The sequence below is a fragment of the Meles meles genome, chromosome 2 (assembly GCF_922984935.1).
Source record: "Meles meles chromosome 2, mMelMel3.1 paternal haplotype, whole genome shotgun sequence".
In the NCBI taxonomy this organism is placed as follows: Eukaryota; Metazoa; Chordata; class Mammalia; order Carnivora; family Mustelidae; genus Meles; species Meles meles.
In genome coordinates this window covers 62,692,638-62,764,726 of record NC_060067.1, presented here as the reverse complement: position 1 = coordinate 62,764,726, position 72,089 = coordinate 62,692,638, and positions in this window count along the sequence as shown.

The window sequence follows — 72,089 nt, the reverse complement described above, 5'->3', positions numbered from 1 at the left end:
AGGGAGAATAAGAAGAATAAACAAAGAGTGGTCCTACTTTTCTCCACCTCTTTCCTCATGTTTGTGGGTCCTGTGGTCACACACTTGAGTTGGGATCCTATCTCTGCCTCCTACTAGCTGTGTGACCTTGGGATGTGTTAATCTCTCTGTTTTAGTTTTCTTGCTGAGAAATGGGTAACACTGTACCTTCCACACTGAGTTTTGTTGGTTAAGTGAAGCAATAGGTGTGCTGAGCTTTGTCTCTACCCTGTTTATAGTAGGCGTTCCAGTTATTTGACATGGCCTGGTGGTTTTCTTCAAACTTCCTGAGATCCTGGGAGCTAGACTGAACTTGATGGAATCATGGTAGGTGGGTGATGTGGGTTTCCTTGGCACTCATTTCTTTGCTCGGTTCAGAACTCTCTTCTATGAGAGGGAGACCACCAGCCACCACATGAGTCAGTGAGAGAAAATGCAACCAGGCGGTTTCGGGCTCGGGCTTTGACAGGCATGCCAATACCACTTTAATGGACAAGAGGAAGATGGTACTGCATTGTCCACCAGGCCCATTTGTGCCTTTAATTCTTGGGCAGGTTGCTTTCCCTCCTAATCCCTGCCACATACTTGGTCTCCTATGGAAGTTCAGACCTGTGGGACTCTGCTCTACTCATCTCTTGACTGGGAAGGGCTCCTAGGAGCGAGGATATTGACCTCACTTCCCTCTTAATAATAATTTATTCCCTCACCAGATACTTACCAAGCATCCTGGATAGTTGCACTTCTAGGAACTGCTGATGCAGTGATACACAAATCAGTCCTAACCATATAGAGCTAATAGTCTAGTGAGCTGGGCAGACAAACCATAGACAAAGACACATCAGAAGAGACTACACTCAGTTCTTCTCTGGTCTGATGTTTTCTTCTCAATCTGGCAGAAATTAACTGATTGGGGCATGAGTCTATTTTGCAGTCAAGAGCCAGTGAGCAGAAGGAAGGGGCACGAGGGTGGCACCTGTCCAAGTTGGGCTGTGAGGTTTTATTATTTTAGTTTAGTTTAGTTATTTTACTCTTGTTGGGGGTATAAAGATTTAGAGCTTCATTTCTTATGAAGACTCTTCCTGAGTGTTCTGAAAAGCTGGAGGTAGGATTTCTGGGGCAGGAGTGACAATGTTGGAGGCAGCAGGGACAGTTTCTTCTACTTCTTTGTGGACATACATGTGGAAATCCATACATGAGTTTAATTTCCAACCTTCCCCCAAATTAAATGAGCTATCTAATCTCTTTAAAAAATCTCTTCTCTGTGTAAATATCGAGAGGCATCTTCCATGGCTTGCAACCATGGTCCCTAATTGAGGAACAAACTCCACGTTAAATTTGTTCCAGTGCATTCAACTGCAATAAATTCTCCCAGACAGATTTCTTCTCATCACGGTAACGATAAGGAAACAGAGACTGAAAAGCACGGCGACACACAGCTGGACAAAGTCAGAATACAAATGCAAATCTACGTGGCTCTGAATATATGCTTTCAAATATGCCATCTCGGATGCACATCTTCTGTCTAATTCGGGACCTATTGTGAATGCAGAACAAAAAGGCTGAAAAGGGAAAATAAAAAAATGGATGTCTAGCTCTGGGAGAATGGGATACAGAGAAAATGTGAGAAACTTATAATTGATGGAAGACAGCATGAGTTTACATGTGAAGGGCACCCACAGCTGGGTCTCAGGTTGGCTCCAGACATGTAGAAGGCAATGGTCAAATCACACCTGCCCTCCCACCTCCTTTCTTTGGCAGGATGTGCCTTTTTGTTCATATCTGTGTCAATCCAAGCTAACACAGGAGTGCCAAACTTATTCTCATTAATTTTAATTTTGTAACATTTTTCTTCATCCTGTGTGAAGTTTCTCTTCGAAAGTTATAATCTGTTCAGCTTGGGTACATTCACACTGATTATTTAACCTTGGCTAATTTTTTGAATACTTCCCTCTGCAGTTCTCCCGCCAGCTCCCCCACCACACTCTGCAATAGCACAGGCTTTCAAGAGGAGTAATCAAGATTCCTTGTGACATCTCTTTTCATTGGTTCCACATCCCTCATTATTTTATCCCTTGTGTTTCCTTCAGTAGGTGGGAGCAGAGGATTTAAATTGAACATCAGCAATGAAGAAAGGCTTAAATTCAGACCGGGAACAAATGTGTGTGTGTGTGCCTGAGTATGCCATAATCCTTGAGAACAATAGAAAGTATCCTGGATTTAAAAAAAAAAAATGTATGAACTGTGATCAAGAAGGGAAAAAAAAAAGATACTGGACTTAGTTGGAAATCTCAGTTATTTTAACTTCAATCCTTTTTAACCTTGAGAAAGTCATTAGGCTCTCTGAAACATTCCCTATTTTTTTTTCAAATAGGTAATCTCATGATCTACAAAAAAGGGATAATCTATAATTTTATAGTTATTATGAGGATTGAAGAAGTGCAGGCAAATCAACCAAAACTATATGGTGTATTTGGGAGAACTAGACTTTAGATCCAGGTATTTCCAGCATCAAAACCATGTTTATTCCACAAAAAGGCAGCCAGGAAGATTATTAGAAAGTAGAGGGCATCAAGGTTAAGGTGGTCAATAGGTCTTAAGCAGGGCACATGGACAGAAGTGAGGACAGAAATGCCAAAGGGTGATGTACAGAGTTCTAAGGTACTATGAACACGGAAACTGAGAGAGCCAGGAAAAGCCAGTGTCAGGCCTAGACTCATCATGCTCTCTACTTCCCAGTCCTCAGTAATAGATATGTACAACGGACTGAGCCAAATGTATTCTGTTTTTGGTTAGGATGTTCATCTATCATCCATCTGTCCACACACCCACCTGTCCATCCACCCACCTCTGCATCCAATGTATATTGAGCTCTTTCTATTTTTTTTTTAAGATTTCTTTATTTGAGAGAGAGAGAAGTGGGGAGAGGCAGAGGAAGAGGGACAGAGAGTCTTAAGCAGACTGTGTGCTGAATGTGAATCCCATCATGGGGCTGAATCCTACAACCCTGAGATCATGACCTGAGTCCAAACCAAGAGTTGCATGCTCAACTGAATGTGCCCTCCAGGCACCCCGTATTGTCTTTTTAAATGACAGGTACTGTGCTAAATGTTAAGATGCAATTCTGAGAAGACTCAGTTCTTATCTTCTTGGAGTTTATAATCTAGTGGGGTCTCAAGAACCACTAATATAACATATGAACTAATATGTAACATGAACTAATATAATAGTTCATAAATATATAAATATGAATTGTGATGCATGCCATGAAATAAAGGTACTCGTGCCAGTAATAAATGGTAAACTGGGGTCTGTCTAGTCTTCCCCAAGGAAGTAATGTTTGACTTGAATGGGATGGGCATAGCCTGGGAGAAGGAGATATGGGAGAAGGAAATATGAGGGCCATTTCTAATGCGGGGTATTGCATGGAAAGGGCCTAACCCTAGTCATTCGTCATTCAGTCCCTTAATTGCACCACATTCCCTCTGTGTGGCTGTCACAGCAGAGTGGTAGGAAACCAGGTAGGCAGGTGGGCAGGGCCAGACCACACAGGCCACGAGTCAGTTTTCCTTTATCTTAAAAACGTGGGGAAGCCTGGGAAATATTTGTATTTGAAAGTATTGGGGGGATTTGAATTTTGAAACCAATACCCAGACTTAAATGACACTAGTTGGGAGAGTCATGGGGTGCCAGCAGCTGAGCCATGATACGGGCACTGCCATTGCGTCCATGGTCACATGGATGACCATGTGACCACTCAGATGACTCCTTGGGACTGGATTCCAAGACCCTCAGGAGCAATCAGCCTCAACAATAGGAAGTACTGTGGGTGGATGGTGGGGAAGGAGAGGAGACAGACTCTAATCAAGCAGCAACCATGTTAAATGCATTACAGACTGTTGGTTACCTAGGGATTCCATAAGGATGTTCCACAAACTGGGTGACTTTTAAGAACAGAGTCTTATTCCTACATTGTTCTGGAGGCTAGAAGTCTAGATCAAGGAGTCCGTAGGGCCATGTTCTCTCTGAAACTTCTAGGGAAGAATCTGTTGCCTACATTTCTCTTAGCTTCTGTGTTGCCAGGAATCCTTGGTGTCCCTTGGCTCATAGATACATTCCTCCAGTTGCTGCCTCTCTCTTCACATGACTTTCTGCCTGTGTCTCTGTCTTTCTATGGCCATCTTCTTATAAGGACATCAGTCATACTGGATTAGGTTGCATCCTAATGACCTCATCTTACTTTGATTACATCTGAAAGATCCTACTTCCAAATAAGGTCACACAAAGGTACTGGGGATGAGGACTTCACCATATCTTTTGGGGGACATGATTCAACCTGCATGTGGACATTATTGTCCCCATGACAATATGCACATGACAAACACCTCCTCTCTGCTGGTGACTTCCCTTCCTCATCTCTGGTGATTGCGACTACACATTGAGTGCCGCTATGTACCCGGGTGCTCATGCTTTACAAACAATGCACCCAACAATCCTCTGGGAGGTGGTGGTGTTCCCATCCTCATGTTGCAGATGGGGTCATGGAAATTTGGGGAGGGTAAGTGAGTCCCTGATTCTGTATGACTGGGTAGTCATAGGTTGACATTTATGCTTATACTTTGTTCTCTTTTGTTTTACTCCAAACTCCTGGATGTTTCATTTTTACCTCTGTGTCCTGGGGAGGTGAACTCTTCCCTTAGGTTCCCTGTACACTCAGGTCATGTCCTACAAAGACAAATCTCAGGGCAATTCCTATTGCATCCAGAGGGATCTCCGATGGGGGTCACCAGAAGAACAGGGCAGTAATCTGGGATTTCTCCTCTGACATTTTCATTAGGATCCTTCATAATTAGCTTTTGAGTTATACTGTTCTCTGCCATAGTCTAATTGTTAAAAATTATATAATCAAAATCTCCATTAAAATAAGTGTGCATCATTATTGGTGTAATTAGGTTTAAATGACAGCCTTGTAGGAAAGTTGGGGTAGCTAGTCTCCTCTCTCTCTTTCTCCTTTTTCCTTTTTCACTTCTCTTTTGTCTCCTTTCCTTTCTCTCTCTTTCATTCCCTCTATCTCCTATATATGTGAAGGGTGTGTGTGTGTGTGTGTGTGTAATATTAACAGAAATTTTTAAAAAAGGCATGTAATCAGGTTTCAGGTTTCTGAAAGTTTGTGTTATACCAGTTGCTTTTAGGAAAGATATACATTAGTACCTGGAAAGTGGGGGGCATTGGCTTTAGGCCATTTAGGTTTACAGAACATTCTCATAGAAATACTCTACTTTTGGATACTCGGGGAAACCTGTGCTTTTATCTTTTGAGTCTTATCCATGAAAAGAAGTGTATTTCAGTAGAGGAAGTCTACTCCCTCCTATTTGGAATCAGATACCATAGCTTGAACCCTGATTCAGGTATTTCTTAGTGGTCTGAGTTTATATTTCTCTTTCTGTCTGGCTCTCAATTTCCTTCACTTATTGAAGTTTTTGCAAACACTTACTGAGCACCTTCTTATGTGTTGAGTGCTCTTTTGGGTACTGAGGATAGAACAGTAGACAGAAATGTTACTGGTCTCAAGGAGCTTACATTCAAATTTTGGTGTTTTGTGTATTTTCTGCAATGTCTGAGAAATCTTTTCACTTAGGTTTACTTGATGTATTAAGTCCAAATCCATTGTTACCACATACAGATGAATCTCCAGTGTAACTGGTAGCTAAGTTCTCTCTGCAAAACCCCTGTAAATTCAGTCCCCATTGGCCCTTTCCATTTGACTGTTCCCCAAAGCACATAAAACCCAATATTCATAATCCAGGCCTACCAGTGATTTTTCCCCCTGGGGTTGCTTAACCATTCAGCCTAACAAATGTGGAGTAATACATACAAAAGCACTGAGAACAATACTGGATACTGTTTTGTTCTGCCTGTGTTTGACCATCAGTGGACATTCAAAACATATATGTTAAGTGAATGATAGAATGAATTAATAAGAAGCATACAGTCTAGAGGGCAGGTGCATACAGGAAAAATATTCTATAGTTTTTCCAGAAGACGGGAAGTCACCTAATTCAGCCTAGTAAATAAAATCTCAAATCCTAAAATGGAAGTTTGAACAAAGTGCTGTGGGAAGGCCTTGCCACAAGCCCTGCCAAGTCAGGAAATTCTTTCCCGAGGAGGTAACATGGTCCTAGGGTCTTCCAGGAATAGTAGAGGTTGTTCACATGGAGAAAAGTTATAGGAAAAAAGACAAAATGATAAAGAAGAGCTATGACTGATTTATTGAATGATCTGAATTTGCTAGAGTGTAACCTAAAACACTTAAAAACATATTTGCCTTCTCTGACACCAAACCCATTCTGTCATTTTTCCTTTTCCAAAAAAGAAGTGATTCTTGGAAAGAGCTTTTTGATCAATTTCACGTATGCATCAGTCAGCAATTCCCATGATAATGCTTTGTAACAAACAATTCCAAACCCAGTGGCTTACAACAGTGAGCCATTACTCTAACTTGCCCTGCCTGCAGGGCTACTGTGGTTCAGTTCATCTACACAGGCTTGGCTGGACAGTTCTCTGACTATGGGTCAGCTGGGTTTGATGGTGGGCTTTAGATATTTTCTACCTGTTGTGAAACCAGCCATGAGAAAGGGGGAATGCAGCCTCTTCCACTCACCTTGCTTATTTTGGTAGTCCTTAGAGTTGCTCACAGGCAATCTCATCCTCTTCCCTGCTCAAGAACAGGTAAGATCACACATGGACATCTATGTAAAGGAAGAAGGCCCTTGCTGCCTTCTTGGGGAAGTCCTGTTCCCACTGTGACTTTCTTTCCTTGGTCTGTATATGGAACAGCTCTAGCCAGCATTTCCCCAATGGGCAAGTATCTAACACCATCCCTATGCCCTTTACTCTTTAAGGCACAATTCGATTTATCAGAAAGCTCTCTCTCTGCACTCTGTGGAGGCCCCACAGAAGGACTGGAACTCAGGGCTCCCCCACACACCTGTTCTTGCCTCCACCAAGAGAGAAGAAAAAATGCCTTTACACATCCTAGATTGACAACTTTCTTGGAAAAAAAAAATCTCCACTCCATTTATTGAATCCATCTTTGAGCTTCTCTGGTAGAGTTAGGTTGGTGATAAGTTTTGGGCTAAGGCCCAAGGACTGTTCTGTCTAGCCCTTAGCAAGTCTGGCAAAAATGGAATTAGCTCTCCTCTATAGAACATATGGGCAATTAACCTCTATTGTCCCAGATTTAAAATCTCCATAGAGTTTCAGAGACAAACAAATATATGAAGTTGCCACCTGCAGAGGTTTAAGATATTGCCACATATCCCAGGAGAAGTGAAAATTCAGTGTGACCAGAGGCAATGTTTTTCAGCTAGAAAGAGAAAAGGCATGAGGATGGGCAGTCGGTCTGGGCCAGGTGATAAAAGACTGCACGGTCATGTTTTCCATGATGACCAGTGTTGTGCCTTCTATTCTGTCTTGTTCTGAACTTATGAGGGTACTTAGTTCAACTCAGACTCTACCCCTATTTTAGTAGACTGACTAGTGTCCCCCCAGAATCCATGTCTGCACAGAACCTCAGGATGAAAATTTATTTGGAAATAAGGCTTACTCAAATATAATTAAATTAAGATGAGGACACACTAGATCATGGTGGGTCCTGAATTCAGTGACTGGTACCCTTATAATAGTAGAGCACTGTGTGAAGAAGGAGGCAGGGGCCAAATGGAGGAGTGCCCAGTATGAAGATGGTCAGAACCCAGCAGAAGCTGGAGGGGGCACAGAGGATCCTCTATTCAAGTCTTCAGAGTGACCACAGCCCTCCGGACTCCTTGATTTGTTCTTCTGGCCTCCAGAGCCATGAGAGAATGGATTTCTGTTGTTTTAAGCCCCTGCCCATGACAATTTGTTACAGGAAACTGCTACACAATCATCATATTATTTCTGTATCCACTTTGCATTTTCCCCTCCAACTGGATAACACGTTTCCCAGATGGCAGGAGTCTGGCTCTATTTCTCTTTGTATTTCCCCCAACATAGTGCTTGACATGGAGACATTTATGATATATTTGTTGCAATAAAAGCATTGATACATGGTTGATAATTAGCTTTAATTTGAAATCACTTCACAACAAATTGGAAATTTATAATAAACACAGAAGAAGTGTGAATGGAGGAAGTGAATAATGATACGCTATTTACCTCCCACTATTGTTCCTGCCTTGCAATAGATCCCTTCTGCCATTAAGTTCAAATTCTAGCTCAATTATTTGGGTCAATTCATATTCTTTAGAAACAGTTGGCATCTTTAGTCAACCCATTTAAGTTTCCTCTGAAGGAGTGAACTGATTTAAAAAAACAGTGAAATAAAAACAATTGGAAACTGCAAGTAAACAGGAAATTATTAAAAATAACTTGGGTAATGGATTTAGGAGAGCGTAATTTTATTTTAATTTACTTGAAGAGTGTTAATTGTTCAATTATCAGAACACACAAAAGGAAAGATAATGTGGATCTTCAATAACAAACATTGTATGTAGTATTTTTCTGTGAATTTCTCTGGGGAGGGTGCTATGACTAACACTCTTATTTTATTGCATTTTTTTTTTTTACCTTGACCATTTGTTTAAAAATATCTCTGTTACCTAAGTGGAAAGATGTTTTTTGAGATAAAAGAGCACATAATAAAAAGGGAAACATTCTTATCATATAAAATAGTATTAATTTAAAATTGAAGGGAGGGAATTATCAAAGCAATTAGAATGTGAGGATGAAAAAAAAGATGGGGTGCCTGGGTGACCTAGTGGCTTAACTATCTGACTCCAACTCAGATCATGATCTCAGGTCCTGGGATCCAGCCCTGTGTCTTGTTACCTACTCACTGGGGAGTCGACTTCTCTCTCTCTCCCTCTGCCCCGTACCTGCTCTTTTTCTTGAATAAATAAATAAATAAAACCTTCAAGAAAAAGAAATTAGATATATACATTTCACCCAGTATGTATACTGTGGGAATTATATACATATAAAAACAGTTGAAATGGAGGGAAAGATTTCCAAGGTGTCAGAGATATTAAGATCTTAAGTTAAATGCTTTGCATAGAAAGTTTGAATCACAATTCTGAAACATCACAAACTCCATGTTGGTGGGCTCAGAGTAATGAGGGCAGACTGAATATTAAAATAGAAAAGTAATGTATGGACAGTATTTCCTTGTTCCTATCCTAATAAGTCATTCCCAGATGGCAAGCTACACCCCAGAGACTGGAGTCTTCAAGTTGTTTTAATTTTTTTCATCTTACTTCCTGCTGATCGATATTGCTACCAAAAGCTGCTTTCTGCAATGAACACAATTTAGCTAATGAGGAAGTAGGCAGCACTTCTGTTTGAATTATGGATCGTGTGCTGAGAAATAGGCTTCTCCATATGTCACTTTCATCTGAGAGAGCAAAAGGAAGATTCATATTATTATTTTATTTTAACACGAATGGCTTAAGTAGCTGGCTTTCTAGATTTGAGGGCTCTTCGTCTGGGTGGGTAAATATTCTCTTTAAGTAGACACTTTCTGCCAAAAAATGTGACCGGCCAGTGGTAGTTGAGAAATGAGTGTCCTGGTCCAGTGTCTTTCCTTATTTTCTTAGGTGATCTTGGGCCAGGTATTTTAGAGATGACAAAGATTATTCTTTGACCAAACAAACCCCATCCAGGATCCTCTGAGCTCTCTACTTGACTAGACTTCAACACTGGCCCATAAACTTGTACAAACATCAACAGTTTCTAACAGCTCAAGGCCACATTCTAGGATGAATGTGGTCCCCTTTAAAACAACTGCCCAAGAAAACTCAAAGATGTCAAAAGAATTTACTATTTGTTCACCCAACTCTTAAAGACAAGGTCCCTGTCTCTTGGCTTCTGTTGGAGGGTACGAGCAATCCCAGGTGGGTGTCACATTGACCAAGCCCCCTCCCACTTTCTGTAATTATTCACTTCCCTGACTCTACTAAGCCCCTGTTCCCTCCCTATTCCCCCAGATCCCCATTAAAATTCTCAGTCATCTCTGTATAAATGCAAGCTAGGTTTAGGCTACACCGGATTCTTTTCCCTATTACAATTATATATTACTGATTAAAATCTGTTCTTGTCACTTTATTGTCCAGCTTTGTTTATCTTTGACAGAGGCCACAATATTTCTGTAACTCAGAAGGTTGATAATGATCAAAGTTCCCATCCTCTTTGGTAGTTTCTTTTCTCCTTCCTTTCTTCCTTTTTCTTGCTCTCTCCCTCTCTTTCTGTTCTTGTTCTTCTTTTTCACCTTTTTTAGATAGAGAAAAAGAGAGAGAGCAGGGAGGGGCTGAAGGGTAGGAGCCCTGTGCTAAACCCAATGTGGGGTTTGATCCCAGAATACTGAAATCATGATCTGAGCTGAAAACAAGAGTCAGATGGTCAACCAACTGAGCTGCCCAGTTTCCCCAATGCTGGTATTTTCTGATTCAATATATGAGTGTCCAGGGTTCTCTGGGGAAAATGATGGTCATCAGCTCTGAATGGAATTTGGCACTTCTCATCTGTTCCCTGAAGCTTCCCCTACTCCCTTAGCACAGAGAGTTTGCCTTTGTGAACTTTATTTCTCCAAATGAGCAAAACCCCGACTTTGTCCTCTGCCATCATCACTGCCTCAGTTTCTCCAAGGTCTTAGAATGCAGGAAACAGACCAGCTGGGAGAGTCAGAGTTAGTATTAAACACCAGCTTTATTGATGACTTCTGCTTGGAAGTCAGGTGAAATAAAGAGGTCCTCCTACAGTTCAGAAGGAACAAGAGCATCCATGGAGTCTCATATTTCATTGGTGGCACAGGAAGCTGCAGTACTGTCCCTTGCATAGCTCACATCTCCTCGAACCGTATCAGTCTGGACATTTTTAAAAAACCCAAACCCGTTTAATTGGACCACCTTCTCCATTGGTGAGGTTGTGGGAAACAAGCATTCTCATATATTGTTGGCATAGGAACAACACCCGTGGAGGAGGAATTCATAATAGTGCTGATAAGTGTGGGCATACATACTCTTTGCCCTGAAATTCACAGGTCTTGGGTAAACAACACAAGATCAACTGGCAAATAAATCTAAAAGAAGTGTGCAGGACAGCAAAACTTGAAGGGACTGCACTGGGAGAGCAGTCACCGCCCTGTGAGGTAATTGCCACAGATCTGCAAAGCGGTCAGACTACAGTTACATAATCAGGGCTGGAAGAATCACGGGGAAATTGGCTGACTGACTTGAAGTCATGAATGGACAAGTGTAGCTCTCACCCCCTAGAATGGGTGTTTGGTTCCTGTCTCCAAGTAAGCTACCACAACCTGCTGAACAGATATCCCGGAGACAGACGGTGAACACCATTGCATCTGAGCTATGCTAAGGTGATGAGGGCTTGGTTTGTCCCACTAACGTCCTTTTTCTAGCTTTCTGCTCAGAAAAAAAAGAGGGTCTGATGGCACCATGGGGAAACTGTTGCGGGAGTGTGGATGGCAAAGTATATCTGCATGGTGCAAATCTGACTGGCTTCCTCTGTTTTTCTACTTCTCTGTAGGCAAGAGACCCCTGACTTTCATGTCCACTTTCTAATTAATAGCCTGTTACTTCCTTCAGCTGTTCATTATCATTTTGTTGGGCATCAGTTGTGCTTAGCAATGCCCATCCCTTATGGACTGAATTGTGTCCCTTCTTCTCCCCCAAATTACATGTTGTAGCCTTGACTCCCAATATGACTATATTAAGAGGTAGAGCCTTAGGGCCTTTTAAGGCTGAGAGTTGGAGGCTGTCTTCTTGTTGCCTTCCTATAGTGGGCAGCAAACCCTTTACTGCCGGGGTCACAGTATGTCACAGGTTTCACACCATCATATGGACCACAACAAAAACCTACAGCAAATGTTATTTTTGATTATAGAATGTTTAAAATCATTTTCTTTGAGATGGAGAGAAAGAAATGCAGGATCTTCTTCTTAGCTCTTCTCTCTGGCATGGTAACAACGTTATCTGCTGGAGTATTATGGCAAGAAAAAAGAAAGAAAAGAAAGGACTGTAAAAGGAGAAACAAAACCGTCATTATTTACAGATAATTTCCCTGTGTATATAATATTGTGGCAAGTTGTATGTTCCAACATGGCCCCACCAATTCTATTTCATAGGAAGCTGTTTAGAGTGTGATTGGCACTCCTCCCAGAGAGAGGCAGCATCTGTGCTCCTTCTCCTTGAATCTGGGAGGAGATTTGTGATGCCCAGACCAATAGAATCCAGTGGAATGCTGTGGCTTGCTCTCTTTCAGGACCCTTGCATTTGGAACACAGCCACCATGTTGGGAGGAAGCCCAGGACACCTGGAGAGGCCACATGGGTATGTCAGCTGACAGTTTCAACTAAGATCTGAGTTAATAGTCAGAAATTACTGGATAATGAACAAGACTACAGATGATTCTAAGGCCCCAGTTGTCCAGCCAAGGACATTAGAGAGCAGAGCATCCATCACCACTGTACCCTATCTGAATTCCTGACCTACAGAAAGCATGAGCAATAATAAATGATTATTATTGCTTTAAGCCACTAGATTTTGGGATAATTTATTACACACCAGTAGATTACTATAAATATTTAGAAAAACTATAGATATATATTAGTCTACATACTAAGAGCAAATAAAAGTCAAGTTTTAAAGTTTACAATAGCATAAAAATTTAATTACCTAAGAATAAACATAACAAAATCATCCAAGTCCTTCAAAGAGATAATCAGAGATATGTGTCATGCTCATAGATTCACAGGGTCAATATTGTATAGATATCAGCGCTTCAAAATGGCTTTACTACACATGTCAACCAAAATCACAATTTTTTGTAATGTGATGAACTGATTTTGAATTATATGGGAATTGCAAAGGCTTAGAATAGTGGCAGGTCTCCAGAAAGAGAGCAAGGTGAGTACTTTGTCAGATTATAAAGCTAATGGATTTATGAAACTGGATTAAACAGAACACAGTGGAAAGCCTAGATGCTAAACCCATGTAGATACAGAAGCTTTAAATATGGCAGACATGGTAATGCAGACCTGAGGTAAATGGGTGGGTTTTTCACTGAATGTCCTAGGGACAACTTGTTTATCATATTAAACAAAAACTGAAATTCAGTCTCCATATACAGAGACCAGGTAGAGATGGATTAAGGCTTATGTGTAAAAAAGTAAAAATTAAAAGATGTTAAAGACAAGATAAAAATTTCCGGATAAATTTCAAGTAGGAAAGATTTTTATTTATTGTTTTTGGCTTTCTTTTAAAACTCCTCAAAAAGAAGCCCAGCCTTGACTATGATTGGTCAATAAATTTTAGACTTTCTGTTTCTCATAAGAATCTTTACAGGTTATAGAAGAAATGCTATGAGACTTTGAATTGCTTCAAAATAACCGTGTGGGGTGGGAGGATTAGGAAGTGGGTCTATTTGGCTCATGTGTCTGTGAGCTGGTGATTGCTGTAGCTGAATAATGTTTACAATAGTAAAACCTGGAAACAACTCAAATGCCAGTAAATAGTGGAGTAGACAAAAAAAAAAATGGCACATACAGAGTTTATCTTTGTGTATGGTGTAACAGAATGGTTGAGTTTCATTCTTCTATACATAGCTCTCCAATTTCCCCAGCACCATTTATTGAAGAGACTGTCTTTTTTCCACTGTATATTTTTTCCTGCTTTGTGGAAGATTATTTGACCATAAAGTTGAGGGTCCATATCTGGGCTCTCTACTCTATTCCACTGGTCTATGTGTCCATTTTTGTGTGGGTACCATGCTGTCTTGGTGATCACAGTTTTGTAGTAAAGCTTAAAATCAGGCAACGTGATCCCCCCCAGTTTTGTTTTTCTTTTTCAACATTTCCTTGGCAATTCAGGGTCTCTTCTGATTCCATACAAATTTTAGGATTGTTTGCTCCAGCTCTTTGAAAAATGCCAATGGAATTTTGATCGGAATGGCATTGAAAATATAGATTGCTCTAGGCAGTATATACATTTTAACAATATTTATTCTTCCAATCCATGAGCATGGAATGGTCTTACATCTTCTTGTATCTTCTTCAATTTATTTCATGAGTGTTCTGTAGTTCCTTGAGTACAGATCCTTTACCTCTTTGGTTAGGTTTATTCCAAGGTATCTTATGGTTCTTGGTGCTATAGTAAATGGAATTGATTCTCTAATTTCCCTTTCTGTATTTTCATCCTAGCTAATCCTATCTATTCATACTAGCTATGTTCATATTAGCTAGCATCTTTTTGAGAATCTTAGCATCCATATTTATCAGGGATGTTGGTCTGAAATTCTCCTTTTTGGTGGGATCTTTGCGTGGCTTGGGGATCAGGGTAATGCTGGCCTGGAGCACTGGGTGTTGTGCAGAAACAATGAATACTGTTACGATGAAAAAATAAATAAATAAATGAAAAAAATATACAAAAAAAAGAGTCTAGAAGTTTCCCTTCTGCTTCTATTTTTTGAAACAGTTTCAGGAGAATAGGTATTATTTCTTCTTTGAATGTTTGTTAGAATTCCCCAGGGAATCTGTCAGGTCCTGGGCTCCTGTTTTTTGGGAGGTTTTTGATCACTGCTTCAATCTCATTACTAGATATTGGTCTATTCAGGTTGTCTATTTCTTCCTGATTCAGTTTTGGAAGTTTATAGGTTTCCAGGAAATGCATCTATTTCATCTAGTTTGCTTAACTTATTGGCATATAACTGTTGATAATAATTTCTGGTGATTGTTTCTATTTCCTTGGTGTTAGTCATGATCTCTCCCTTTCCATTCATAATTTTATTAATTTGGGTCCTTTCTCTTTTCTTTTGGATTTGTTTGGGCAATGGTTCATCAATCTTATTGATTCTTTCAAAAAAAAACAGCTTCTAGCTTTGTTAATGTGTTGTACTGTATCTCTAGTTTCTATCTCATTGATCTCTGCTCTAATTTTAACCTCAATGTGAGGTAGGAATCCATCAAAATTTTAGAGGAGAACTTGGGCAGTAAGCTCTTTGACATCAGCCACAGCAACTTCTTTCAAGACATGTCTTCGAAGGCAAAGGTAACAAAAGCAAAAATGAATTTTTGGGACTTCATCAAGATCAAAAGCATCTGCATAGCAAAGGAAATAGTCAACAAAACAAGGAGGCAACCCACAGATGGGAGAAGATATTTGTAAATGACAGACAAAGGGCTGATATCAAATATCTATAGAACTCCTCAAGCTCAACACACATAAAACAGTTAATCACATCAAAAAATGGGCAGAAGACATGAACAGACACTTCTCCAATGAAGACATACAAATGGCTATCAGACACATGAAAGAATGTTCATCATCACTAGCCATCAGGAAGATTCAAATCAAAAGAACATTAAGATACCACCTTACACCAGTTAGAATGGCCAAAATTAATAAGACGGTAAACAACGTGTGTTGGAGAGGATGTGGAGAAAGGGGAACCCTCTTGCACTGTTGGTGGGAATGCAAGTTGGTGCAGTCACTTTGGAAAACAGTGGGGAGATTCCTTAAGAAATTAAAAATAGAGCTTCCCTATGACCCTGCAATTGCACTATTGGCTATTTACCCCAAAGATACAGATGTAGTGAAAAGAAGGGCCATCTGTACCCCAATGTTTATAGCAGCAATGGCCACAGTCACCAAACTGTGGAAAAATGCCCTTCAATGGACGAACGGATAAAGAAGATATGGTCCATATGTACTATGGCATATTATGCCTCCATCAGAAAGGATGAATACCCGATTTTTGTATCAACATGGATGGGACTGGAAGAGGTTATGCTGAGTGAAATAAGTCAAGCAGAGAGAATCAATTATCATATGGTTTCACTTATTTGTGCAGTATAAAGAATAACACGGAAGACGTGGGGAGATGGAGAGAAGTGAGTTGGGGGAAATTGGAGGATGAGATGAACCATGAGAGACTGTGGACTCTGAGAAACAAACGGAGGGTTTTGGAGGGGTGGAGGGTAGGGTGTTGGGTGGTGGTGGGTATTAAGGAGGGCACATATTGCATGGAGCTCTGGGTTTGGTGCATAAACAATGAATTCTAACACAGAAAAGAAATAAGAAAAATTTTAAAATGGTGCATTCACACGATGTGACTGTATGGCAGTGAAAATGAGCTATAGTTACATGCTTCGAAATGGGTGGTTCTCATCTGGAGAAGAAGAATCAAGCCCAGATAATCTGTTTGGTATAATAGAAACAGGCAAAACTAGATATCATTTGTTGAGGGGTCCGCACATGAGTGGGAAAATGTCAGAGAGAATGATTATTACCACATTTTGTGTAGTGATTATCTCAAGGGAGAAGGCAGAGGGGATCAGGCATAGTGAATTCTAAATAACTTAAAAATTCTACTTCTTACTCTGGATGCTTGTTACCTATTTGTTTCATTTTAAAATTTTATACTATATATATTACTTTTCTGCATGTAAGGTGTAACTAACCATAGGAACAAAAAATACACAGTTGTATGATGACTCTTAAGACAATTGATGTGCTTGGTAATTTATATGTAGTATTTCTCATTCAAATTAATGAATTAGCTGTCTTTTTAAAATTTGTTTTAGTTTTTTTTTAATTAAAAATTTTTTCCCCAGTGTTCCAAGATTCATTGTTTATGTACCCTGCCCAGTGCTCCATGCAATATATGCCCTCCTTAATATCCACCACCAGGGTCACCCATCTCACCCCCCTCGGCTCCAAAATCCTCAGTTTGTTTCTCAGAGCCCACAGTCTCTTATGGTTTGCCCAATTTTCCCCAACTCACTTCTCCTCCCCTTCTCCCATTCTCCCAATGTCCTCCATACTATTCCTTATGCTCCACAAGTAAGTAAAACCATATGATAATTGCCTCTCTCTGTTGACTTATTTCACTCAGCATAATCTCCTCCAGTCCCATCCATGTTGATACAAAAGTTGGGTATTCATCCTTTCTGATGCCTCAGTAATATTCCACTGTGTATATGGACCATATCTTCTTTATCCATTCATCTATTGAAGGACATCATGGCTATCTTTATTTGGAATTGCTTTAAAAATAAAGTATCACAACTGTTGTTGTCTGATTCATTTGTTAGCCTGCATGTTTCATTAACTGCTCACGTTGTGTGAGACATGTTACTGAGTGTTAGGGACACGAAGATAAACAAGACTAAGGCCTTGCTCCCCAGGAACTTGCATTTCAGTATATACATGTGTTTACTGTGGGTGAAAGGGGGAGAGTTGAACATCTTAGAGCCTAGATCATGGGTTCTTAGACTCAAACATGCATCAGAATCCCATGGAGATTTGGCAAAACACAGAGTTTTGGGTCCCACTCCCAGAGTTTTTGATTCAGCTGATCAGCGTCAAGGCATGAGAATCTGCATTTCTAACTATTCTCAGGGGAATATACATTGAGAATCACTGATATATAGTATTTTTATGACTTCCTTAATTTTAATGACTTTCCTTGGATAGTTTTTCCTATGCTTACAAACTTAAACAAAGAAACAAAGAACCTGCTCACATATAAAGTTTAAAATATAGCATTCTTTAATTCTTCAGATTTTTTTTCCTTTTCGTCATGCTTTCTTGAAAAAATTAAAGCTATAGGGACATGAAATGGTAAAGGTAATGTATCCATGTCTAAACTGGGCATTAGAAAAGGGGAAGATGCTAATAAATAAAATATTTTAAAAAAGGGGGTGCCTGGGTGGCTCTGTCAGTTAAGCATCTGCCTTTGGCTCAGGCCATAATCCCAGGGTCCTGGGATCCAGGGAGTCCCGCATTAGGTTCCCTGCTCAGTGGGAAGGCTGCTTCTCTCTCTACCTCTGCCCCTTCCCCCTGATCATGGTCTCTCTCTCTCTCTCTCTCAAAAATAAGCAAATAGCATATTGCATGGAGCACTAGTTATGGTGCACAAACAATGAATTCTGGAACACTGGAAAGAAATAAAAAAAATAAAAATTAAACAAACAAAAAGATCAGTAAAAAACAAACAAACAAAAAAAAATCTTTTTAAAAAATGGAGGGGGAAGATGCTTTAGTAGTTGTTCAATGGGACAGGATATTTGGAGCCAAAGCTCTCCATCAGATGAAGAGAGACCACACCCTCAGAGAGCTACATGGCATTACATGCCCAGTGTGTGCTGGTGGGTTCTAGGGCTCAAGATAAGAAACTCAGAGTTAAGGATTCCCCTCCTCGGAGACTGTGATTGTTAAACATTTTAATAATTAAACATTAAAGAGCAAGTCCAGCATAAAGTACTCAAAGAATTATCTGATTATTTTCTTTTTGTTTTTCTCAAATGATTGTGGCTTATTTGTCTCCCAAATACAAGGTCCAGAGGCAGCCAGTCAAGGCTGGGAGGATGTTGGATGATGCCTTCAAGGGTACAGTATCCTTTATTCTTGTGTTGTCATCCTCACCTTGTCTTCTCAGAGTCTTTGGATGGCTGCTGCCCCTCTGGATATCACACTGGTATTCCAGGAAGCAAGAAGGAAACAGGACAGTGCATGAAAGGTTGCAGCAGGTAAGTTTGCCTTTCTGTCAGGCAAGTGAAGTCTTGCCTGGAATTTGCAACCATAATTTTTCTGCTTGAATTTCATTGGCTGGAATCATGCTACCGACCACCTCAGGTTGGAAAGGGGATAGGGAGATAATAGAATGAGAACTTGGGTTGGTCAGCTACAGTGTTTGCCACACCCAGAAAGGACCATCTTAATTTTAGTCTTCCAAGATGTCAGCATGTGAGTTTTCTGGAATATCTCCCACTTACCTTAGTGGAAGATATCTCTCAATAGAGTTTGATCTGGCACCGTGCATATCCCCTAGCAGGGCAGGAAAACTACCACCTTTCTTGCAGACCCATTCCTTCCTAATTTTATCATCTGGTGATTAATGGTGCTTTCTTTTTTTTTTTTTTTAAACTTTTTAAATTTTTATTTATTTGACAGAAGGAGATCACAAGTAGGCAGAGAAGCAGGCAGAGAGAGAGGAGGAAGCAGGCTCCCTGCTGAGCAGAGAGCCTGATGCGGGGCTAGATCCCAGGACCCTGAGATCATGACCTGAGCTGAAGGCAGAGGCTTTAACCCACTGAGCCACCCAGGCGCCCCAACGGTGCTTTCTTTAAAGCCAGACTTTGTGGGCTCGATTCCCAGCTCCTCCTCCTTTTTAGCCATGTTGACTTGGGGTGAGTTACCTGCTTCCAGCATTTAAATTTCTTTGTCAGTAAAAAAAAAAAAAAAAAAGAAAAAAAGAAAAAAAAAAAGATTGAAAGTGGATCTCACCTTATTAGAGTGTTGGGAGAATTCAATGAGCTAATTCGTGTCACATAGAACAGTGCCCAGCCCATAGCAAGCTCTCAGTAAGTGTTGGCAATTATTCTTCAAAGTTTAGAAATTTGCATGGTGTCCACTGCTATCACCAGGCTTGATTGAAATTACTTTCACTTGCTTGGGACTAACTCATTGCTTCTTGTTTTCCTCTTCCCTTTGAGATTCTTGCTTCTGAAACCCCAGGGTTGCACTGAGTTTGAGCTTCTTAAATGACAGGGTTGCTCTTCTCTCTTAAGCAGGCATTCCTAATCTTGACAGTGAGTTTGTTGTCGTGACTCTTCTGTATTTTCTCTCAGGCCTGTGAGATATGGTTCCTGAGAAAGGTGGGGGCCACACACCGCTTGCAACTTCCTCAGCTGGAGCTCCTGGATATGTTTGCAGCTCTCATTCCCAGGGGCCTCAAGAGCTCGAGGATCTCTGCCCCATGCTGCTCAGGAAACAGCCTTTCCCTAAACAGTCTTTCCCTGGCTTCTAAATGTTTCCTGCTTAATACAGCTTTTCTATTTTCTCACTTTCCCTCTTTAGGTCTGATGTTCCTTCAGGAGAACTCACCTGGGGTTCCTAATCTTTCATTGTACTTCAGTAGGTCGGCTTCCTTTCCTAGTGCTGTTTGTTGGATCCTCCTTCCTCTTCTTTTCCTACTGCTCTCTGGCCCAGATACTTATTTCACTAGTATTCTCCTCCAGATAATCCCTAATCTAGCAGTTCCCATAGTGAGAGAGATGAGCTCAATGAGTGTAGGGCCTGCTAAAAGCAAACTTCTAGAGTCAGGTGATCCACTATGGCTAGTATTCAACATTGAGTCCAATATCTAACCCAGACCTTGTCTTGTTCTGCTATTTTTCCTGACAGCTCGCCCTCTAAAATATCTCAGTTCTGCTGTACCCACCTACACATCCCTAATTCTGTAAATCAGTCATATTTCCTCTGGTACAAAGAATACCTTTATGTTTATTCCAGTAACTATGGCCTCAAAACATATGCAGTGATTCCTAATCACGGTAGAAAGAATTCACCCTGTCTTGTACTGTTCTTCACTATTAGATGATGCTAGTATATGAAATATAAACCCCTTCCCTCCAGCAAACATCCATCCCCCAGGTTTTTGAGGTAAATTACTTGAAAGAAAGTCACCATCTTTCTCTGAGGTAAACACAAGACCATTCTTAGAGTTAATGATAATGCAATCTCTCATATTAAAATGTCATTATAACAATTTGAGGAAATGTTTGGTTAGTTGCCAGCAATCCTACATAATAGAAAATCTAACCTATAAATTTATATAAAAGCAAAATGTTCCTGGTATGTTCAAGTCTCTTGTTATAAATCATGGAGGACAGTTCAGTGCAATTTTATTCAATGTAGCACTGATCTGTCATATTAAAATATTTGGGGGGCAGCAAACTTATGCATCAGCATCTTTTTTCATTTTTCAAGAAAGAAATAATTTCGTTTACAAGATAAAAGATAGATACAAGCATTGATGTCAGTGAATTCATGACAATTCTCCTTCATCATATTTACTGCTTTTTTTAATATTTATTTATTTTAGAGAGAGACAGAGAGACAGAGGGAGAGTGAGAAGGGAGAGGGCAGAGGGACAGAATCTCAAGGAGACTCCTCAATGAACACAGAGCCTGATGGGACAGAATCTCAAGGAGACTCCTCAATGAACACAGAGCCTGATGTGGGGCTCAATTTCACAACCGTGAGATCATGACTCAAGCTGAAATCAGAAGTTGGATGCTTCACCGCTGAGTCACCCAGGAACTCCATCATCATATTTACTGCTTGAAACAATCTTAAAACCCAGTGAAGAGGACATATGTTGCAAAAGCTTTGTTTTCTATTTTTAAGTAAAGATGGTTATATAGGAAAAAAGGAGATGATGTGGTTAAAGATGAAAAAATACTAAAATCAATTTAAATAACATATGACATACCCCAAGCATATTATGAAAATTTCAAAGTACACACCCAGTCTAGTGGTAGGATAGACCATTTAGCTTCCATTGCTCACAGAATTTTCTATACATCTTCCATTGCCCATGGAAGATAGCCCACTCAAGGTCAAGCACCAGGAAGAATTTACCTTTGTATTTCCAAGAGTAAACCTATATTGACATTTCTCAAGTACTCAGTGTTTTTTTTTTGTTGTTGTTGTCTTTGTTTGTTTTTTAAGATTTATTTGAGAGAGTGAGTGCACAGGGAGGAGGGGCGGAGGAAAGGGGAGAGAGAGAATCTCAAGTATCCTCTCTACTGAGTGTGGATCCTGAGGCAGGGCTGTATCTCAGGACCTGAGATCAAGACTGTGAGATCATGACCTATGCCAAAACCAAGAGTCAGATGCTTAACCAACTGTGCCACCCAGGTACCCCTAGGACTCAAAGTTTCTTAAAACAGCCTAAATTGATGAGAATATGGGGTTAAATTCTTTGAAATTCAGCAGCCCCTTTAAAGAAAAAACCCCAATGTTAACCTTGTTAGTCTAGAGAGGGGATAGGGAGGAGAAAAAATGTAAACTATTAATTCACTGCAAAATTAAAAAGAATATGAATGCATATTATCACTGTCTAAGCTCATCAATGCTTAATTTATATAAAAGAAATACATAATTCATGACTCAACTTTATATAAATGTAAAATATTATTTCTGATTGAGGAAATAAAACACATTTCTTCATTACATACCTTAGTCTTATGAAATGTAACACAAAAGCTTCTGAATATACTTTGTTTTCACAAATTGCTTCACATAGTTTTTAGTAGTTATTCCTTTGAAATACTTAGTGGCAAATACAATGTGATTTAATACATTCTGAGATTTATCTTTTTTTTTCTCTCCAAACAGAAAGAGAGAAGATAATCACTTGTTTGAAATACTTAGAATAATAGCTTCACCCATTTATTTATTCAACACATATTGACCAGGTGTCACAACAGATCAAAATCCTTGAGTTTATCATCCAGTGTGGATTGGATATTGTCCAGTGTGGGTGGCTACCCTCCCCAACTAAGTAAATGTGTAGTCAGTCTATTAAAAAGCAGTAAGTAAGCATAAAAAGTAAATCGGAGGATGAAGATGATGAGTACTGACTATTGGTAATGAAAGGGTTTGAAATTTTAAATAGGAGGAAAGACTTCTCTGAGAAGGTGACATTTGAGCCAACACTCAACAGTGAGAGAGGGAGACATGGAAACCATGGAAAGAAAATAATGGAAAGTCATGAAAAGGAAAGAATCCTTTCAGGGTGACTACAGTGGAAAGTGACTTACCAAAAATTACATGTACAATTTATGCTTGTGACAGTTACCCTAGGAGTACAACCTGCAGATATAGCTCTGACAATAAGGGGCTGTAGGACCATCTCAAGCTTTGTAGAGTTCTCTCTAGAGTTCTTTCGTTATCTGCAAAATAATATGGTTGAACCTCATTGGTTCTCAGTCAATGACACTTTCGCTCTCGCTGGGGGCATGTGGAGATGTCAGAGCCTGTTGCTGGCTGGCACAATGATAGGGGGATACATCCGACAGCAAGTGGGTGAGTTCTGGGGAAAGTGAAGTCCAGCATAGAGACTTGTCTTGCTGAATATACAAAAGGAGCCTCTGTTGAGAACCCTGGGCTCAGTGATGAGGAAGCTCCTATCTGGACATCTCCGACTATATGTTCGTGAACAACACTTACCCGCTGCCATTCCCAATGGGGCAAACCTCCATTAGAGTAACATATGGGTCTCTCTCCCTCCCTCTGTCTCTCTTTTATTTTGTTATTCTGTTTGGTACATGCATGGTTTTACCTCTTTCTGTCTTCTTACCCTGTGTGTTATTTTCCATGACTGTGTAACAAGTTATCCCAGACTCAGTGGCCAAAAATAATACCTGCTGACTCACTCACAGTTGTGTACCTCAGAAGTATGGATCTGCATTGCTGGTCTCAGCTCTGGGTGTCCCAAAACTGAAGTCAAGGTGCTGACCAGGCTGAAGACTTGTCTGCAGGCTCCGGGAAAACAGCTATTTCTAAGCTCATCATTTTGCTGCCGTTGTTGGCAGAATTTAGTGTCTCCTGGTTGTGGGACTGAGGTGTTCCCTCCCTTTACTGGCTGTAATGAGTCTTAACAGGGTTTGTGGCATTCCTTGCCACAGGCTCCCCTCTACCTTCAAGCCAGCAGTGGCATAGTGAATCCTTGACTTCTCTGTCTCTGACCTCTAGACTACTTTTCAAGGGCTCATGAGATTAGTAAAGGACCATCTGGATAATCGTCCTATCATAACATTATCAACTGGCTCTGGATCTGAGTAATAATTGCAAAATTCCTTATAGCAACAGCAGTGTGGTTGTACATTCTGTTAGTATTGCTTGAAAAACTGGAGGAAGCAATGTATATATTCCCCAAGGGCCATAAATTTGGGGGATTATTTTAGAATCCTACATGTGTCTGAAGCAAATTTGCTGTCCCATACATTCTCTGCTTCTCTATACAGTAAGTTTTATAGGGATAGGCCACTTTTTAGGGGTCCTGCTTTTTTCAAGCCCTTCCTGTAACTGAGAAACTGAGTATATTTCTGGGGTGGAGTATATGTTCAAATAGAATTTCTGAATTAGGGTAGCCTTCCCTGCTTAGTATCTCAACCGTAGGACCCAGGAATGTCATGCAGGTGTAAAGCAGAAAGCTTGCTGATTTTGAGCTGTCTACAATCAAGACAATGGGAGAAGGGAGAAGCAAAGTTACACATCTTGCTCTGTTCCATTTTTGAAAGTTCCCAATGATATCATTCTCTTGTACTGTAGGAATAAATGATTGAGAGGCAGAGAGTGGTGTGTTGTGCTACTGGGGCTTTCCCCACATGAAAGAAAAGATAATCATAAGTAGGGGAGGGTATTTTCCCACCAGAAGCATATGAGAGCATTCATTTTTCCACAAGTTTGCAAGCAGTGGACATGATTCTGGGATTTACTTTCCTAGTGTGTGAACTGAAAAGTTATGTATATATTATAATGTATCTTATTATATAAGGTATTTTTACATATAATTATATAACTTGCTATATAATTTACAGTATACATATGTTTATTATATATTTTTAAATTTTATTACTTGTATTATTACTGCTATTATTTATATCTTTATTATTTTTATTTGCATATTGTTGCAATGTATAATATATATTATTGTGGGGTAATTTTTGACATTTTTTTCTTTTGTATGAATTGATCATTTATATCCTTTGCCCATGTTTCTTTAGGGTTTTTGTAACTTTTTAATTTTTTTAAAATTATTTTTATTTTTATTTTTTAATTTGTTTATTTACAGCATAACAGTGTTCATTGTTTTGGCATCACACCCAGTGCTCCATGCAGTACGTGCCCTCCCTATTACCCATCACCTGGTTCCTCAACCTCCCACCCCCCCCAAACCCCCCGCCCCTTCAAAACCCTCTGGTTGTTTTTCAGAGTCCATAGGCTCTCATGGTTCATCTCCCCTTCCAGTTTCCCTCAACTCCCTCTCCTCTCCATCTCCCCATCTCCACCATGTTCTTTGTTATGCTCCACAAATAAGTGAGACCATATGATACTTGACTCTCTCTGCTTGACTTAATTCACTCAGCATAATTTCTTCCAGTCCCGTCCATGTTGCTACAAAAGTTGGGTATTCATCCTTTCTGATGGAGGCATAATACTCCATTGTGTATATGGACCACATCTTCCTTATCCATTCATACATCAAAGGGCATCTTGGTTCTTTCCACAGTTTGGCGACCGTAGCCATTGCTGCAATAAACATTGGGGTACAGATGGCCCTTCTTTTCACTACATCTGTATCTTTGGGGTAAATACCCAGCAGTGCAATTGCAGGGTCATAGGGAAGCTCTATTCTTAATTTCTTCAGGAATCTCCACACTGTTCTCCAAAGTGGCTGCACTAACTTGCATTCCCACCAACAGTGTAAGAGGGTTCCCCTTTCTCCACATCCTCTCCAACACACGTTGTTTCCTGTCTTGCTAATTTTGGCCATTCTAACTGGTGTCAGGTGGTATCTCAATGTAGTTTTAATTTGAATCTCCCTGATGGCTAGTGATGATGAACATTTTTTCATGTGTCTGATAGCCATTTGTATGTCTTCATTGGAGAAGTGTCTGTTCATATCTTCTGCCCATTTTTTGATATGATTATCTGTTTTGTGTGTGTTGAGTTTGAGAAGTTACTTATAGATCCTGGATATCAACCTTTTGTCTGTACTGTCATTTGCAAATATCTTCTCCCATTCCGTGGGTTGCCTTTTTGTTTTGTTGACTGTTTCCTTTGCTGTGCAGAAGATTTTGATCTTGATGAAGTCCCAAAAGTTCATTTTTGCTTTTGTTTCCTTGGCCTTTGGAGACATATCTTGAAAGAAGTTTCTGTGGCTGATATCGAAGAGGTTACTGCCTATGTTCTCCTCTAGGATTCTGATAGATTCCTGTCTCATGTTGAGGTCCTTTATACATTTCGAGTTTATCTTTGTGTACGGTGTAAGAGAATGGTCGAGTTTCATTCTTCTACATATCGCTGTCCAGTTTTCCCAGCACCATTTATTGAAGAGACTGTCTTTTTTCCATTGAATATTTTTTCCTGTTTTGTCAAAGATTATTTCACCATAGAATTGAGGGTCCATATCTGGGCTCTCCACTCTGTTCCACTGGTCTATGTGTCTGTTTTTATGCCAGTACCATGCTGTCTTGGTGATCACAGCTTTGTAGTAAAGCTTGAAATTGGGTAACGTGATGCCGCCAGTTTTGTTTTTGTTTTTCAACATTTCCTTAGCAATTCGGGGTCTCTTCTGATTCCATACAAATTTTAGGATTATTTGCTCCAGCTCTTTGAAAAATACTGGTGGAATTTTGATCGGAATGGCATTAAAAGTATAGATTGCTCTAGGCAGTATAGACATTTTAACAATGTTTATTCTTCCAATCCAAGAGCATGGAACAGTCTTCCATCTTTTTGTGTCTTCTTCAATTTCTTTCATGAGTGTTCTATAGTTTCTTGAGTACAGGTCCTTTACCTCTTTGGTTAGGTTTATTCCCAGGTATCTTATGGTTCTTTTTTATTTTTATGATTTCTTTATGTAGTATGTAAACTAATACTTTGCTTATTATTTCAGTTGAAAACATTTTCTCCCAGTTAAGGGTTTGATTCTCACTTTTAAATCATACCTAAGTTTTGACATTTACATCTAAAATTGTCAGAATTTCCATGCATAACTTTTGAATTTTGTATTTTAATGATGAAGGCCTTTCTTATTCCAAGATTAGAAGGGCCTTCTTTTATTTTTGATACATTTTTAATAGTGCTTTTGTGCTTAGGTTCTTACTTCATCAATAATTTTTTTTCATTATATGGTAGAAACAACTTCATTAACTTTATTTCCTAAATATTTATGTAATCTACACAAAACCATTTATTAACTATTTCACAATTTCCTCCACAGACTTGAACAATCTTTTTCAAAATTTAAATTCAAATAGCCAACATAGAGTACATCATTAGTCTCCGATGTAGTGTTCAACAATTTATCATTTGCATGTAACACCTAGTGCTCGTCACATCATGTGCCCTCCTAAATGCTCATCACCCAGCTATCCTATCCCCCCATCCCCCTCCCCTCCAGCAACCCTCACTTTTTTCCCCATAATTGTTTCTTCTCTGAACAGACAATCTTTATTATGTGATAAACTCTGGAATTTGTTAGGGGAGGTCACTGAGAAGACATGCCAGCCAGCTGACCCTTGTGCTAGACCCAGTCATCATAGGCTCCTTACTCTCTCCTTTGTTTTGAGATCAGATTCTGTTACCTGTTCTAATAGCCATTTTCAAGACTGCAGCCTTGAGAGAGCAATGTGGTATTGAGACCATCTGGGTGGTATTCATGAGAGAATTCAGAGACTGAGTAAGCCTGATGATTCACAGACCTGTCCCCCTGGGGCAAATAATACATTTTATGTTAATAATAAAAAAAAAGTAACCTTGAAAAAAAAGATTCTGGCCAGAGGTGGGGAAGGGGGGTGTGGACATCCACTCATCTTGTAGCTGCTCAAGACAAGCCTCGTAGATAAGTTCTCTTGCCTATTAAGCCTGCCACCTACCAACCTGGAGTGGCCTGTCTCTCTCTTCTATCCCTCTCTGCCCTCTGCAGTGTGGACTGATTTCACCCAGAGAACTCCAGAGATTACAAACCAACAACTCCCTATTCTGCTCCATTGCTCTTTTTGCCAAAACTTGAACTAGTAACTCATTAACTTTTAATTAATTAATTAATTAGTAACACATTGTTAGGGCAATGCAGCCCATCCACTTTGATTTTTTTCTTTTGGTCATAGTATTGTCTTTGATGCTGGTTTAGATTTTTGGTGGGCAATCCTAAAGTCTGCATTTGTCTGCTTATTTCTTAGCAGTGTCATTTAACATATTTTATGTACTCCCTATATTCCCTATACATGAAAATTAATTCTATGGGCTCACCAGGCTCACATTCAAAGTTTTTGGCAAGTCCATGGCAGACTTCATACTGTGTCACCCCCAGGAGGTACACAGTACCTTGTTGTCTCATTATACTTGATGCAAAAATTGGTCAATGTGTCCAGGTACAATAGCTCAATCTCACCATTATAATGTTTTCATAGTAATTAAGGGGAAGCTTTCACTAATTGTGTATTAATGGTCATTGCTGGAGCCAGTTATTTCAGTTGGGTTGTAAGGAGGGATTTTCTGATGCGTGATTTCTTCTATATTTATTAGCTAGAATTCTTCAGTAAATAAGAAAATTTTCCATATCAATAAGGCTATTTGGCTTCTGTGACATATAACCTATACAGGAAATGCAAGATTGATGCATAATTCATTTGCTTTAATTAGCTTCATCAGGGAAAGAAGTTGGTGGTCCAATTGTCCAGCTACATCCAATGGTGTCTATTAAGGTCTTCTTGCTATCTATCTCTCCCTCTGTCTCTGCCTCTTTCCCTGCCACATATCCTCTCCCTCTTCCCCTCCCCTCTCTTTCGTCAAAATTTCATCAATTTCTAAATATGAAATAGGTTTCAATCAACTGCATTGGTTATTCTTTTTGACATTCACATCATCCTATCTGTGGCCAGTAGCAGCCCATTCATGCCTGCTCCAGCACCTTTAGACAAGATCTGAATGATTGTCTTGAATGGTTCTCTTGCCTCCTGACAGAGGAGAGTATCAGTGTTGCTTTCTTGCCTCAGACATGGGCAGATAGCTTTTAACGTTTTTAGACCCTCTCTCATTTTTTAAAACTATTATCATTAAAAAAATAAATCTTTCTTAAATAATCAAAATAATTATAATTTTTATATTATATATAATCATATGCTAATTAAAATTATAACATATAATATATATATTATATATATAATTATATGCATAATTAAAATGCACCCACTTATATGAATTTTGACAAGTGTATTTATCCATGAAATGACACCACAATCTAGTTATAAAATATTTCATTTTCTAAAATCTTTAAAATTTTATTTATTTGTTTATTTATTCTTAAAGATTTTATTTATTCATTTGACAGAGAGAGACACAGCAAGAGAGGGAACACAAGCAGGAGGAGTGGGAGAGGGAGAAGCAGGTTTCCTGCTGAATAGGGTGGGATGTGGAGCTTGATCCCAGGATCCTGGGATCATGACCTGAGCTGAAGGTAGATGCTTAATGACGGAGCCACCCAGGCAGCCCATTTCTTTTTCTATTTCTCTTCCTTCCTTCCTTCCTTTCTTTCTTTCTTTTTATGATTTTATTTATTCATTTGAGAGAGGGAGAGCTGGAGCTGGGTTGGGGCAGGGGCAGAGGGAGAAGCAGACCAGTGCAGGGCTGCACTGCACTGCAGTGGATCCAGGACCCCAAGATCATGACCTGAGCCAAAGGCAGATGCTTAACTGACTAGCCACCCAGGTGCCCCTAGATATAAAAACATTTCTATCACATGAAATAATCTTGCCTCTTTCCAGTAGTAACAGTGGCTCATTCTTCTCATTGCACTGATATGCTGGAAGCTGTTCATCCATTTGTTTGTTCATGGACATTTGGGTTGTTTCCAGTTTTGGGTTAGAATAAATGAAGGTGTCATGAGTATTCAAAATCATTATTTTGTGTAGACAAATATTTCTGGTTTTAAGGTAAATACCAGGGGGTAGATTTGCTGAACTATGTGGAAAGTATAGGCTTAACTTGATGAGAACTTGCGAAGCTATTTTCCAAAGTAGTCATACCAATTAACCTTTCCACCCTGTGATATATGAGCATCTGGATTGCTCTACATTCTCGACAGTCTTTGTTTTAATTACACTCCTCCTCTAACTAGTGGTTTTGAGCACATTATTATGTGCTTATTGGCTATTTGTATATTTTCTTTTGTGGAGTGCTTGTTCAAGTCTTTTTGCTCATATTTTAAACTTCAGATTGTCTTTTTATTGAACTGTATTCATTTTTTGTATATTTTAGATACCAGTCTGTTGTCAGATATATGTATTGCGATATCTTCCCTCTCTCTGGGACCTTCTCTGAATTTTCTTAAAGTGCTCCTTTGATTAAGAGAGTTTTTAATTTTTGATTTGGTTAATTCATTTTTATGTGTCCTGTCTATGAAAAATCTGTCTACTCCAAGGTTGCAAAGATGTTCTGTATTTTTGAAGGAATTTTTAAAATTCTAATTGTAGCCTATTATCCATCATAAGTTCATTTTTGCACATAATATAACATAGAGGTCTTGATTAATGCTTTTCCATAAAAAAGTAATTTCCTATTGCTGATACAACAAAGAACCGCATAGTGGCTTCAAATAGCACAATTTTTTTTGTCTTCGAAATCTAGAGGGAAGAGGTCAGAAATGGCTTTATTGGGCTAGAATCAAGGTGACTTCAGAGATGCTGTCCTTCTAAAGGCTCTAGAAAATCATTTGTTTATTTGCTTTTGGAGACTTTAGAGGCTGTCAGAATTCCTTGGCTTGTAGCCTCACCCCGCTCCAACCTCTGCTTCCATGGTCATGTCTCTTTCTCTGACTCTGAGCCCCCGCTTTCCTCTTGCAAGCGCACCTGGATTATATGTGGACCACCTGGATAATTCAGGACAATCATTTCATCTCAAGATCCTTAATCTAATCATGTCTGTAAGTTCCTGTTTACCATGTAAAGCAAAAATATAACCAGGTTCTGGGGATTATGATCTGGACATCCTTGATGGGGGAAAGCATTGTTCTGTGATCTGGATGAAATGTGAAATGAACTCTTGCAAACGACTTATGAGAAGGTGAAGCTGAATGTCATGGTCCCCACTTCACTGATCTGCAGGTATCAGAAGTTTGCAGGTGCAGGAAATGAAGGGTCCAATGGCTTCTGTGGATTAACACCTTTAGTTCTAACCAGCAGGAACCCTTTTCATTTTATAGATGGAAAGGTTTCCCATAAGCTTATTTAAGAAAGGCAAACCTGAGTGTGTCATTTGTTGTGAATGCTCTCTCACTCTTTCTCATGTACTGTGACTTTTCGATTACTTTTCTTGTTCTTTCTTGTTCCTGTTCTTTCTTTTCTTGTTCTTTCTATTATTTTTCTTGTTCTTAAATAATTTTGATTTAACGACAAAGAACTCCAGAACTCCTTTTTGGAGCAGGTAAAGCATCCTCATTATACATCTGCCACAGTAGCCAATGGATAGTTGGAGAAATGAAGCTTTAGTTTCTGGGCTAAGCACACACACAAAAAAAGGAACTTAAAGTAATAATGAATATTCTGTTGCTTAGTCCTTTTAGGATGTAACATGAACATCCATGCAGTGTACAGAATCCATTTGTATTTTTTGCTTAAGTGATATCTTATTAAAAATGATTTGACATGGGGGTGCCTGGGTGGCTCAAGCCTCTGCCTTTGGCTCAGGTCATGATCTCAGGGTCCTAGGATTGAGCTCCGCATCAGGCTATCTGTTCAGCAGGGAGTCTGCTTCCCCCCCGCCCCCTGCTTGCTTCTCTGCTGACTTGTGATCTCTGTCTGTCAAATAAATAAAGTCTTTAAAAAATGATTTGACATGAAGTCATGAAACAATATGAGATTCTCATAATAAAAGCAGAATATTCTGTAGGCTAATTTGGCCCAAAACACATAAGCTCCCCAAAGAATTCTGGTGTTAAAATATTTGAGGGAAACATATATTAAATTAATAGATGACATTGCCAGTATCCCAATATTATTTTTCCTGTCTGGTTATTAAAATAAAATACACATTCAAATATTTATCTTCTAAATGGTATAAAATGTGAAAATTATTTTCTTAGTCTAATATAAAACTAGTTGTCATGTGAATATTTTTCTAGATGGTTTTTCTGTAGTAGCTCTATCATGTGACTTTATCCTCCCAAGGTATGCTATTTTGGTCTGCAGTGTTGAAAAGCTGAGTCATAAACTCCATGTTTGTTCCAGCCCTGGGAGGGGAAGGGAGAAGATGAAAGACATCCATGTCTGTCTCTGGGGACTGGACTTAAAGCCTGCACCTGTCACTTCAGAAAAAATGGTTAACATTTTTTCACATGTCCCAAGCAACCTGGCAGGGAAGTTGTGAGAGGGTCTCTAGCTGTACACCCATGAACACAGCTCAACCCTAGGGGGTGCTACTGTTTAAAAGACAGGGGACAGGAGGGAAAAACCATAACTACAGTGCTGTAGGCTTTATTCTAGAGACGAGGCAAAGTATTTTATTTAGAGAGAGAGGTATAAATGTAAATAGTAGCACATATATTTAAACAAAATGTTCATTGATTTCCTGCGTTTCTTTTTTTCTTCCTTTTCTTATTTTTTCTTTAAGGATTGTATTTATTTACTTATTTATTTGAGAAAGAGAGAGAGATCATGGGAGCTGGGGAAGAAGCAGTGAGAGAGGGACAAGCAGACTCCCCACTGAGTGAGGAGCCTGAAGTGGGGCTGGATGCCATGAACCTGAGATCATGACCTGAACTAAAACCAAGAGTCACCTGCTTAACCAACTGAGATGCCCCTCTTCCTTTCTTATTAACCATCATTCTGGATATTATTCTAGATATGGGGGCAAGAATGATGGGTAACATAAGAGACAAACAAAACAAAACAAAACAAAAAAACAAACAGTAACAAAAACCCTGCCCTCATGCAGAGAACCACCCAGGTATCAAAGTGGTTCTGTGTCAGTGTTGTCTTATCTACAAGTGACATTCTTGACTATATTAAGATCCCCTGGAGGGATTTTAAAAATCAAAATGCCCAGGGTGTACTCAAGTGAATCTCATGAGACTCTAGGAGTGAGACCTAGGCTCCAGAATATTTGACCACTTCCCAGATGTGGCCATACACGTAAGCCAAACTGAGGGACACTGACATGCTTGTCTCCCTGCACCATTGCTGACTCTTGTCACTTCACAGTGAAGCTAGATGGCTAAAGACTGGCCCTCCACATAATACCACTCAGCTGAAATTCTTCAATCATTTTCTCTTGTTCTTTAAAAAAACAAAACCAAAAACCAAAAAACGCATCAAAATTCTTAAAATGGCAATAGATTTGGTCTTTGCTATCATTTCCAGCCTTACTATAGATAGTTGTCCTCTTCAGCTCTTTGGTTCTGTCCCATCATTTCCTCCTTCATGCTCATATCAGGTTTTTTGCCATCAGTTCTATTTCGCCACCTGCCTACTTCCACCTAGGGAAATCCTACTCTCTTGTAGGGTCTTGCATGAAATGTCACTTTCTCAAGAAGTCTTTTCTTATGGCCTACCCAGACTGGATCATTTCCCCTATAACTATGTCTCCCAGAACCCTTCACTTTCTTTTCACAATACTATGACAGTTTTAATTAGACATTTAGCTGGGTAATTAATTACTTTATACCTGCCCTGTTAATGGACTAAATACACTCTATGAAGACAGCTACCACTGCGTGTCACTCATTATTAAACATCAAATACTTAGAAAGATTACTTGCTTAGTAAGCATTAATTTTGTCTCTTGAATGAAAAGGCTGATTTTAGAAGGCATGTAGGGTGTTTAATGGATCAAGGAACTATTTGGAGAATATCACAGTTGAGAGAGGCAAGCCTGGGTGACTCAATGAATGATCATGACATTAACAGAAATTGGAATGTCTGGGAAAATAATCATTGTTTAACCAACTTGTGCAATGGTTACTTCACTGGAAAGTCAGGTGTTGAATTCTAACTTCATTCAAAACAAGTCTGTAAGACAGAGAATAAGAGATAAACAAAAGCAGTAATTGGAACTTCAAGACAAATGTGGGATTCTAATGGAAGATACTATTGGTTTCAGCATTTCCTGGTGCTTGGGAATGACACAGAGCACCAAGGGAAGTATTAGAAGAGCTGACCCTCTTGTTCTTCTTTTAGCAGACACCTTGCACCACCGAGCTTATCTTACCAGACTGATGCAGGGCATCTGTTATGTAGCCTCAGAGGAGCATGGATGGAGACTCTCCACCCCCACTCCCATCTTTGGTGTCACAAGTACTAACTTGATGTTCCCCCACTCTCCAGGCAGAAGCCAAGAGGCTAAATAGGGGCACTGATATTCATCCCATGCTTTCTTCCTGCCTTTCCCTTTTTGTCCTTACATGAATTACCTATGGCTCCCCTAATAAAAGTCCAACAGTCCTTGCATAAATTTCCTAGGGCTCCTAAAAAAAAAAATACCACAAACTGGATTGCTTCAAACAACATAAATTCATTGTCTCATAGTTCTGGAGGCCAAAAGTCCAAGAGCAGCAGGGCAATGCTCCTCTAGAAACCTGTAGGGGAAAATCCTTCCCTGCCTTTTCTAGCTTCTGGTGTTGGTTGGCAATCCTTGGTGTTCCTTGGCTTGTAGAGACATTACTCCAATCTTTGCTTCTATTGTCACATGGTGCTCTTCCTGTGTTTGTGTTTTCATATGGTCATCTTCTTATAATGACCCCAGTCATGCTGACATAGGCCCACCCAAATGACCTCATATTTAACTTGATCCAATCTGCAGAGACGATTTCAAAATAAGGCCATGTTTGCACACCAGTACTGGAGGTGAGGGCTTCAGAATAACTTTTTAGGGGACAAAATTCAACCATTAACAGAATTCACATCATATCCTTTTACCTTTTTCACAGTGCAGGTGAACATTTATAAATGAAGAGACAATGAGTCTTTTATAAATGAGTTTTCATAGGCCAAAGGAAGAGAAGTAAAGATTTGGTAAACTTGCTTTCAAGACCAGAGCCTGGGTTGGAAGACTCTGGTCTTAGTGCCCAATCCTATTTTTACATATTAAAAGCCATATACATCCTGCTCCTTCTCTTTGTTTTCAGTCTGAGAAAATTTTCATTTTCACCTCTAAGCAAATGCAAGCTAGCAAGAACAAAGTTCATGTACAAAGAAGGGCAAAAGAATAAACATCCCATAAATAATGTAAAGGTTAATATCTAGATAAACATCATCATTTCTGAATAATCTTAGCTCTGTACTCCCCAGACTTGGTTCAGTCTTCAAGTAATTCAGTGTTAGTTTGGGATTTGTGTGCTTCTATGAATCACAGCCTCATTTAATACAGCTGTTTTTGGGACCTGGCTACTTAGTTGTTTTCATCTAGAAGTTAGACCGGTTGTTGCTGCAGGGATAAATTTACCAGAGTCTGCCGACCTGAGATGGTCTGTCCTCATCCCTCAAGGTCCTTTGTTTTTGCCTGGGATCTTCACTGCTGTGTCCCTGTAGATGGCTCTCTCCTTAGAGGCCACGTCCTTATAGCAGCAAGGCATCTGCTCCTTTTGCGAAGACAAAGAAAGCATCTCACCAGCTGCTCACATTGTGTTGACCCAATCACTAATTGAATGGTTAGAATATTTCACTTTTAAGTTGGCTCTGGTCATCTTGGTAGAAGTAGTCACAGTTCAGAGGGCAGAGGCCCAATGAGAATAAAGAGATGTGGGAAAAGGAACTGAATATCAGACAGCCATTGACCAGAGAGGAATTAAGCATTTTTAATTTTAGTGAATTTGGTGGACTTTGAATAGCATTTGCAAACAACATAGGTTATGGAAAATAATTGTTCAGTCATGTACTTCGTTTTTGAAGCAGAAACTCTCACAAGGAAAACAGCTCCCATATGTTCTCACTTTCAGAATTGTGGAATAATTAGTGCACTTTAACGAGTCAGTAGATCTGTCTTCCGTGTGAGCATCATCTGGTGCCCACGGTAAATTGAGAGCTTTCAAGTATCTTTGGCAAGGCCTGACACAAGATTGGAGTTCAGGTGGGTGGGAGGCTCTGATGATGGGATAGTATTTATTCTTCCTTAATTAGATGGCTGCATTTTGCATGTGCCTTGGTTTGTTTTTAGATCATACTAATGCAAACAGCTCATTACCCAGCCCCTCCATAAATACCCCAAAAGAACACAGTGCATGTGTCAGAAGGAAATAAATATTTACCAAATTAACTGACAGTCTTGCTCATGAATATATGCCAACCGCATGTTTGTATTTATTATTTTAACTTTCATTTTTTCAATGATGCCTAAAATGTCTGCTCTTTCCTATTGACCAATTTTTTTTTGAAATTAACTTCAAAATATTCTTCCAATCATGATTCTTATCATTGACTGTTTGTGACTTTTTTTTGTCACAAGTGGAAATTGCCAAAGAACTTTTCATTTTCATATATTTTTTAATAAACCAAACCAAATGAAATGAAAACTTCTTACTTGTCAAGCCCATCTGTCATTGTCTACAGGTCTGCCCTGAAACTCGTCCTAATCTTGAGAGTGGGCAGGGCAGGGATCCTTCCTTTTATTATGCGTGAGGATGTGGAAGCTGGATTATATTCATTCATTCTTTCATCCTCTTTTTCTTTTTTTCACTCAACCAGGTAATGAATATACTTTTTCTCTGACTCCATTTTGCTTACATATATAAATGAGTGAGCATCTAATATTACATAGCACCAGGAATGTGAGAGGTGGGGGCGGGGAGGCGGACTCTCTAATGTGGGAGGTCAAGGCTTGTCTGACAAAGAAACCAGGAAAGGACAGATGTGAGGACATTGGTGAGGGTGAGCTAGAGGAGGGGAACTGGTGAAGCTGGGCAGAAAGCATGTCCAAGCCTGGGAGACAAGAAAGAGTTACCTGTTTGAGGAGATATTATGAACAAATTCAGGCTAGCTATGAGTAACGGGAGGTTGAGCTATGTCAGAGAAATGAGTGGTGAAGTGAAAAATTTAAGATTTGGGAATGAACTGGAGATTAATGGATATCTTCTCCATGGAAGGAAGGAGCCTCTGGGGACTGTGTGCTTCTCTCAAGTTGCCAGCTTTCATCATTTATTAGGCTATTTCACAACTCTGTGAAGGCAGAAGTTAACTTATAGAAAACTGATAGCAGTGCAAATAATTTTGCCTAGATAAAAGCAAATTAATTATGTCCAGTGGAATGTGGTTGATTGTTGCCCTATGGATAGAGCAGTTTTTGCAAATTCATGTAAGCGCTTTTTCTCAGCATGTAAATTTGTGGTTCTTTGACTTCTTATTAAACAGGTTATAACTGGAATCTTTTCCAGTTCCTTCATTAGCTAATGAGTTAAATAAAGTCTTTGGGACATATTCATTTTATACCTGTGTACCCAATAATTTTAGTTTCCCATAGGAATTTAGTTTAGGCTTTGTATGTAAAAATCAGTGGGCCTAGGGCGCCTGGGTGGCTCAGTGGGTTAAGCCACTGCCTTTGGCTCAGGTCATGATCTCAGGGTCCTGGGATCGAGTCCTGCATCAGGCTCTCTGCTCAGCAGGGGGCCTGCTTCCCTTCCTCTCTCTCTGCCTGCCTCTCTTGTGATTTCTCTCTGTCAAATAAATAAATAAAATCTTAAAAAAAAATCAGTGGGCCTATATTCATATATTCCTTCTTTTGTCTTCATGAAGTGGCTAGTGCTTCATCCCACATATACTTTTATGCTTATGTATATGAGTATAGACCAGGCAAATGTTTTTCCACAAATGGGTAATTTTCTTTGGCTTTATAGCATTTTTCTGGTCACTTCCTATTATCTACACTAATGTATATTTTCTCTTCCTGTAGTTTTCCATCTCAAGAACAGACACACACACACACTCACACACACACACACACGCACGCAGACTGTGCTCTCCAAAGACCTGGAGTTCTATGAAGGAAAATTCTGGGCAGCTACTGAGTCTTGAACATCCATGTGAATGGGCTCTGGGCCTTTACCTTGATAGAGGTCTACCACATGGTAATGCCATAGGTGTTCATAGGCCAGAGTCATTACCCATGGCTGGTGTTGTTGGCCAGAGATTTTTGAAGATGCAGAGCTTGTGCTAGGACATCAAGAATGAATAGGACTTGAAAGTGGAAAAGAGAGTACATGGCATCAAAAATTAGAGCAATGAAATAAATACATATCTGGGAGAGATAAATGTGTTCAAAGCATGTTGTACATAAAGCTCTTTGAGCTAATCCACCTAGTCATAGCAAGGGCTCTGATAGAGGGGGAGATCCACCCAGAGGGGTCCTTTGCATCCCTCTAGCGGGGCTTCCTGGAAGTGCACTAGACAATTCTGCTTACAGCTCAACCTCCCTAGCCAAAACATGCACAGTCAGCCAAGTGCAAGGGAAGCTGGAGTAAGAAGATTTAGCTAAGAACCAGTATTTTGTTTGTTTGTTCGTTTGATATTGAGAAAGAAGAGGAGAGATATTGGAATCAACCATAGTGTTTGCCACAGCCCAGCTCAGATAACACCGTCTCTGCACTTGGTTGGGTTAATTATGGAAGGATCCACCTGTCTTTCCTCTGTTCAGCTTCTCCCGCCTATCAAGATGACTATATTCTACGTGTCTAAAATCACAGCTCCCAGTCCTCGATCTGAAACTAAGTGACTATCACTTGGTCTTTCTGAGCATCTGAGCCTTAAATTTTCTCTGTCCTTATCAGTGAGGTGATGCAGATGTACTGGAAATTCTTTAGTGTCCCTTCAAGGTCTCCTGTTATCACCCTTGTCCTTTTTATTCCAGGAGATCCTTTAGGACAAAGACTATAGCTCCCTTTAGGCCTGGCAATATTTCACATGATGAGATGCTCAAGAAAGTAATTTCGATAAATTCCGGTTGATTAAGAGTCTAGATGAATGGGTAGATGAATGGGCACCCAGATGTGCACCAACTTGTGTTCTCTTCTTTAGTCCCACATTCATATAGATGCAGAACTGAGCTTCTCATTGAGTTCCCTAACAAGCATCCATTTATGCAGAAAGCTCTAATAAGCAAAGCAAATTATACTAAAGGATTTATGGGGTTGTCAAGTCAGGAAACTTGTATCACACACTTGGCAACCAACAGCTTCAGAATCCATAACAATACTCCTAGTATTCAAAGTCATCGCTTGGCTACACTGGAGTGGTGGGTCCCCACCCCCTGCTTTGACATTGCTGCATGTGAGCTCATGTCTCATCTCTTGGATTCCCATCTACCTTCGACCCATCCCCAGGCCAAAAATAGAAATAAAATAAAATACTAAATAAAAACTGTAATTTTATTCTAACTAAATAAATCATTTAGGGTTTATTTCTGCAACACATTCTTTTCCAAGCAAAATGAAGAGCCAAATTCCCAGGGACACTTTCCTTACAGAGAAGGTGAGGTTATAGCCATCTTATTTTTATTACAGCCAAATGGATGAAAAGATGAAGATGAGACAATGTAAATGAAGAGCAGGGGGCACAGAGTCAGTCCTTTTTAACAGATGCCATTTACTGATTGATCATTTTATGCCAGACTTCATCATCTGAAATGTTGTATTATCTTCATCCTGCAGATTCAAAGTATGGTGGATCAGAGCAGTTTTGGACTTGTTCAAGATGGTAGATAGTATGTGGCATAAATGGAATTAAGCCCAGAGCCAGTTGATTCCAATGTTTGTCCTTGCCTTTCTCAAATATTGCTTTGCTGCTTTCTATATGGAGTATATTCCACAATCAGGCCAGTCATCTCCCTGAATGCCTGACGTTTCTAGATAAAGAAATGGCACCATAGCAGCAGCTAGTAAGACCCAAGCAACTAGAGTTACTTCCAGATTACTCAAACTCCCATATTACTTGTCTTGACTTGAGCCTCATCAAGGATCGTGTACATGACTCTAATCTGATAACAATCAGAAACTCAGCAAAGTGCTTATCAGCTATTTCACAATGGCAAGTGCTTGCCAGCCCAGCAGATGTAATGAAAGATCACAGAGGATGCTCTTTATGTGGGGAAGATAGTAAAACTTACTGGTTAGGGAATGTGGTTCCAACACCTGGGATACCTGTCACCTGGGATGAAAAGCAAAATGGGAACTGGTGGGGATGGGGAGTTTTGCTTCTGTTTTCTCAAAATCATCACAAGAAGTTTTTTGGGTGGTAGAAGAAGGTGGATACAAACAAGTATAGGTTAGCATTAATACAGTAACCACTTGGGGCTACATGTGGCTTATTAATTACAATAAATAAAATACAAAATGCAGGAACTCAATCACAGTAGCCACATTTCAGATGTCCAGCAGTCACATGACTCTAATGGCTACTGTGTTGAACTCACAGATATATAACAGCTCTCTCCTTTATACCTTTATACCATTATACCTCTATCCTCTATACCTTTCTATGCAAAATGTTCTATTGGGTAGCATTGATCTAGAACACAAAGTGGTGAGGTCAAAGGAAGCCATCTATGATGATGCAGTGCTAAGTAGCTGTGTGAACATTTGTAGGGTGGTGCTGGGATTAAAATTGGAAGTCCCAGAATCATGCCACCTCACCCATCCATTAAATGGTAATAGCAGTATTTACTTGCTTTAAACCAACCAACAAAACAAAACTCTGGTACAGTGCACACAACATAAAACTTATCATCTCAGTCATTTTTAAAAATGCAGCTCAGTGTTTTAAAATATATTTGCATCATTGTACAATCTCTGAAATTTTTCATCTTGCAAAATCAAAACTATACACATTAAAAACCAAATCCCCATGTTGCCCTTTTCTCAACCCCTGGAAACAACCATCATACCTTCTGTTTTTAAGAGTTTGACTACTCTCGATTTTTCACAGAAGTGGAATTATACAGTGTATGTCCTTTTGTGGCTGGCTTATTTCATTTAGCTTAAGGTCCATCTATGTTGTGGCCTGTGTCAGAATTTCATTCCTTTTTAACACTGAATAATATTCCATTTTATATGTGTTTATTATATTTTGTTTATTCATCAGTTGATGGAAATCTAGATTGCTTTCACTTTTTAGCTGTTGTGAATAGTGCCTCTCTGAAGTTGGGTGTATAAATATCTATATGAGATTCTGCTTTCTTTTTTTTTTTTTTTAATATATCCCAATGAGGGGAATTGCTGGATCATACAGTAATTTTATTTTTAATTTTTTGATGAACTGCCATATTGTTTTCCACAGCAGCTACACTGTCTTATATTCCCATCCACAGAGCAGGAGGGTTCCAGTTTCTCTGAATCTTCATCAACATTTGCTTTTTCATCCTTTTCTTTCTTTCTTTCTCTTTCCCTTTCTTATTGATCATAGCCATCTCACAGGGTATAGGAAATATCCACCTATTTTCAAGACACACTTTATTTTCCATGATGTAGATGCTATTCTTACAGGAAATACTTTTAAAAATTATTTCTAGTTAAAATGAATATACCTCATTATAGAAAATTGGGAAAATATGGGTATTTCAGGAGAGAATGAAAAAGTAGGCAAAATCTTACCAAAATCTATTAGAGATAGCCCCTAATAATTTTTTTTTCTTAAAGATTTTATTTATTTAGGCAATCTCTACACCCAGTGTGTGGTTTGAACTCAAAACCCTGAGATCAAGAGTCACATGCTCCACCTGAGACAGCCAGGGGCACCACCATTAATAAATCTTGATGTACACTAAAAATAAGTAAAAGAACGTATTGTTTCTGAATAGGGACCATATTTTATAGACTGATTCATAATTTGACTTTTTAAAAAATAATAAGGTTTCTTGGGCATTTTTTAAAATACAGTAGCTTACTTTCTTTCTTTTTTTTTTTTTTTAAAGATCTTATTTATTTATTTGACAGACAGAGATCACAAGTAGACAGAGAGGCAGGCAGAGAGTGAGGAAGGGAAGCAGGCTCCCTGTTGAGCAGAGAGCCCGATACGGGGCTCGATCCCAGGACCCTGAGATCATGACCTGAGCCGAAGGCAGAGGCTTTAACCCACTGAGCCACCCAGGCGCCCCGCTTACTTTATTTCTGATAGAGTAATGAAAAAGATTGTGTAACTTTTTTCATTTGCATAGTTAAGAATTTCTTGGAAGACACCTACTTCTACAGAAAAGAAAAAAAGAACAACTGTGATGTATCTGCAGGTCACTTTGATTTGTCTCCATATTTTTCTTTAATTACCTCATCTTTTAAAATTTAAATGGAAGAAATTTACTATAATAATAGAAAACCCTAAAGTTAAAAATACCCTGAAATTGAAATGCCCAGAAATCAAAATACTCAATTTAAAAGGTCATAAGTTCTTGAAATAAAAATACTAGTAAAAATAATAACCTTAATTCACAAAAATCATATCTGAAAAATTAAATCCCTATAAAAATGGCATTAAATGTGATTATTCGGCAATCTAGGGATATTTAGCTTTAATATAATTGTCAAAATCACTTCTAGCATTCACATTTCCATCCTAACTCCGCCCCAAAATATTCACTTGAGTAAGGTGAAAACAAACCAGTGAAATTAAGAAAAGTAAAAAGAAAAAAAAAAGACTTTGTACCTCAAACTAGTGTTACACTGCATATTAACGAACTTGAATTTAAATGAAAACTTGAGACTAGGGGTGCCTGGGTGGCTCAGTGGGTTAAAGTCTCTGCCATCAGCTAGGGTCATGGTCCCAGGGTCCTGGGATCAAGCCCCAGGTGGGGCTCTCTGCTCAGCAGAGGGCCTGCTTCTTCCTCTCTCTCTCTGCCTGCCTCTCTGCCTACTTGTGATCTCTGCCTGTCAAATAAATAAATAAAATCCTTTAAAAAAAAACTTGAGACTAAAAATAAAATAAAAAATAAAAAAATCACATGATCAAACAAACAAACAAACAAACAAACAAAAGATAAGTAACAACCTGAAAACTCACAGAGAAGTACTCCTTTGTCTCATAGTCCCTGATTGTGGGTCCTAGAGATCAACCGTGAGGACACATTCGGTGTGAGAAGATACATATACTTGGTCCCCCAAGAGATGGATATCAGGTACATTCCTTTCAGGGTGCCAGAACTCTCTGCTAAGTAACGAAGAGTAGTGTTTAGATCTTGAAGACCTTGGGAAGGGACTCAGTTTTGAGTGCAGAAAATCCAAAGAAGATAGGCTTGGAGGGATCCTTAGCAATCTGTTCCAGAATTCTGACCGAAATCATATCAAGTATGACCATTAGTAAGTACCTTAACCTTTAGGAAACCTCCTAAAGTTGTTTTCCCATGTGGTTATAAAATTTACCACTATCAGAATACACATGCCCTCACCAAAGACAGAATTATCTTAACTTTTGTTCATCTGGGGTTTAAATATCTCACTGTATTTCTAATTACCATTTTCCTGTTTACTGCTGAAGTGAATCATTATTTCATCTTTATTGGCCATTCATGTATTTTTTTTTTTTTAGTTTTTATCAAATAAGTTTTTAAAATTATTTTTATTACCATAGAATGTGTTATTAGCCCCAGGGGTACAGTTCTGTGAATCGTCAGCCTTACACATTTCACAGCACTCACCATATCACATACCCTCCCCAATGTCCATATCCCAATCACCTTCTCCATACTCCCCTCCCTTTCTTGGACATTTTTATCTATTTATTTTTAAATTAAAAAAAATTTAAAAATTTTATTTATGTATTTGACAGATAGATCACAAGTAGGCAAAGAGGCAGACAGAGAGAGAGGAAGAGAAGCAGGCCTCCTGCTGAGCAGAGAGCCCAATGTAGGGCTTGATCCCAGGACCCTGGGATCATGACCTGAGCGGAAAGCAGAGGCTTTAACCCACTGAGCCACCCAGGAGCCCCTCTTGGACATTTTTATATTATTAAATGATTCTAAGTGTTTTGTAATAAATGGATGCAACATACTTTAACTTATCACTTAATTTTGAATACAAACAATGTTTTTGTTTGTTATTATAATTATATTGTAATGAATTATCTTAAAAATCACTATACAGCTATGTGAAAGTTTTCTAGGACACATTTCTTTTATTATTATTTTTTTTAAATTATGTTATGTTAGTCACCATACAGGACATCTTTAATTTTTGATGTAGTGTTCCAAGATTCATTGTTCACCTATAACACCCTGTGCTCCCTGTAATATGTGCCCTCCTTAATTCCCATCACCTGGCCAACCCAACCCCCCCACCCCCTCCCCTCTAAAACCCTCTGTTTCTCAGAGTCCACAGTCTCTCATGATTCCTCTCCCCCTCCGATTTCCTCTCCCCCTTCATTTTCCCTTTCTTCTCCTAATGTCTAGGACACATGTCTATGTTTCTTTAGTTATTGGGTTTAGAATACTTTTTTAAACTTTTCTTATTGAAGAATAATGAACAAATAGAAAATTTAAAATTATAATTATACACTTTGGTAAGTTATTCTAAAGTTAATACATTAGCATGACCAATTTTTTTTTTAATCCAGCCAGCTTTTTCAAAAAAGCTGGATATTACCAGCTGACTCAGGTTAGGTTCTCCAGAAGCAGATGCCAAGATGAGAACACACATCCCAGTAAATCACTATGGAAATGCTCCCAGGGAGACAGGTAAGGGAGTGGGAGAGGCTGAGCAGAAGAATGGAGGAAGGTGTCATTGCAATGGACAGTGGAATGCTGTGCAGGTAGCTTCAATCTGGACTTGTATGAGAACTCAGAAGTGAGGTAGCCTTATAGCTGTCCCACCCATGTTGTGGGGGTTGGACTTCCTTCCTTCCATTACAGCGGTGATGTCTTTGTAGGGGGAGAGAGCATGAACTCCCAGACCCCTCTATCTTTCTGTGCACTTCGACAAAACCTCAAAAAGGACAGGTTGTCCAAGAAACATTACAGGAACTATGTATAGAAAGTCCTGCAGGGGCAGAGGTGCAGGTCACGGGGACTGGGGACTAGTGCAAAGAAATGGTAAAATGGGCCTGAGGGGCGGGGCAGGGGGTGAGGTTGGGAGAGGAGCTTACACTTTGTCCACAAGTCTGAAAACCGGAAGCCCTGCTTCTGCCCAGAAGAAACCACTAAGCTGACTTCTAACACCATAATTGGTTTTGCTTGCTTTTGAACTTTATATAATGGAATCATAAGGACAGTCCTCCTTTTGTGTTTACCGTTGTTTATTTATCTTAAGGTTTATGATATCTAGCCAAGCTCTGGCAATAGCAACAGTGTAGGGTTCCACTGTTTCAATATGCCACCATTTATCTATTCAGTAACTGTTCTGAGTTCTTTCTGCCTCAGAAATATTATTGAAGGATACAGCTTTGAACACTGTTGACCATACACTCTTATTTCTGAGGAGACGAATTACCAAGTCATAGGGTAGGCAATATTTAGTTTTACTAAACATGGGTGGAAGCAGTTCTCCAAATTTAGTTTTACTAAACATGGGTGGAAGCAGTTCTCCAAATAGTTTATACCAAGTAAAATGTCTACCAGAATTTCATGAGGATTTCAGTTTATATCCTTATTATATTTGGTATTGCTAGTCCTTTAAAATTTCAGCCATTTTTGTGGGCATATGGTGGTTTTTCAATGTTCTTTAAACTTGCATTTTTTTTTAAATTTTATTTATTTATTTGACAGACAGAGATTGCAAGTAGGCAGAGAGGCAGGCAGAGAGAGAGAGAGAGGAGGAAGCAGGCTCCCTGCTGAGCAGAGAGCCTGATGCGGGGCTTGATCTCAGGACCCTAGGATCATGACCTGAGCCGAAGGCAGAGGCTTTAACCCACTGAGCCACCCAGGCGCCCCTAAACTTGTATTTCTTAATGAAAGATGTTGAACATTTTTATAGGTTTACTGTCTTGTCTATTTGGATATCCTCTCTTGTGAATTACATACTTGTAACTGTTGCCCATTTTAAAATCGGGGTTTCTTACCCATTGTTGTCTTTTAAGTGTGTACTTATATATGCTTTTCATATAAATTAAACAATTTTTACTAAATGAAAAACTACATCTGAAACAGCTTAAATCAAAATGGAGTTAAAAAGAGACATACACAATATTTATTCTAAAGATACAAACATAGTGATCCGAAGGGGCATGTCTACCCAAATGTTTATAGCAGCAATGTCTACAATAGCCAAACTATGGAAAGAACCTAGATGTCCATCAACAGATGAATGGATAAAGAAGATGTGGTATATATACACAATGGAATACTATGCAGCCATCAAAAGAAATGAAATCTTGCCATTTGCGACGACGTGGATGGAACTGGAGCGTATCATGCTTAGTGAAATAAGTCAATCGGAGAAAGACAACTATCATATGATCTCCCTGATATGAGGACATGGAGAAGCAACATGGGGGGTTAGGGGGATAGGAGAAGAATAAATGAAACAAGATGGGATTGGGAGGGAGACAAACCATAAATGACTCTTAATCTCACAAAACAAACTGGGGGTTGCTGGGGGGAGGTGGGATTGGGAGAGGGGGAGGGGGTTATGGACATTGGGGAGGGTATGTGCTATCGTGAGTGCTGTGAAGTGTGTAAACCTGGCGATTCACAGACCTGTACCCCTGGGGATAAAAATCCATTATATGTTTATTAAAAAAAAATTTGGAAGGGGAGGCGAACCGTAAGAGACTATGGACTCTGAAAAACAACCTGAGGGTTTTGAAGGGTCAGGGGTGGGAGGTTGGGGGAACAGGTGGTGGGTAATAGGGAGGGCACGTTTTGCATGGAGCACTGGGTGTTGTGCAAAAACAATGAATACTATTACACTGAAAAAATAAATAAAATGGAAAAAAAAACAAACATGGAAAAAAATAAAGCAGCTTCTTAGAAAAAACAATGTTTAGGAAAATCATTAAAATTTTTTGCCATTGAGGGGCTCCTGGGTGGCTCAGTGGGTTAAAGCCTCTGCCTTCGGCTCAGGTCATGATCCCAGGGTCCTGGGATTGAGCCCCACATCGGGATCTCTGCTCAGTGGGGAGCCTACTTCCTCCCCTCTCTCTCTCTGCCTGCCTCTCTGACTACTTGTGATCTCTGCTGGTCAAATAAATACATAAAATCTTAAAAAAAAAAAAGCCATTGGGGTACCTGGATGGTGCAGTCAGTTAAGTGACTGACTCTTGATTTCAGTTCAGGTCTGATCTCAGGGTGGTAAGATCCAGCCCCAGATCAGGCTCCATGGAGTCTGCTTGAGTTTTCTCTTTTCCCCTCTCTTTGGTCACCCCATCCTCATCCTCTTACCCTCTCATCCCTCCACTTGCTGACGTGCTTTCTTTCTTACTAAAATAAATAAGTAAATCTTTAAAAAATATATTTGCCATTATTCTAACAACTATAACAACAACAAAACAAAGCAAAATAAGTCCCACATTATTAAACCACAATAGTGGTTTTAGTGTTTTAGCAACACTAAAACCATACCACATTACACAGCTGGATCATCAAGTTTTTAATATATTTTCACTGCATATTATACATGTCTATATACTTATAAAAACATAAATAAACATACACATATATTTAGAATAAGTCCTTGTTGTACATACTGCAAATATCTTCTACACTTTGATTCACTCTTATACTCTCTTAATGGTGTTTTTTTGATGAACTGAAGGTCTTAATTTTAGTATAATCCAGTTTATCAATCTTTCCCTTTTGGCTGTTACTTTTGTGCCTGTACTTTTGCCTACTTCAAGGTCATGGAGATACCATCCAATATTATTTTCTATGAAATTGATTGTTTTCCTGGAATTTATTTTTTGCATATGGTATGAAGTAGGAATCACGTTCCATTTTCTTTCCATATGGATATTTATTTGGTCCAGCATAATTTGTTGAAAAAGTCCATCCCATATTATTCTGTCGTTCTACCTTACTCATAAACTTAATGTTCATATCCGTGTGAATCTGTGATATTCCCATTTGTCTACCTTTGTGTCAATACTACTGTCTCATTCTAACATATTTGTAATTCCATTAGAGCGTTTCCTACAACTGTGTTCTTTTTTTTTTTAATACTTATTTATTTGAGGGAGAGAGAGATGATGAGGAAGCATGGGGGAGGCAGAGAAGAGGGAGAGGAAATCTCAAACAGACTCTGTGCTGAGTGCAGAGCCTGAGGCAGGGCTCAGTCTCATGACCCTGAGATCATGACCTGAGCACCTGAGCCAAAACCTGAGGCAATCAAGTGCCCCACAAATTTGTTCTTTGATAAGGAGGATGAACTCTTATTTAAAGAACAATCAATACAAACAAACCCAGCAAACAGAACCTTTTATGCTATATATTCTAAAATTTAAAAACTCAAATAACAAAAATTATCCTTTATGTTCTTCCCCTCACTGACATTCAACTTGGTCTTCTGTATGACCTCCATGATCTTTTATCTGCCAGCATCTCATTTCAGATGGGCACCATGTCTTGTTTACTATGACTCACCTAGTCTTAGAGACATATATTTGAATCGATTTTCTAATATATACTTTATATTACTTACTTATCTTTCCTTGGTTTCAAAATTTATGTTTGAATCACTTTTTCATGAGTCTATTATCAGACTTTTGGGTTTGGGTATCTTGTGAGTTTGGGACCTCTCCCTGAAGTAGATTGACAAACTGATTTGATAATTAAATAAGTTTGTTGTGGGGAGGTAGGATGGAGGGCACTAAATATAGGGTGATATTGTAGAATAAAACATTCCTGAAGAAAACTGGAATGTTAAGAACTGAGACACGTTATTGTCTGACTTCTGGTTGGTGTATTTGCTCCTTTCTTCCCCCATGAAGACCAGGAAATGATAGCACCACATCTTAAACTTTCTGTGTTGTTGCTCCTGTTTACACAAAAAAATGGGTGTAGTCTTGGCAGCATATGGAGTGTAAGGGATCTGAAGAATAATGGAAAAGAGTTATAAAGTGCAATTCAACTGCACATATGTTGAGACCTCTTGATGTTTCAATGTTTTGTTTTCTCCTTATGTCTCCTTTGGCACTTAGGGACTGATAATGCCACAGAGCTCTGTCCCTGAGTTATTTACCTTTTAGAAGGAGTTTTGCTTTTCTAGGTGGGGAGCGTAGACTCAGTCTAGTTCTCTGGCTTTCTATCTGCTCTCTGACCCCATTTTCCTCTTCAAAAAATATATTTTTCTATCCCTATACAAAATAGATGGTTTTGAATCTTTGAATAGTTTATTTATTTATCTATTTCTTTCTTTTTTATTTCTTTTTAAAGATTTTATTTATTTATTTGACAGAGAGAGAGAGAGAGAGATTACCAGTAGGCAGAAAGGTTGGCAGAGAGAGAGGGGGAAGCAGGCTCCCCCCTAAATGGAGAGCCCGATGTGGGGCTCAATCCCAGGTCCCTGAAATCATGACCTGAACTGAAGGCAGAGGCTTAACCCACTGAGCCACCCAGGTGCGCCTGAATCTTTGAGTTCTTAAGGAGCCTTTCTTACACATGCTGACTTTTTGCTAAACCATGATGATACCCTACCTGTGAAATGCATGAAGAGAAAACCAGGTCTCCATAGATGGCTCCAAATGATGGTTGTCTCTTTATAGCTCTTGAACCATAGAATAGCAAACCTGGAAAAATCACTCTCTTGCCAAGTGGAGACAAGATATCTGTAGGAATATGAGGATTTCCAAAGAATGACAGAATATTGTGTTACCTCCCTCATAACATGCCCAAGAGAGGTTTCCAAAAATTATTAAGATCCTGGGGTAAAGTGAGGAAATCAGGGATAACATCTATAGATACTTGCAAAAAGTCTTGAAGATAAAGACCAAACCCTTGCATATTTGACACCATTATCTGTCCACCAGGATAGGCTGGAGAAATTGCAACAGCTAAAGCCTCCAAAACAGTGGAAAAAAATGAGTGTCCAAATAAACCTCAGTTGCCTCTGTGTTTTCCTAGTATATTTAAAACCACTCTTGTACCAAGTGGCTATATTTTCCTTTTCTGAGGATGGCGGAGTCTCCTCTATGAAATTGTCTGTATCAATAGAAGAATAAGCCTTTGAAGTATCATTGCTAAAGGATTCTCTAGTTCTTAAGAGTGCTCATCCAAGAAATCATGACCTGTAGTTGCTCTACAATAAATGGACAAAAGACTCTTTGCTGGAATGAGTTATTTTACTGAAATGGATTTCTCTATTGTCCAGACCCTAATTTTTTATTATAACTTTTTATTTTGAAATATTTTAAGTCTCACAAGAAGTTGCAAAAACCATACAGAGTTCCTGTGTGGCTTTTTTTTTTTTTTCCATTTTATTTATTTTTTTTTCAGTGTAACAGTATTCATTCTTTTTGCACAACACCCAGTGCTCCATGCAAAATGTGCCCTCCCCATTACCCACCACCTGTTCCCCCAACCTCCCACCCCTGACCCTTCAAAACCCTCAGGTTTCCCCAACCTCCCACCCCTGACCCTTCAAAACCCTCAGGTTGTTTTTCAGAGTACATAGTCTCTTATGGTTCGCCTCCCCTCCCCAATGTCCATAGCCCGCTCCCCCTCTCCCAATCCCACCTCCCCCAGCAACCCCCAGTTTGTTTTGTGAGATTAAGAGTCATTTATGGTTTGTCTCCCTCCCAATCCCATCTTGTTTCATTTACTCTTCTCCTATCCCCTACCCCCCCATGTTGCTTCTCCATGTCCTCATATCAGGGAGATCATATGATAGTTGTCTTTCTCTGATTGACTTATTTCAATAAGCATGATATGCTCTAGTTACATCCACGTCGTCACAAATGGCATGATTTCATTTCTTTTGATGGCTGCATAGTATTCCATTGTGTATATATACCACATCTTCTTTATCCATTCATCTGTTGATGGACATCTAGGTTCTTTCCATAGTCTGGCTATTGTAGACATTGCTGCTATAAACATTCGGGTACACGTGCCCCTTCGGATCACTATGTTTGTATCTTTAGGGTAAATACCCAGTAGTGCAATTGCTGGGTCATAGGGTAGTTCTATTTTCAACATTTTGAGGAACCTCCATGCTGTTTTCCAGAGTGGTTGCACCAGCTTGCATTCCCACCAACAGTGGAGGAGGGTTCCCCTTTCTCCGCATCCTCGCCAGCATCTGTCATTTCCTGACTTGTTAATTTTAGCCATTCTGACTGGTGTGAGGTGATATCTCATTGTGGTTTTGATTTGTATTTCCCTGATGCCGAGTGACGTGGAGCACTTTTTCATGTGTCTGTTGGCCATCTGGATGTCTTCTTTGCAGAAATGTCTGTTCATGTCCTCTGCCCATTTCTTGATTGGATTGTTTGTTCTTTGGGTGTTGAGTTTGCTAAGTTCCTTATAGATTTTGGATACTAGCCCTTTATCTGATATGTCGTTTGCAAATATCTTCTCCCATTCTGTCAGTTGTCTTTTGGTTTTGTGAACTGTTTCCTTTGCTGTGCAAAAGCTTTTGATCTTGATGAAATCCCAATAGTTCATTTTTGCCCTTGCTTCCCTTGCCTTTGCCGTTGTTCCTAGGAAGATGTTGCTACAGCTGAGGTCGAAGAGGTTGCTGCCTGCATTCTCCTCAAGGATTTGGATGGATTCCTTTCTCACATTGAGGTCCTTCATCCATTTGGAGTCTATTTCTGTGTGTGGTGTAAGGAAGTGGTCCAATTTCATTTTTCTGCATGTGGCTGTCCAATTTTCCCAGCACCATTTATTGAAGAGGCTGTCTTTTTTCCATTGGACATTCTTTCCTGCTTTGTCGAAGATTAGTTGACCATAGAGTTGAGGGTCGATTTCTGGGCTCTCTATTCTGTTCCACTGATCTATGTGTCTGTTTTTGTGCCAGTACCATGCTGTCTTGATGATGACAGCTTTGTAATAGAGCTTGAAGTCCGGAATTGTGATGCCACCAACTTTGGCTTTGTTCTTCAATATTCCTTTGGCTATTCGAGGTCTTTTCTGGTTCCATATAAATTTGAGGATTATTTGTTCCATTTCTTTGAAAAAAATGGATGGTATTTTGATAGGGATTGCATTAAATGTGTAGATTGCTTTAGGTAGCATAGACATTTTCACAATATTTATTCTTCCAATCCAGGAGCATGAACATTTTTCCATTTTTTTGTGTCTTCCTCAATTTCTTTCATGAGTGCTTTATAATTTTCTGTGTATAGATTCTTAGTCTCTTTGGTTAGGTTTATTCCTAGGTATCTTATAGTTTTGGGTACAATTGTAAATGGGATTGACTCCTTAATTTCTCTTTCTTCAGTCTTGTTGTTGGTGTACAGAAATGCAACTGATTTCTGTGCATTGATTTTATATCCTGACACTTTACTGAATTCCTGTACAAGTTCTAGCAGTTTTGGATTGGAGTCTTTTGGGTTTTCCACATATAGTATCATATCATCTGCGAAGAGTGATAGTTTGACTTCTTCTTTACCAATTTGGATGCCTTTAATTTCTTTTTGTTGTCTGATTGCTGAGGCTAGGACTTCTAGTACTATGTTGAATAGCAGTGGTGATAATGGACATCCCTGCCGTGTTCCTGACCTTAACGGAAAAGCTTTCAGTTTTTCTCCATTGAGAATGATATTTGCGGTGGGTTTTTCATAGATGGCTTTGATAATATTGAGGTATGTGCCCTCTATCCCCACACTTTGAAGAGTTTTGATCAGGAAGGGATGCTGTACTTTGTCAAATGCTTTTTTAGCATCTATTGAGAGTATCATATGGTTCTTGTTCTTTCTTTTATTAATGTGTTCTATCACATTGATTGATTTGCAGATGTTGAACCAACCCTGCAGCCCTGGAATAAATCCCACTTGATCGTGGTGAATAATCCTTTTAATGTACTGTTGAATCCTATTGGCTAGTATTTTGGCGAGAATTTTTGCATCTGTGTTCATCAAGGATATTGGTCTGTAGTTCTCTTTTTTGGTGGGATCCTTGTCTGGTTTTGGGATCAAGGTGATGCTGGCCTCATAAAATGAGTTTGGAAGTTTTCCTTCCATTTCTATTTTTTGGAACAGTTTCAAGAGAATAGGAATTAGTTCTTCTTTAAATGTTTGGTAGAATTCCCCTGGGAAGCCGTCTGGCCCTGGGCTTTTGTTTGTTTGGAGATTTTTGATGACTGTTTCAATCTCCTTACTGGTTATGGGCCTGTTCAGGTTTTCTATTTCTTCCTGGTTCAGTTGTGGTAGTTTATATGTCTCTAGGAATGCATCCATTTCTTCCAGATTGTCCAATTTGTTGGCGTAGAGTTGCTCATAGTATTTTCTTATAATTGTCTGTATTTCTTTGGTGTTAGTTGTGATCTCTTTGCTTTCATTCATGATTTTATTGATTTGGGTCCTTTCTCTTTTCTTTTTGATGAGTCTGGCCAGGGGTTTATCAATCTTATTGATTCTTTCCAAGAACCAGCTCCTAGTTTCATTGATTTTTTCTATTGTTTTTTTGGTTTCTATTTCATTGATTTCTGCTCTGATCTTTATGATTTCTCTTCTCCTGCTGGGTTTAGGGTTTCTTTCTTGTTCTTTCTCCAGCTCCTTTACGTGTAGGGTTAGGTTGTGTACTTGAGACCTTTCTTGTTTCTTGAGAAAGGCTTGTACTGCTATATATTTTCCTCTCAGGACTGCCTTTGCTGTGTCCCACAGATTTTGAACTGTTGTGTTTTCATTATCATTTGTTTCCATGAATTTTTTCAATTCTTCTTTAATTTCCTGGTTAACCCATTCATTCTTTAGAAGGATGCTGTTTAGTCTCCATGTATTTGGGTTCTTTCCAGCTTTCCTCTTGTGATTGAGTTCTAGCTTCAGAGCATTGTGGTCTGAAAATATGCAGGGAATAATCCTAATCTTTTGATACCGGTTGAGACTTGATTTGTGACCCAGGATGTGATCTATTCTGGAGAAGGTTCCATGTGCACTAGAGAAGAATGTGTATTCTGTTGCTTTGGGATGAAATGTTCTGAATATATCTGTGATGTCCATCTGGTCCAGTGTGTCATTTAAGGCCTTTATGTCCTTGTTGATCCTTTGCTTGGATGATCTGTCCATTTCAGTGAGGGGAGTGTTAAAGTCCCCTACTATTATTGTATTATTATTGATGTGTTTCTTTGATTTTGTTAGTAATTGGTTGATATAGTTGGCTGCTCCCACGTTAGGGGCATAGATATTTAAAATTGTTAGATCTTCTTGTTGGACAGACCCTTTGAGTAGGATATAGTGTCCTTCCTCATCTCTTATTATAGTCTTTGGCTTAAAATCTAATTGATCTGATATAAGGATTGCCACCCCAGCTTTCTTCTGATGCCCATTAGCATGGTAAATTGTTTTCCACCCCCTCACTTTAAATCTGGAGGTGTCTTCGCATCTAAAATGAGTTTCTTGTAGGCAACATACTGATGGGTTTTGTTTTTTTATCCATTCTGATACCCTGTGTTTTGATTGGGGCATTTAGCCCATTAACATTCAGGGTAACTATTGAGAGATATGAATTTAGTGCCATTATTAGCCTGTAAGGTGACTGTTACTGTATATTGTCTCTGTACCTTTCTGATCTACTACTTTTAGGCTCTCTCTTTGCTTAGAGGACCCCTTTCAATATTTCCTGGAGAGCTGGTTTGGTGTTTGCAAATTCTTTCAGTTTTTGTTTGTCCTGGAAGCTTTTGATCTCTCCTTCTATTTTCAATGATAGCCTAGCTGGATAGAGTATTCTTGGCTGCATGTTTTTCTCGTTTAGTGCTCTGAATATATCATGCCAGCTCTTTCTGGCCTGCCAGGTCTCTGTGGATAAGTCTGCCGCCAATCTAATATTTTTACCATTGTATGTTACAGACTTCTTTTCTCGGGCTGCTTTCAGGATTTTCTCTTTGTCACTAAGACTTGTCAATTTTACTATTAGGTGACGGGGTGTGGACCTATTCTTGTTGACTTTGAGGGGGGTTCTCCACATCTCCTGGATTTTGATGCTTGTTCCCTTTGCCATATTAGGGAAATTCTCTCCAATGATTCTCTCCAATAGACCTTCTGCTCCCCTCTCTTTTTCTTCTTCTTCTGGAATCCCAATTATTCTAATGTTGTTTCGTCTTATGGTGTCACTTATCTCTCGAATTCTCCCCTCATGGTCCAGTAGCTGTTTGTCCCTCTTTTGCTCAGCTTCCTTATTCTCTGTCATTTGGTCTTCTATATCACTAATACTTTCTTCTGCCTCATTTATCCTAGCAGTGAGAGCCTCCATTTTTGATTGCACCTCATTAATAGCTTTTTTGATTTCAACTTGGTTAGATTTTAGTTCTTTAATTTCTCCAGAAAGGGCTTTAATATCTCCAGAGACGGTTTCTCTAATATCTTCCATGCCTTTTTCGAGCCTGGCTAGAATGTTCAGAATCGTCATTCTGAACTCTTGATCTGACATATTACCCATGTCTGTGTTGATTAGGTCCCTAGCCTTCGGTACTGTCTCTTGTTCTTTTGTTTGTGGTGATTTTTTCCGCCTTGTCATTTTGTCCAGATAAGAGAATATGAAGGAGCAAATAAACTACTAAAAGGGTGGCAAAGACCCCGGAAAAATGCGCTGTAACCAAATCAGAAGAGACCCCAAATTGTGGGGGGGAGAAAGGGGATAAAAACAGCTTCTGAAAAAAAAAAAAAAAAGAAAAAAAGAAAGAAAAAAAAATTTAAAAAATAAAACAAATAAAAAATATAAAAAAGAAAGAAAAAATATATATATTTAGATGAACTAGTCAAAAAATGTTAAAAAAGAAAAGGGTAAAAGTTTTAAAAAAATTTAGCAGAAGAAAAAAAAAGAAAAAAGAAAAAAAATTGAAAAAAGAAAAAAAATTGAAGTAGCCGCAAGACTAAAGAATCATGGGGAGAAAGCCATGAGTTCTGTGCTTTGCTTTCTCCTCCTCTGGAATTGCTCTGCTGTCCTAGGAATTGAATCTGCTTTCTCCTTGATAGATGAACTTCTTCCTGGCTGGGTATTTTGTTGATCTTCTGGGGGAGGGGCCTGTTGTAGTGACTCTCAAGTGTCTTTGCCCGAGGCGGGATTGCACCGCCCTTACCGGCGGCCGGACTAAGTAATCGGCTCGGGTTCGCTTTTGGGAGCTTCTGTTCCCTGAACGCTTTCCGTAGAGTTCTGGAGGACGGGAATGAAAATGGCGGCCTCCCAGTCTCCAGCCCGGAGGAGCCGAGAGCCTGGGGCCCCACTCCTCAGTGCGCCCCCAGAGGACAGCACCCAATCACTCCCATATCCCCAGCCTCTAGCCGCGCTCCGAGCTCACCCAGCCCGCGACCAGTTCAAGGTAACCCCGAGCTGAGAGTTTAGTCCTCGGCTCTGTCTCTCCAGCCAGCTTCTCCATTCTAATACCTGCGAGCTCTCCGACACTCCGACACCCCCGATCCTTCTGTGACCCTGCGGGACCTGGGGCCACGCTGGCCCCGCGTGGGCTTCACCCCGGTTTAGCCCCTGGAGCAATGTCCCTCAGTGGAACAGACTTTTAAAAGTCCTGATTTTGTGCTCCGTTCCTCCGCCGCTTGCCGGGAGCCGGCCCCTCCCCCCCGCGGTCTATCTTCCCATTGTTTTAGATTCACTTCTCCGCCAGTCTTACCTTTCAGAAAGTGGTTGATTTTCTGTTTCTAGAGTTGCTGTTCTTCTTCTCTTCGCTCTCCCGTTGGATTTGTAGGTGTTTGCAATGTTTAGATAAGCTATCGAGCTGATCTCCTGCTACCTGATGTAGTCTCAGGCTGCTACTTCTCCGCCATCTTGACTCCTCCTCCTGTGTGGCTTTTAATTGAGCTTCTTCCAAATGTTAATATCCTGGAAAATCAAAGTCCATTGCCAAAACCAGGAAATTGGTATTGTTACAATACTCAGACCTTATTCAGATTTTGCAAGTTTTTAGATAAATTCTTTTGCATTTTTATTTCCAGTTTATAGTTTTATGAAATTTTATCACTTATGTAGATTGATGTGAATGTTACCATAATCAAAATATAATTGGTGTCATCATCACAAAGAACTTATTCATTGTTGACTCTAAGTTTTGGAAACAACAATTAGAAATAGATAAATTTTCAGTAACTTTCCTGGCCTGGACTAATCTGTTATAAAGGTCTAATGGGGAAGAATTATGGTATTTTAAATGTTTTAAAATATTAATATTTAAAGTATTATATTTAAAAATGTCTTGTTTTGTCAGGAAGCATTTAGAAGATGCTAGCCTGCAAATATGCATGACTCTAAGAATTTTGTTCCACTTGTATATTATATAGTTGTAAATCACAGGGTTATGGTTATCTATCGCTGCATTAACAAATCACCCCAAAATGTAGTGTCTTGCTCATAAATCTTCAATTTGGATAATGGGGTTAGCTCATCTTTGCTCCACATTGCATTACCTAAGGTACTCAAATGGAGCTGGAGTATTCACTTTCCAGATTCTGAGTCACCTGGATGGCAAGTGCTGGCTCCTCCCTGGAGTGGTTTGGGTTTCCTCACTGCATGGCAGCAGGATTTTAGGAGGAACAGTGGAGCCCAGAAACCCAATCCTTAAGACCTTGGGTCCAGAAACTTCTGTCACGTCACTTTCGTCTAGCGGATATACATCTCACCGTTTGATGGGAGGGTGCCAGATTTTTGTAATCATATTTGAAAATCAGATTCTTTTTCATATAAAGCAATGTGTCACTAGCATAAAAGAATGGTTAGAGTTTTAAAAATATACTGCAAATGTGTTGCAATTAAAACGAAATTAAGAAATATCTTGGTCTTGAAACATGTTTCATTGGAAAAGTGCTCTCCAAAACAAAACAAAAAACTATAGATGTACATAATGACATGCATAAAAAATAATTTAAAAATTGTATCTGGGTATTTTCTTTTTATGTGGAGGACTATTGATTTTTAGCAAAATCCATGAGATGACACTAAATATTGGAAACTAAAAATTATAAGAATTAAACTTTTTTTAAACGAATAATCTTTCTTTTTTTTTTTTTTTTTCCCCTAGAGGGGTTTTAATTTGGGATTGATAAACCACAGGCCAAGGAACTGATAAAATATTCAGTCCTGAGGCCTTACACCTTAAAATTCTGCTTATTAGAAAGGATAGTACCTTCTTTTTCTTTTCAAAGGCCTCCTTTTGAATCTAATGTTTTTCAAAACATTAATTCAAAACTTGGGGATTTTGAGTTAAATTAAATATAAAAAAGATGAAATTAATTTGATGACATAAGAGCATTAATCAACTTTCCTTGATGGAAAAAAAAAACCAAAATATTTGCTGTGTGTTATTTTGTAGTATTAAGTACAGAAATAGAAATCGGGGTTTCTGGAACATACTATATTTGATTTCATTTAATAATTTGAGCTTTTGCATTAAAACTAAATAGCTTAAGTTTTTTTGAAAAAGATTTGAAATAGGGGACTTTACTTCAAATGAAATGTAGCAGTTAAGATGTGTTATAACTATAAATGTCCTTGTCTTATGAAATGGTTCTAGGAAGACCAGGATCCAGACAATCTGGAGATTATATGAATCTGTAAAAAGGTTTTTGCTCGAAATTTGGAATCATGGTTTAAGGTTGTAATATCTGACTTATTTCCAATTGCTGACATATTAAAATTAAATTGTATTTTATGTTTATATATGCTGATTTTTTAATAAAATCATTATTGGCTTTGTGAAATCAGAATTTGTAGAGAATTAAGGTAATGCCTCTGAGAAACTAGTGTCCTAAACTAGGTTTATCTCTAAATAAAATGAGGAGACATGAAATATGTATGAGAATTTCAGAGCAAACCTCAAGAGTTTGTATTTATTTTATTTCTCTTTGCTAATCATATGGGATTCTAAGGTATTAGGGATCTTCTTGATCTTCTAGTGGAAAACTGAAAACCAGCTGCTACTGTGTCAAGAAACGACTAATTGGGATAATCTCATTGCAATAGTACATAATCTGATACATAAAAATGAGTAGGGACTGTGACAGGTGAAAATAAGTATGTTCTGATATTATCAGAAATTAAATCATGGGAATCAGAATTGGTTTATTCAACCAGTTTATTCAAGCAAATACAGATTTCTTATAATTACAACTATGCACCAAGTCATTGCAAGGGGATAAGAGGATGATGAAATTCAGGTACAGAATTTTGAATACAGAGTTGGTGATTTTTTTAAACCATCCCAAGGTATGGCAGATTTATCTTTTGTAGTGTTTTGACAATCCAAGCAGCCTTCATTCTGTGAATTTACCAGGAGCATGCATGGGATGCCACCAGTAGAAAACCCTGAAGTAAAATCATACATCAGATAAGTACTTACAACCACAGAGTGAGAAATCATAACTGATTCTATAACAGTGATTTTCAAAGAGTGGTCCCTGGACCAGTGGTAGCAGCAGCATCAGAAAATTTATTAGAACTGCAAATTTTTGGCCCTGCCCCAAACTTACTGGAATTAGAAATTCAGGGGGTGAGGCTCAGCTGTCTGCTGTATTTGTTGTTTCTTTCAGCAAATCTTCCTGTAATTCTGACACACAATAAAGTTTGAGAACCATTATTCTAGAACAAAATAATCTGACTGCAAGTCTATAATAAAATGCAATATAAACAAAAATAGCTACCCTCCAAATTGAGCTTATTCAGTAATCATACTTTTGTATTAATACTGAAATGCTATTTTGGAATGGTTTCCTTATATTCTCAGTAAAGTAAAAAGGTAATGATGTTTATTTCATTTGGAAGCAAGATGTTCTCTATAGAAGAAAATAAAGTATAATTTTTCAATCAAAAATGTAAGTAGGGACACTGTACTATTAGAATTGAATTGGAAATATCAAAATCAAATCATAACCTTAAAAAAGAAACTCAAAATACATCTTTTATAGCTCTGCCCAAAAAAATAGCCCAGGAGAAATGCTTCCCTCCTGTCTTCCATTATTCACAACAGCACTTAGATTCTTATCTCCAATGCTATTTTCCCACTATGAGAAACCAGGGAGCCCTGCAGAAGTAGCTGATCCCACTTGTGGACTGAAAGGTAAAATGTGAGCCTATAACATCTGTTGTTCCAGAAAGCAAGATGAGTTTTCACAAAGCACAGGGATACATTTGTCCAAAGTGAGGTAGCTTCTATTGGTAAAGTCGAGAAAATTGGGAATCAAAAGAACATTGACAGGGGGGTTGATTTATACACAGTAAATCTGAAAAGTCATGAGTCCATAACAATATACATAAGGAGAAAACACTAATGTCCATTTCTGTAAATGAAGGTGAATAGTAGACAAATGTAATTTTTTTGGTCTTGCTATTCAAAACATGTTGGTATTATTGACTCATGTATTTGTTAATGAAAAATAAAGAAATTAGTGAATATAAATCCATCACCTAGAAAACATTTTGCTGACTCATTGGGAACATCAATAGAATGAGTCTATAAATTGTGGCCTCCAATCAGATGATGACACATAAAATACCCCAAATCCAATTGGAAATAATTTTTTTAAAACATTATTTTTTTATTTATTATTTATGTATTTATAAAGAGAGAGATAGCATGAGCAGGAGGTGGGGCAGAGGGAGGAGAGAGGGGATTGCAAGCAGACTCTGAGCCAAGCATGGAGCCTGACACCAGCCTCATTCTCATGACCTGGAGACCATGATCTGAGCCAAAATCAAGAGTCAAACACTTCACCAACAGAGCCACCCAGGTCTCCCTAATCAGAAATAATTCTAAGTATTTTCTAAGCATTTTTATATTTTCCAGGGAGTTTAAGTATCTAGAATGAAACACACACACACACACACACATTTCTGAGAATGTGTTTGTTCACTCCGGTTGGGGTAAGCTGTAGCTTTTTCTTATAGAGTTGATAATTAAGATAATCAGCTTAACTTGAATTCAGAGAAGGAACCACTTTCCTCTTGAAATTAAAGAATTTGACAAAAGAACCATATAACAGCTTCCAGACTAAAATACCTCCTAGTAGATATTGTTATTAATTAAAAATAAAGTCTTAAGTAGCCTGAGATTGTCCTAATAAGGGTGTGTAAAACAGGGTAAACATCTGAATTTATGTCTTGATGACTTCAGAGCTTTTTCTGCAGTTCCTTATAGCATCTCTCTCTACACATTGATGTCTTCTCAAAGGCTCAGTTCTCTTCCAAAGCTCTTGTAATCCTAAACATGAGCTGCCAGGCCAATGTTGGACTCTGTGGCAATCCAGCTGGGACACTGAGTCAATGCAAAGGAATTTCAGAGAAAAACAAACCACCAAAGAAAAACTGCTTCCCTCTCAGGATAGGCTTTGTCTTGGGTATATGCTTATTGACTCTTTGGGATACAAAGAATTCACTGCAACATAGTACTCATTGTGATGCAAAAATCCACCAATAAGCCAGAGGATCAAAACTGCTGCCAAAGGCAGATGAGCCTGACTCTTCTGCAAATAGCAGATATCACACAAAGTCCAAGAAATCTAAACCTTTTTACCCCATTGGAACAATTTTAGCCTAGCAGAGAGAATGAGAACCACCTAATGGTATCTACAATGGACTGAGTGAGGACCACAAATGGATCCTGAAAAACTGTGGGGGCAGAAAAAATACCTCTAGGACTGTTGGGGTGAACTGAAGAATCACTCATTTTAAGATTCCTAAGCTGTTACTTTATTTACCATGAATGTCTACTCTTAAAAATCATTCAGTGTCAGGTTTACATACTTCATAGCACTCACAATAGCACATACCCTCCCCAATGTCCATAACGCCCTCCCCCTCTCCCAACCCCACCTCCCCCCAGCAACCCCCAGTTTGTTTTGTGAGATTAAGAGTCATTTATGGTTTGTCTCCCTCCCAATCCCATCTTGTTTCATTTATTCTTCTCCTGGCGATTCACAGACCTGTACCCCTGGGGATAAAAATACATTATATGTTTATAAAAAAAAAAAATTGGAAGGGGAGGCGAACCATAAGAGACTATGGACTCTGAAAAACAACCAGAGGGTTTTGAAGGGTCGGGGGTGGGATGTTGGGGGAACAGGTGGTGGGTAATAGGGAGGGCACGTATTGCATGGAGCACTGGGTGTTGTGCAAAAACAATGAATACTGTTACACTGAAAAAATAAATAAATTTAAATACTGAAAAAAAATCATTCAGTGTCATAAATGACTATGTGCCCTCCTTTCTTTTCAAACATGTATCTGCATTTCCCTTCAGATGTATAGATTATGTTGTCCTCATAATTTCTTTTGTTTTCAAATTATATCCTTAAGAATATCATCAAATCAAATATTTTAATCTCTTTGATATCCTTCCCCCACTGCCTCTTTTTAAACTGGAGGGGATTATGCTAAGTGAAATAAGTCAAGCAGAGAAAGACAATTATATGGTTTCACTCATATATGGAACAGAGGGAATAGAGTGGAGGACCACAGGGGAAAGGAGGGAAAACTGAATGGAAGAAATCAGAGATGGAGACAAACCATGAGAGACTCTGGACTCTGGAAAACAAACTGAAGGTTACAGAAGGGACAGGGGTGAGGGGATGGGGTAACCAGATGATGGTATTAAGGAGGGCACAAGTTGGGATGAGCCCTGAGTGTGAAACGCAACTAATGAATCATTGAACACTGCAACAAAAACTTATGTTGTACTATATGCTGGCTAACTGAACATAATAAAAAATGTACGAGAATTGTTATTTAAATACATAAGTCTTCTGAAATTGATTTACTAATAGATGTAAGGACCTCGCTCCTCTGTAGATCCCAAAACTATACCTTAAAAAGTGTGTAGGGAGGTACCTTCAGTGGTACTCAATTATGAAAATGAACCTACAAAATTAATGGGTTAGGGATTGAGGTGAGGTGGGCACCTGGCTTATCATTGGTGAATGCTTTCCTCACTTCCTGTAGATTTTTAGAAATAAATAATAAACCCTATATTTTATTTTATTTTATTTTTTTTAATTAATTTATTTATTTTTATTTGCTTATTTACAGCATAACAGTGTTCATTGTTTTGGCATCACACCCAGTGCTCCATGTAGTACGTGCCCTCCCTATTACCTACCACCTGGTTCCTCAACCTCCCACCCCACCCCACCCCTCCCGCTGCCCCTTCATAACCCTCTGGTTGTTTTTCAGAGTCCATAGTCTCTCATGGTTCATCTCCCCTTCCAGTTTCCCTCAACTCCCTCTCCTCTCCATCTCCCCATGTCCTCCATGTTATTTGTTATGCTCCACAAATAAGTGAGACCATATGATACTTGACTCTCTCTGCTTGACTTATTTCGCTCAGCATAATCTCTTCCAGTCCTGTCCATGTTGCTACAAAAGTTGGGTATTCGTCCTTTCTGATGGAGGCATAATACTCCATTGTGTATATGGACCACATCTTCCTTATCCATTCATCCGTTGAAGGGCATCTTGGTTCTTTCCACAGTTTGGCGACTGTAGCCATTGCTGCAATAAACATTGGGGTACAAATGGCCCTTCTTTTCACTACATCTGTATCTTTGGGGTAAATACCCAGCAGTGCAAATGCAGGGTCATAGGGAAGCTCTATTTTTAATTTCTTCAGGAATCTCCACACTGTTCTCCAAAGTGGCTGCACTAACTTGCATTCCCACCAACAGTGTAAGAGGGTTCCCCTTTCTCCACATCCTCTCCAGCACACGTTGTTTCCTGTCTTGCTAATTTTGGCCATTCTAACTGGTGTTAGGTGGTATCTCAATGTTGTTTTAATTTGAATCTCCCTGATGGCTAGTGATGATGAACATTTTTCATGTGTCTGATAGCCATTTGTATGTCTTCGTTGGAGAAGTGTCTAGTCATATCTTCTGCCCATTTTTTGATATGATTATCTGTTTTGTGTGTGTTGAGTTTGAGAAGTTCTTTGTAGATCCTGGATATCAACCTTTTGTCTGTACTGTCATTTACAAATATCTTCTCCCATTCCATGGGTTGCCTCTTTGTTTTGTTGACTGTTTCCTTTGCGCAGAAGCTTTTGATCTTGATGAAGTCCCAAAAGTTCATTTTTGCTTTTGTTTCCTTGGCCTTTGGAGACTTATCTTGAAAGAAGTTGCTGTGGCTGATATCGAAGAGGTTACTGCCTATGTTCTCCTCTAGGATTCTGATGGATTCCTGTCTCACATTGAGGTCTTTTATCCATTTCGAGTTTATCTTTGTGAACGGTGTAAGAGAATGGTCGAGTTTCATTCTTCTACATATCGCTGTCCAGTTTTCCCAGCACCATTTATTGAAGAGACTGTCTTTTTTCCATTGAATATGTTTTCCTGTTTTGTCGAAGATTATTTGACCATAGAGTTGAGGGTCCATATCTGGGCTCTCCACTCTGTTCCACTGGTCTATGTGTCTGTTTTTATGCCAGTACCACGCTGTCTTGGTGATCACAGCTTTGTAGTAAAGCTTGAAATCGGGTAACGTGATGCCGCCAGTTTTGTTTTTGTTTTTCAACATTTCCTTAGCAATTCGGGGTCTCTTCTGATTCCATACAAATTTTAGGATTATTTGCTCCAGCTCTTTGAAAAATATCGGTGGAATTTTGATCGGAATGGCATTAAAAGTATAGATTGCTCTAGGCAGTATAGACATTTTAACAATGTTTATTCTTCCAATCCAAGAGCATGGAACAGTCTTCCATCTTTTTGTGTCTTCTTCAATTTCTTTCAGGAGTGTTCTGTAGTACCTCGAGTACAGGTCCTTTACTTCTTTGGTTAGGTTTATGCCCAGGTATCTTATGGTTCTTGGTGCTATAGTAAATGGAATCGATTCTCTAATTTCCCTTTCTGTATTTTCATTGTTAGTGTATAAGAAAGCCACTGATTTCTGTACATTGACTTTGTATCCTGCCACGTTACTGAATTGCTGTATGAGTTCTAGTAGTTTGGGGGTGGAGTCTTTGGGGTTTTCCATATAAAGAATCATGTCATCTGCGAAGAGAGAGAGTTTGACTTCTTCCTTGCCAATTTGGATACCTTTTATTTCTCTTTGTTGTCTGATTGCCGTTGCTAGAACTTCTAATACTATGTTGAACAAGAGTGGTGAGAGTGGGCATCCTTGTCATGTTCCTGATCTCAACGGGAAGGCTGCAAGCTTTTTCCCATTGAGGATGATATTTGCTGTTAAACCCTATATTTTAAAAATTATGTCTATTGCCCATAAAATCTTTTCTGAATTTTTTTTTTGCTTATGACTCTTCATTTCCACTTGTATGTTAGTAAAGATAACATGTAATACTTACATGTTATTAATTCACACATACACAAACACACACACATGCACACACATACACACATGCTCCTATCTAGTAGAAATTGTATTGAAACTCCAGCTCAATTTGAGGAGAATCTATACATGTAAAGCCCTTAATTAATGAATTAATGAATTAATTAAATTTGTTTATGAGATAGAGAGGGAGTGCATGTGCTTGCACCCAAGTAGAGGAGGTGGAGCAGAGGGAGAGAGAGAATCTTAAGCAGGCTCCACACCTAGCACAGAGTCTGATTGTGGCTCAATCTCACAACCCTGAGACCATGACCTGAGGTGAAATCAAGCATCAGTCACTTAAAGGACTGAGCCACCCAGTTACCCCTAGTCCTCAGTTTATTTAGATCTGCAATTTCTTTGTAGAGAATATGGGATAACACATACACATATATAATGGTATATATAGATAAAATACACATACATTATATAATTGTATATATAGATATAGTACATTTATAATTTTATATATATATACGTATTTGTGTTTCTTTTAATTCTAATTTTTTTTTTTGCCACGAGGTGTGTTTTATTTTAAAAAATATGGAATGCTTCATGAATTTGCGTGTAATTTTTTAATTTAAATTTAATTTAGTTAACATATACTGTGTTATTAGTTTCACAGGTAGAATTTAATGGTTCATCAGCTGCATATAACACCCTGGCTTATGATTTCAAGTACCCTCCTTAATGCCCATCCCCCACTTACACCATCCCACTACCTACCTCCCCTTCTGCAACCCTCAGTGTTCCCTAGAGTTAATAATCTCTTAGGGTTTATGCTTTCCTCTTCTTATCTTGATTGGCCAAGCTATGGGATTATCAGTTTATGGAATTATCAATGATTCAACCTACTGACTTCTGACTCTGTCGATTCTGTGCCTTGTATATTATTTTCCTTTTATTTATTTATTTTATTTACTTCTGCTTATTTTATTATTTTCTTCCATTTTATTTGGGTCAATTTGACATTTTTTTAATATCTTAAGAAGCATATCTATTCCATCTATTTTTTAAAAAGATTTTATTTATTATTTGACAGAGAGAGACACAGTGAGAGAGGGAACAGAAGCAGGGGAAGTGGGAGAGGGAGAAGCAGGTTTCCCGCTGAGCAGGCAAACTGATGCGGGTCTCGATCCCAAGGCCCCAGAACTATGACCAGAGCCGAAGGGATTAACGATTGAGCCACCCAGGAGTCCCATATCCCATCTATTTTTAATCTTTTAAAACAATGCATATATTTAGCCCAGAAATTTCCTTCTAACTACTTCATCCCACAAACTTTGACAAATTTTATTTATATTTTCATTCAGTTCAAAATATCTTTCTAACTTTCACTGTGATTTCTTCACAGATCCATTGCTAATTTAGAAGTGTTTTTTTTTATTCTTCTCCTATCTCCTACCCCCCCATGTTGCTTCTCCATGTCCTCATATCAGGGAGATCATATGATAGTTGTCTTTCTCCGATTGACTTATTTCACTAAGCATGATACGCTCTAGTTCCATCCACGTCATCGCAAATGGCAAGATTTCATTTCTTTTGATGGCTGCATAGTATTCCATTGTGTATATATACCACATCTTCTTTATCCATTCATCTGTTGATGGACATCTAGGTTCTTTCCATAGTCTGGCTATTGTAGACATTGCTGCTATAAACATTCGGGTACATGTGCCCCTTCGGATCACTATGTTTGTATCTTTAGGGTAAATACCCAGTAGTGCAATTGCTGGGTCATAGGGTAGTTCTATTTTCAACATTTTGAGGAACCTCCATGCTGTTTTCCAGAGTGGTTGGACCAGCTTGCATTCCCACCAACAGTGGAGGAGGGTTCCCCTTTCTCCACATCCTCTCCAGCATCTGTCATTTCCTGACTTGTTAATTTTAGCCATTCTGACTGGTGTGAGGTGATATCTCATTGTGGTTTTGATTTGTATTTCCCTGATGGCGAGTGACGTGGAGCACTTTTTCATGTGTCTGTTGGCCATCTGGATGTCTTCTTTGCAGAAATGTCTGTTCATGTCCTCTGCCCATTTCTTGATTGGATTGTTTGTTCTTTGGGTGTTGAGTTTGCTAAGTTCCTTATAGATTTTGGATACTAGCCCTTTATCTGATATGTCGTTTGCAAATATCTTCTCCCATTCTGTCAGTTGTCTTTTGGTTTTGTTAACTGTTTCCTTTGCTGTGCAAAAGCTTTTGATCTTGATGAAATCCCAACAGTTCATTTTTGCCCTTGCTTCCCAAGATGGGATTGGGAGGGAGACAAACCATAAATGACTCTTAATCTCACAAAACAAACTGGGGGTTGCTGCGGGGAGGTGGGATTGGGGGAGGGGGAGCGGGCTATGGACATTGGGGAGGGGAAGCGTACCATAAGAGACTATGGACTCTGAAAAACAACCTGAGGGTTTTGAAGGGTCAGGGGTGGGAGGTTGGGGCAACCTGAGGGTTTTGAAGGGTCAGGGGTGGGAGGTTGGGGGAACAGGTGGTGGGTAATGGAGAGGGCACGTTTTGCATGGAGCACTGGGTGTTGTGCAAAAGGAATGAATACTGTTACGCTGAAAAAATAAATAAAATGAGAAAAAAAAAAAGAAGTGTTTTTTTTTCTTTTACTTTCAAAATTCAAAAAGAAATTTTAGTTACTTTCTTGTTGTTATTCCAAACTTAACTCTTTTTTTTTAAAAGATTTTGGGGCGCCTGGGTGGCTCAGTGGGTTAAGCCGCTGCCTTCGGCTCGGGTCATGATCTCGGGGTCCTGGGATCGAGTCCCGCATCGGGCTCTCTGCTCGGCGGGGAGCCTGCTTCCCTCTCTCTCTCTGCCTGCCTCTCTGCCTACTTGTGATCTGTGTCTGTCAAATAAATAAATAAAATAAAAAAAAAAATAAAAGATTTTATTTACCTATTTATTTGACAGACATAGAGAGAGATCACAAGTAGGCAGAAAGGCAGAGAGAGAGGGAGAAGCAGGCTCCCTGCTGAGCAGAAAGCCCAGGCTTGATCCCAGGTCCCTGAGATCATGACCTGAGCGAAAGGCAGAGGCTTAACCCACGGAGCCACCCAGGTGCACGTCAAACTTAATTCTATATGATTATAATATAATTTGTATAATTTCAGTTCCATGGGAATTATATTCTGTACTTGTCAGGTGTAGTGTTCTATACATGTCAAACTGGTCAGGATTTTAAAATTCTGTTTTTAATCTTCAATGTTCCTACCAAGTTTCTTTCTTTCTTTCTTGATTGATTGATTTGATAGAGGGAGAGAAAGAGAGAGAGAGGTTGCAAGGAAGTAGAGAGGCAGGCAGAGAGAGAGGGGGAAGCAGGCTCCCCACTGAGCAGAGAGCCTGATGTGAAGCTTGATCCCAGGACCCTGAGATCATGACCTGAGCTGAAGGCAGAGGCTTAACCCACTGAATCACCCAGGTGCCCCTAATGTCCCTACCAAAATAAAAAAAAACTTTCTTCTCTGATTTTTAACAATGCCTTGTTCTGCCCATGACTAAGAAGGAATATGACAAATTTCCACACTCTCTGAACATTAGTCTCTTTAAATTTGTCATTATTTGCTCTATACCTTTTGGAACTATATTATTAGAACAAAAAAATTAATTAAAAATTTCATATAATCATAATGGATTGATACTTTTTAAATATTGAAATGTCCTCCTTCCTTTCTTAAAACTTTCCCATTATGTTATTTTTAAAACATTTTTATTTATTTTTTAAATTTCTTTTCAGTCTTCCAGAATTCATTGTTTATGCACCACACCCAGTGCTCCATGCAATACGTGTCCTCCACAATACCCACCACCAGACTCACCCAACCTCCCATCCCTCCGCCCCTTCCAGACCCTCAGTTAGTTCCCCAGAGTCCACAGTCTCTCATGGTTCATCTCCCCCTCCATTCCCCCAATTCCCTCTCCTTCTCCCCATATCCTCTGTGTTATTTTGATATCTTTTTTGATAGTTAAAACAAAAACAATTAATTTTACTATTCTGATATTGATGATTGTCAGCCTTCTTTTGGTGTTTCCATGACATATCTCTTTACATTAATTTATTTCCAACTTCTTTATATCCTTGTATCTATAGTGTGTCTCTTAAGCTACACAAAGTTTGGGGGGGTTGTTTGTTTTTTTAATTTTTTCATGCAATATGGCAGTTTCTGTTTTTAATTAGAGTATTTCTTCTATTCATATATAATGTAACATCTTTGCTTTTTAGTGATTTTTAAGTTTTTATTTGAATTCTAGTTAGCTAACATGCAGTGTAATAATTAGTTTCAGGTATGCAATATAGTGATTCAGCACTACCATGTAACACCTGGTATTCATCAGAAGTGCTCTCCTTGACCCCATCACCTATTTCACCCATCTCCCACCCACTCCACTCTGGTAACTACCACTTTGTTCTCTATAGTTAAGAGTCTGTTTCTTGGTCTTCCTCTCTCTCGTTTTTCCCTTTGTTCATTTGTTTTATTTCTTAAATTCCACATATGAGTGAAATCATATGGGATTTGACTTTCTTGGACTGATTTATTTCACTCAACATAATGCTCTAGCTCCACCCATGTTGCAAATGCAAGATCTCATTCCTTTTTATGGCTGAGTAATATTTCATTGGGTAAATACCACTTCTTCTTTATCCATTCATCAATTGATGGACATTTGGACTGTTTTCATAATTTGGGTATTATAGATAATGCTGCTACAAACATTGGAATACATGTATCCTTTTGAATTAGTATTTTTGCATTCTTTGCAAAATACCTCATAGTGCAATTGGTGGATCAAAGGATAGTTCTGATTTTAACTTTTTGAGGGAACTCCATACTGTTTTCCAAAGTGGCTGTACCAGTTTGCATTCTCACCAACAGTACAAGAGGGTTCCCTTTCCCAAGACCCTCACCAACACCTGATGTTTCCTATTGATTTTAATTATTCTGACAGGTGTGAAGTAATATCTCCTTGTAGTTTTGATTTGGATTTCCTTGATGATTACTGATGTTGAGCATATTTTCATGTGTCTGTTGGCCATCTGTATGTCTTCTTTGGAACATCTTCATGTCTTCTGCCCATTTTAATTGGACTAATCATTTTTTACATGTTGAGTTTTATAAGTTTTTTATGTATCTTGGATTCTAACCTCTTATCAAACATGTTATTTGCATATATATTCTGCAATTCAGTAAGTTGCCTTTTAGTTTTGTTACTTGTTTCCTTCACTGTGCAGGAACTTTTAATATGTTTCTTTTTATTGTTATTTTAGAAACAAGAGTAGATTGAGAAGAATTGAGAGGATAGTATAGAATTTCTAAACACCCTACACGCTTTCCCTCTATTAGTAGCATCTTACATTAGTATAGTCATTTATAAATGACTAATTAATAATCAATTAATAAATTAATTAATAATCAATTAATAAATAAATTAATAATTAATTAATAAATTAATAAATCAGGCTTGATACATTATTGTAAACTAAAATTTGTAATTTATGCAGGTTTCTTCAATCTTTACCTAATCCAGTTTTTCTAATCCAGTAGCTCACCCAGGACACAACATTGCATTTACTTTTAAATGTCTCCTTAGCTTCCTCTTGGAGATTGGGATTCAGTGTTTGAATCTCTCTCCTAGGGTGTGGCCATTTGGAATTCCACATGATTGGCATTTTTTTTTTTTAACTTGAGATGTGTTCTTGGACTCTACTCTCATAGCTCCATGAGGAGGCTGGAAGCTCTACTCTGCTTGTTAGCTGGTCAGCTCTTCTTAACTGGAGAATCAACTGAGGTGAAAAGTAGTGCCAAATATTGTGGTCACCTGTGGAGGTTCTGGGCCAAGAATTTGTTGCTTTAATAGCTCTCTAATGTTTCCAGATAAAATTTTTAAAAATATTTTCCACATTTACACTTTTTTTTTCCATGTGGGAATGTCCATCTCCACAAAATTAGTTCATGAGTGAAGGCATTTAGAAAGCACCTGCTCTATATTGCAAACCAGTTTTTCCAAATACTGTACCAATTTCATTCTTGCCAAAAGTTTAACATTAACTATTTCTCCAAACTACAATAACATTGTCTATAAGTAGTAATTTTGAAGCTTAAGAAAAGAGAAAAGATCAGGATTCAATCATTTGTTTATTCCACAGGTACTTATGAGCTCTTATTGGACAATAGTCATTCCATCTCTTTCCTCTTACTTTCAAGAGGTCTTTAGACTCTAGAGAAATTGTTTTCAATCTTTATCGCTGGCAGGCTATAAACTGTATAAAGGGATACTTTCTCAGGGAGGAAAAAAAAAAAAAGAAAAAAAATGATGTTAGTACTTCCCTGTAAGAATGGGTGCCTATATACTTTATATCACAAAGATAAAAGTCACCCTGTTGTCCTTCCTGAATGAACATAATTTACTGGAACTGACAGTCTGTTTATTAAAAGCAGAAATTTTACTGGCAACCTTTAAATAAAACTTTCCCTTATTGAACACCAGCAACAACTTCAAGTATATTAGAGGAGGAGGAGACTATTTGAAATTTCCTATATGGTTTGAATTTCTCCATATGTATACATAACTTGGTGATGCATATAATATTTTTAGGTAAGTCACGTCAATATAACCACTTTTATTGGTAGGGGTATATCAGGTACAGAATATAATATCTTAATATCCTCTTCTCTATCTTCAACCATTAATCATTTATCAAGAATCATGTAGAGTAAGATATGGTAATTTAAAGTTATCCATCAATTACTTTTGTGTTCCGGGGGGAGTCAAGATGGTGGGGAAGTAGGAGGAGGTGCCGTTTCAACCTGTACCCTAAAGTGAGCTGATTACCTACCAAAGAACTCCGATCACCCATGAAATCAGCCTGAGATCAGAATTATACACGTCTGGATCTCTACAGGAGTAGAAGATGCCAGTGGCAGGTAAAGCAGAGTGAGAACGTCGGACTGATATCGGATGATAAACAAAAGGGGGAGGGAGCCACCAGAGGTGATTGATTGGAAAGTAATACCCCAATACAAGAGTGCCCTGCGTCTGCGGACCAGCATTAACTTGGAATCTGGTTGAAAGCACTCAAAAAAAAAAAAAAAAAAGAGCAAAGGATCGTGGGGGGGAAATAGTGGGAATCGGGGTGGTTAGGGACAGGGGCCT